Source organism: Symphalangus syndactylus, chromosome 1 (assembly GCF_028878055.3).
Source record: "Symphalangus syndactylus isolate Jambi chromosome 1, NHGRI_mSymSyn1-v2.1_pri, whole genome shotgun sequence".
NCBI classification, from domain to species: Eukaryota; Metazoa; Chordata; class Mammalia; order Primates; family Hylobatidae; genus Symphalangus; species Symphalangus syndactylus.
In genome coordinates this window covers 138,568,852-138,640,940 of record NC_072423.2, presented here as the reverse complement: position 1 = coordinate 138,640,940, position 72,089 = coordinate 138,568,852, and positions in this window count along the sequence as shown.

The window sequence follows — 72,089 nt, the reverse complement described above, 5'->3', positions numbered from 1 at the left end:
GATCTTGATCATATCAGATAAGGAATTTCCTACTATACCTACTGCTTCATTGTATTTTTAAAAGTAGACAGCACAAGGTTCCACACACAGTATGTAGTCAATAGGTGTCAATAGCAGTGATGATTATAGATATTTGGTACAACAGGGACCCAATCAGTGTTTATTGATATACTATACGTAGGGGTTAAGAGAAGATGACAAACTGAGAGTGTTGTATATGACTATTAAGTGTCTTGCCCGTATCTGGGAAATCATATCTATTGTCAAGCAAATGTCTGGCCTATTTCAAATATTAAGTACTTTCACCTTTAGAGGATCACTTCTATTAATAATTCTGAAAGCTAATGATGGCAGAAAAAAAATGCTGGCTATTTACGAAACCATCTACTTTCTCTCCTAGGAACATGGAAAAACTATTTTGACCAGCTGCCTAGCATCTAGAAAAGTCTTTATAGTTAGTTGCGGCCACAAAAATGTTGACTGAAAACATTGGCCCCCAAAGTCCCCTGGGATCTTTATGCAAACACCTGCTCATTCCCTTTCTGTCACCTTGTCATTTGTAGATTTAAAGCAGAGGAACACACCTCTGTTAAAATGGCTTATACCCAAAAGATAGGCAATAACAAATGCGCAAGAGGATGTGGAGAAAAGGAACCCTCGTACACTGCTGGCAGGAATGTAAATTAGTACAGCCACTGTGGAGATCAGCTTCAAGGTTCTTCAAAAAAACTAAAAATTGAGCTACCATATGATCCAGCACTCCCACTGCTGGATATATACCCAAAAGAAAGGAAATCAGTATATTAAAGAGATATCCGCACTCCTACGTTTGTTGCAGTACTGTTTACAATAGTTAAGATTTGGAAACAATCTAAGTGTCCATCAACAGCTGAATGAATAAAGAAAATGTGGTACAATAGAATATTATTAAGCCATAAAAGGCGATTCCAGTCATTTGCAACAACATGACGGAACTGGAGATCATTATGTGAAGTTTAACAAGCCAGGCACATAAAGACAAACATCGCACGTTCTCACTGATTTGTGGGATCTAAAAATCAAAACAATTGAACTCATGAACACAGAGAGTAGAAGGATGGTTACTGGAGGCTGGGAAGGGTAGTGGGGGGATGGGAGGGAGGTGGGGATGGTTGATGGGTACAAAAAATAGTTAGAATGAGTAAGAACTATAATTTGATAGCACAATAGATGACTGTAGTCAACAATAATTGTACATTTTTAAATAGTGTAATTGGATTGTTTATAACTCAAAGGATAAATGCTTGAGGGGATCAATACCCCATTCTCCATGATATGCTTATTTTACATTGCATGTCTATATCAAACCTATACCCCATAAATATATGTACCCACAAAAATAAGAATAAAGTGGGGAACAACTGAGGACTTCAAGGACCTAGGGTCTAACAGAGCCACCACATGCCAAACATTTTGTTGAAATGTGCTCTCTTATTGTTAAGCTCTTGAGACTGTGTGGTTATTACAGCAGTTAGCAACTTACACATGCATAGAATAATAAAACAGGCACAGCTGTAGCCATAATTGTAAAGTAAGGGATACCGGTTTTTGGCACGTCTCGCCTCTTGACTTTTCCTGAAAATTTGCCCTTCTTCCAACTTTTAATGTCTTTCTTTTTATACTTTACTCCAACACCTAAAAACATTTATGTTGCTCTGCTGAGAAAGGAATGCTTCTGATATTTGCAACCATGCTAAACTGTACAGAACTTCATTTGCTTGTAGTCTTCCATGTTCATTTGCATTTTAAAAGTTCTACAGAAAGACTACAATGCTTACACCTAAAGAATCTCTCACTAATGGTTGAATTTCACTCATCAGAAAAATAAAAAAAAATTACTATGCAAATTACACTATATAGGTAACAGCCTATTTCACTTCGAATCCCAGTCCTGAACAGAAATTAAGTTTACATTTTGATTTTTCATGTAAAATAACATACAAAAAAATGCAATTGTTCTATTTAAATCTCTTTCTCTGCATGGCTTTCAATTTACACTTATTTATAGTATACTAACTAAAATTCTTTAAAACTAGAAAGGCTTTATTGTATTTATTGTTATAGCTCATGAATTTTAAAATGTCTAAAATTGAGAAAGATAATTAAGGAAAAGTGCATATAATTTAATTGTGCAAATGAACAATATTCACTAACTGTGTAATGAACTCAGAATTGCTTTACTTACACTCAGAAACATTTATATCAACATTTGTTTTCTCTATTTTAGACTGCAAGTAATTCCAGGGCAAGAAACGTAACTTGTACTTTATTCTGTATGTGGTATATAGTATCATCTATCTATTCCTATTATTGGAATTAATTCTTACCCTTTGAAATAGATGACAAATGTTATATATGTGGTGTGGTAGAAACGTATACCTAGCAATTAAAATATATAAAACAAAGAAACAAAAAGGAGCTCATCTACTTCTCTAAAATCCAGTAGCTTCCTCCTGAGCCCCTATATTTGCTAATGGAAGGTAGAGGAAGGGAGAGTGAAGAGAGGAGGATGGAAGTCTTAAATTTAAAATCAAAGTAACTTAGTTACTTCTAGTTGCAAATAATCTCTTTTGAGTACATAAGCAGTTAACTCAAATTTCAGATTTCCTTTAATGTTGTTTTAACTCTCAAAATATCTCCCTGGTCCATATTCCTTCCAAAATGGTACCCAACTCAAGGGAACAGTTTTGATATTTTCATGGCCCTGTGGAAGAAGAGTAGTTAGTAGGTGCTGACACCCTCTGTCCTGGAGCTGATAAATAGTCTTCCCCTTCCTCTGGAGAAATGTAGTTCCATACAGGGCACATGGCTACAATTGCAGTTTCCACTTGTTATCTAAGCTGGCCAACTTGGTGCAGTGGTACACAGCAGTTCTGAACATCTCTCACCGGTTGAATGTTGCATTTAAAAAGAGCTTCTTTGAGATAATTTTAAAAAAGCCAGTTGTCTTTCACTCTAGCTGAGAGGCGATTTATGACCACAAAGCATTAAAAAAAAATAAAGCTAATTGTATTTCTATATTGTCCTGAAAAGGGAAGAGACAGAAGTGGCAAAAGATAATTACAAATATTTGGCTAATGTACTTGTGCTTGAATTAGGTGTTAAAATTCCTAGAGCTGATTTTGTTATTTGTTATTTTTGGCATACTTTACATTAATTATTTAACTAATTAGACCTCAATTTTTCTTCCCTCTCCTCTACTCTCCTCTCCTCTCCTTTCCTCTCCTCTCCCCTCCCTTCCCCTCCCCTCCCCTTTCTCTCTCTCTCTCTCTCTCTCCCTCTCTCTCTCTTTCAGATGAAGTCTCTCCCTGTCACCCAGGCTGGAGTGCAGTGACGCAATCTCAGCTCACTGCAGCCTCCACCTTCCCGGTTTAAGCGATTCTCCTGCCTCAGACTCCCAAGTAGCCAGGACTACAGGCATATGGCACCACACCTGGCTAACTTTTTTTGTATTTTTAGTAGAGAGGGGGTTTCACCCTGCTGGTCAGGCTGGTCTCGAACTCCTGACCTCAAATGATCTGCCGGCCTCGGCCTCCCAAAGTGGTAGGAGTCACCACATCTGGCCTGGACATCAATCTTTCTATTAAATGAGTGTGACAATATTCCTCCTGTCTACTTCACATTATCTTGAGTATTAAATATGCTAATATACTTGAAAGCTTTTTGGAAATCATAATTTTTGATACAGATGGAAATTGAGTCTTTGTGTATCAACTTCTATGTAAACTCCCTGGAAGCTGTGTCAATATCTCACCTTTCCTTGAATCCTCACAATGTCCTGAACATAATAAAATTTCATTAAATATCCCATGGACTGCTAATTGATTTGCTAAAGTGCAACTCAGATAACTATGCTAGCTGGTATAAAAGCATAGATGGTCTGATAAAGGAGCTCTCTAGTGTGAAGAAGAGTTTTAAAAATCCCTTTTGAATATTGATAAAACACTTCAAGAGAGCTATTCAAAATCATATAAAGTGAATTTTGTTTATATTAATTAAGGAAGGTCATAAACTGTAAATAAACAACAATCAGATTAGCAATGGTTTAAACCAGTAGTTCTCAAAGTACCCTCCAATCACTACCACCACCACCACCACTACATCAGTATCAGCATCACCTGGGAATTTGCTAGAAATACAAATTCCCAATCCCCTTTCCACGTCTACAGAATTAGGAACTAGAGTAGCAACGCAGCAATCTGAGTTTTAAAGATCCCCACACATAATTCTGATGCATGCTAAAGTTGGAGAATCACTGGTTTCAAATGATATAAACAGTTACTATCTAATCTACAAAAAAGATGAAGAACATTGGTTATAAATACTAGTTGAGCTGCTGAAAATGGTTAATAAGCGCTAGGCTCTCTATGATTCCAACCCTGGGGCCTTAGCTTGCTAGTTTTGCCCTCAAATTCATCATCTTAAGTGCTCTTACTGCAGCCCCAATGATCGTGTTCTCACTTGAAGCTGGAAACCATCATTCTCAGCAAACTATCGCAACGACAAAAAACCAAACACCGCATGTTCTCACTCGTAGATGGGAATTGAACAATGAGGACACATGGACACAGGAAGGAGAACATCACACACTGGGGCCTGTTGTTGGGTGGGGGGAGGGGGAAGGGATAGTATTAGGAGTAATACCTAATGCTAAATGACGAGTTAACGGGTGCAGCACACCAACCTAGCACATGTATACATATGTAACAACCTGCACGTTGTGCACATGTACCCTTAACTTAAAGTATAATAAAAAAAAAAAAAAAAAGAAAGCCAAAAAAAAAAGAAGAAGAAAGGAGAAGGGACAAAGCCATTTGGAACTGTCACTTTTACTGGGAAGTTAGATGCTTTCCCAGAAAGTCTCCAGTCTTTGGGAGGACAAGCCGGGAGGATCACTTAAGCCCAGCAGTTTGAGACCGGCCTGGGCAACCTAGTGAGACACCATCTCTATTTAAAAAGAGAGAAAAGTCTCCAGTCTGAGTTCTCTATACACATCACTGGCTAGAATTGAGTCTTGTGGCCACCATTAGCTGCCATGTGAACGAATAAACTTTTGAAATTGTATTTTGGAGGCAGGTAAGGGAGAATGGAGTCGAGAATGCATATTTGGTTAGCCAGTTAACAGCGTCTTCAAATAAAGAAGATTACAACATAAACCCAACAATTTAGAATATTTATCCTGGACATGAGAAAGCAAATGGAAAATGAGATATCTGTCTTTATACAATGCATTTGAAAGGCTGCCATGTGGAAGAAAGCTTAGATGTTATATGAAGTTCTATGAAGCAGAGACAATAGGTGTAACATAGAGGTCACAGATGTTGGCTCAACAATGATTAAGCCTATTCAGAAGGACAAAGGATACTTAAGGAGTAGAGTGCACCTTATTTCTGTAACCATGTCTAAAAAATATAGTGGAGAGAATTCCTGCAATGGATCCCTTCCAAGTCTAAGATTGTGTAATTTAATACAATGAAGTACTGCATGTTATGGATGATAATTACTAATACTTGGCACATGTTTACTCTACCCCTGACATTGTATCAAGTATTATACATGTATTATTATCTCATTTTCTATTACAACACAACTATTAACTAAGGACTACCATTATTCCCTTTTGAAGAAATGGAGACATAGAGAAGTAATACTTTGCTCAAAGTCATGGAGCTGACTTGTCAGCCCAGGTAATATGCTTGAGGAGTCATACTCTTTATACTTGCAACCATCTCCTGGATTTAATACAATCCCACAATTCTAAACACGTAAATTCAATGCCAATTCTTCATTTAGATATGAGTGGAATGCAGTTGTATACCTTACTCTCCGTTAGATATTTTGGGACAATGCTAGTATTCCTACGTCGTTGTTTTCACAGCTTTCACCTAGATCATTACTGCTTCCAAATTCAATTCAAACAATTAGAGTATTATGTTCTGGTGAGCTAACCTGACCTCTCAATAATTTTCTTTTGGGAAAATTGCCCATGAAGGTGATTCTCTTACCATTTCTGTGTACTTACTTTGGAGTAAAAATGCTCCAAACTGACTGCTGACTGCTATGAACACTTTCAGAAAAGAACGCATCTTTATTTCCAATTCCTGGACTAAATCTTAGAATCTGGGTAAAATTAAGACAATGGATAATGAAATTGTTACATTTAATAAAAAGAATGGGGAAGAATAGACGATTGGCAGTACCAAAATGTAAAAGATGTAAACCAAATCCCTCACAAGATGCAATGGTATATGGAAATTCATGAAGCAAGAACAATGGGTTGAACTTAGAGATCACGGATGCTGGCTCAATAATATTCCAACTACAATCTCCTTGTTGTTGTTGCTTATTGTGGTAAACTATACACAATAGAGTAGTTATCATTGTAATTATCTGTAAGTGTACAGTTCAGTGACATTATATCCATTTACACTGCTATGTGGCCATCACCACTATGTGTACCCAAATCTTTTAAATAAATTCAACAGTGTTTGCTGCTAACGATGTCTCTCTTTTAACAATGATGCCACCAACATCCTCATTACGACCATGTATTTCACTATCAAATTAGAATGTTTCTGAAAATAAATACGTTGAAAGAAAAAACATATTTCTGCAAGAGGAAGTTTATCCTAATGATGTCCAGCAAGAATTATAGATGTTTAGATTCATGTCCCTAAAATAAGCACTGTAAAGATTATAGATAGTGTTATTTAGAAATGAATATCAATGTGAATTCATAAAAATATAGTGGTTGGATCATTGTGCTTTTTGGCATCAAACAGACAGAAGGTGGACTGAATTTGTAGTTATTTCTGTGAAATTTCAATAAAATGTATTTTAAAAATAAATTTGCCAGTTTATAATGCAGTTTAATAGTCAATGCTTACATGCCACCACGATCAAGTGCCCTAGACACTTGAGCAAGAACCATGTGTTCTCTATTTTCTGTGTACAATAAGGGAAAAGTAGACAAAGCACTTCAAGGACACACAAAGTCCTAATTCGACATTCAGTTTGACAGCTGAGAAATTATGGCAGACCCATCAGTTTGATGTACAGCAATCAGAAATAAACTGTTTCTTGTACAATAAAAACTCTCTGCTATCAGTTATACAAAATAGACTGTAACTAGGCACTTCAAATAAACAACTATTTATGTGCACAAAAGTGGAAAGGTCTGCAGATGATAAATCTGTCTCTACAGTGACATCATCGACCTTAGAATTCTAAAGCCGGAAGGGAACTTCTGGTTCAACCTCTTTAGCAATTAAGGAAACTGGTTATCCATAGAAGCCAAGTGAATTATTTAAAGTCATACGCCTGATTAATGACAAAGCTAAGACGACAGCCAGTCTAATTCATCTATGTTCTTCCTATATACTACTTTTCCCCCAATCACAAAATGAGAAAAGCGGGGGAGAGAAGCTAATTTCCCTTCAGCACCACTGTCATTCTCATCCACACATACGCACTTTCACTTCGCTAGCACAAGACGACATAAAAAGGTAAAAGGCACAGTGCTGCTCCTCGAAGGCTGACTTCTTTAAGAACACACGAGGGCTGCTGTTCTTCACCACACGGTGAGGAGTGGAAGTTTTGGCTAACAGTTTGGCACACCGATGCTGAGCCAGGTTTGCCTTGGTTCAAACCTCAGCTCTACTGCTAAAGAGTTGTACAGCCTTAGGCAAGTTTCTGAACCTTCCTGGACTTCAGTTTCACACTCCATAAAATCCTGAAAATAAAAGCAGCTGCCTCATGGGATACTTGTCAGCATTTAATGAGCATTTACAGCATTCAATATATGGCTAGCTGGTATTATAACTTCACCTTGTCTCGTATTTTTAGTTTAAATGCTTCTGAGCTTTTTTATGTGTGTATCTATGAGCATACATATAGACACAGCCTTGGGGATAGAGACCACAGCCTTTCGTTGTTCTTGTCTTGCTTATCAGCAACTTAGTACTTCGCCTTGCATCTAATAAGTGTTCTATAAATCTCTCTAAAAAGGTACAAATCTGTCCCAACTGGGAGGGCAGGACCAGTAGGTTGGATGTCAGGAAGTATCCTCCTGTCACCTCAGTCTCCACTTGTTATACCCTTTCAGAGAGTTTACCTTTCTATTCTTACACCTTCAGCCTCTTAGCTCCCAAATAAATTTAACTAGCGAAAAATCAAATAATACACCTCATTTACCACTCTGGGGGATTAGACAAGCAAGAGATTTGCTACATCTGCAAAATCTTCACTCTCCACAAGATGCTCAGGAGCACCATGTACAAAACATGCACTGGTCTCAGAAACTAAGGGAAGAATTTTTTTCTCTCTTAAAAGTTATCAGGAAGATGTGAGAAACTCAGCAGGAGCTCACCTCCCCAGTACAAAGGAGAGAGCCAAGCTGAGCCTTTCAAGACAAGCAAATTATGCATTTGGCAGTGACTGTATAAAGAAGGTCACCTAAAGAGCAGGGCAATGCAAGAGCAGTCCAAATGACCAGACTCTAGAATCCTCTATTCAGGCCAGGTCTGATAAAGAGTAAAGTTCTCTCAGCACATGACCCTAGGTTGCATAATATTTTACAAGTTTCTGTTGGAATAAAGAGAGCTAAGACTGGAAATTCTTAGATATATAAAATTAGAAATGATTGCTCCTATTAATCAAGAACCTATATCCTTAAAACAGGTAGTATATAATTCCTAAAGGCTTTGAAGCAACAATTACATCTAAGAGAGGTTGCCAAGATACAGGAGGTGTTTTAGGCTTAACAACATGGAGAAAAAATTAACCAAGTTAGAGTTAACATACGCAGGCTTTGCTAGTTCTATAAAAGAGTCTCATCAATGCTAATTTATAAGAGCCATCTCAGCCCTTTAGTTACCAAGTGGAGCCTTGGGGTATCTTCTTTCTTCTAACATTCTGTATGTCAGGTACAGCAAGTGCCAAGACCAATCATTAAGTTGTCTTGCTATTAATGAGAAAAACCAGAGTAATATGCTACTACAAATCTTACCAAATATTAAGAGATTAAATATGAAAAACCCTGCATTTCTTCCTTTAAAGCTTTTGCATAGTATCTACGTTATAAAATTTATGCTGATAAAATTCACCGCAATTAAAAAGGAAAAAATGAAACCTCCATGCCAGCATCAGGACTTACACCAATATTACTGACTAGCAAGTTTCCTAGCATCAGTAAACTTCTATGGAAAATTAATTTCATGCTTGTCTGCTCTGGTAAAACCCCTTACTGAGTTGTTATAAAAAGAGAAAATTGAGATCGGTTGTGGGAATACCAAAAAGAGTTGATGCAGCTAAAAAGAATTGTCATGTTTACATGTTTTATTGCTGTAGAGTTCTCATCCACCTAGAACCTTCAGTAAGTTTGCCTTGCCTGCTGACATCAGATCTCAAAAGTTCTGTTCTCACAAAAAATTCCAGAAAGATACATGTATACTCAGAGTTAGTAAGCAATAATAATATTAAGCAAGGCATGCTTAAGTCATTTAATGAACAGGTAGACAAAATTTCAGCGTGGAAAAACTGGCCAATCAGTGGCAAATTCGCATAATGCTTCCCGAACAGAGTTTATACCTCTATCTTCCAATAATTGTCTTTGCTATACTTTGTTTCACAAGACTAATTCTAGAGTACATTCATTTAGGTTAGGGAGCTGCATATCTTTTCATTCTGCAGAAAAAAACTTAAGCAGAAACTAAATATTTATTTTGTTTATCTGAGGAAGAAGTTTGCTTGAAGGTGAAATTTCAAAAAATTCACCTTCCAAATGATTTTACATTTTTTGTTATCATGCATTTGAAAACAGCTTGGGCATGACATACCACACCTTCTGCTCTTCTAAATAAGACTGAGGAACAGATGGCTACTGACCTTTATCTCCAATCAGGTTCTGCCTGCCTGCATATTATCTTATTTGTAAAAATTAATCTTCTTATCTTCAAATATTTTTCAAATTGGAACAGTTGATTCAACAGCCAATCAATAATCAACATAATTATTAAAACCTTGACACACATACATATTCCCCCATAAATTTCTGTTTGGGAAGTGAACTTTTTAGCATTTTTAACAAACAAAATCCCAGGTGGAGATATAAGAAAATAAGTACATTTGCAAAACAGTGTGTCTATCCTAAAATGCTCTGGTACATTTATCACATAAATGAGCAAATCATTCAAATATCAACATATAAAAACCAATTTATAATGATTCCGATTAATTTAAAAATTTACCATTGAGAAGCAAATATACTATTTTAAATCACGTTTTACTAACCAGAAAAGAAAGCATTTCATACATGAACACCTTTTGTGTTGCATATTATTCCTTTAGCAAATTAAGCATATATTTTATATAGATAAAATTGATGTGCTCTATAGGAAATATTTCTAGGATGTGTAGGTGTTTATTTCCATGCTAGGAGTACACAGATCTAGGGCAGAGTTAAGGGAGTGATTAACTATATGTCTACTTAACAAGTTATGCATTTTTTCACGTATAGTTTCTTATTTTACTTTTACATATTAGGTGGTAGATTTTATATTCTGGTAGGTGATAATATAGGTAACAAATAAATATTTAAACATTTGCAGCAATAGTCTATTCAGTTCAGAAGACATTTTCTTAGAACTGAAATATCCAAAATTATCTAAAATTGTACTTTGGTATGAAGACCCAAGTATCATATGACATATTCATAGAGAATACAAAATATAATCTTTGAAGAAAATTGTTCCAGAATGTTTTGTGATCAGAAAATAATCTTTCCTAAACTAACAGTGACCAATGTTATACGGATGGCTCCTGGCAATGGACTTCGGATTTTGTTCTCTCTATGCTGGGACATTTTTTAAAATAAAACAAATAATTTAGGCAAACAAGACTTTCTGAAACCAAAAGTCCTGGTGTTATCTATGGGCAGTTTTCTTTTAATGCTAGCATCAGTAGCCTGATATTTTCTACTTAAGAAAACAGCAAATTTTCAGGATGCACTTTGCTTGAAAGTATAATCTCTTACCAATGAGCCTACAGATTAAATTCAGTATGAAAATTTATAAATAACATAAAGTAAAATGTTACTGTCTATCTGGAGACTGTCAGAACTTCACTTTTGATCCCAAAGTAACTAAAATAATGTAGACTGATGAGGTCAGAGTCCAGAATTCTACCTGAATGAGATTTCCTGAGAATTGATTACAAACATTCAAATACTCTTTGAAAAAGGAAATTATAATTGTTCACCTATTCTGGCTTATTAATAGCTTAAAGCAAAACTCAACAATTCAAGCTGCAATTATAAGAAATAATCACACTACTTCCCTAAAGTATTACTGAAAAATAAATACTAGTTCATCATTAAAAAGTACAATGATATGGTAAAGATAATTAATATTTTAATGGGTAAACTCTGTTTAATTGGATTTTTAAAACTCTTACAAAAAGGGATCAGTCTTAAAAATGATGTAAACATCTATTTAATATCATGTTTGCTTTCCTGAAGTATGACATTCATATAAACAATTTTTACTTAAAAATCATTATTATGGGCCTCTTTAGACAGGGTAGGCCTCTCCAGCTTACTAGAGTACACACTATTTCTGAATCTATACCAATGCCAGTGTGATCCTCTAAAATATATGTTCCTTGTCACCCTTCTCTAAAATCATACTCTAGCAAACTATTGGAACTCTTCTGTGCCTTGGCATTCCCTACTTCTTCAGTATAACTTCTTTCTACTTTTCCATATGCATCTCTACCCAAAAAAATTACTTACAGATCCGTGAAAGCATAGTACTCTTCCTGGGTGCACATTTTGCACAGGATAATCCTACCATCTTGAGTACCTTTGTGCCACCATTTTTGCCTAGCTTACTCGTTCAGATACTTCAGGCTCAAGAAACATCTCCCCCGGAATCTTTCTATAACCCTAACTGGTCTGTGTCATAGCATTCATCTCGTCTATAATTATCATCTGTTTGATCATGATGTTCAAGTCTTTATCTCTATCCTACATTGCTCATTCGTGTACCATTTAAGTCCTGTACCCATATTTCTGATTTTCATGTTCATACTTTTATTTATTTTTATTATACTTTAAGTTTTAGGGTACATGTGCACAACGTGCAGGTTTGTTACATATGTATACATGTGCCATGTTGGTGTGCTGCACCCAGTAACTCGTCATTTAACATTATGTGTATCTCCTAATGCTATCCCTCCCCCTTTCCCCCACCCCACAACAGTCCCCAGTGTGTGATGTTCCCCTTCCTGTGTCCATGTGTTCTCATTGTTGAATTCCCACCTCTGAGTGAGAACATGAGGTGTTTGGTGTTTTGTCCTTGCCATAGTTTGCTGAGAATGATGGTTTCCAGCTTCATCCATGTCGCTACAAAGGACATGAACTCATCATTTTTTATGGCTGCATAGTATTCCATGGTTTATATGTGCCACATTTTCTTAATCCAGTCTATCGTTGTTGGACATTTGGGTTGGTTCCAACTCTTTGCTATTGTGAATAGTGCTACAATAAACATACTGTTGTGTGCATGTGTCTTTATATCAGCATGATTTATAATCCTTTGGGTATATATCCAGTAATGGGATGGCTGGGTCAAATGGTATTTCTAGTTCTAGATCCCTGAGGAATCGCCACACTGACTTCCACAATGGTTGAACTAGTTTACAGTCCCACCAACAGTGTAAAAGTGTTCCTATTTCTCCACATCCTCTCCAGCACCTGTTGTTTCCTGACTTTTTAATGATGGCCATTCTAACTGGTGTGAGATGGTATCTCATTGTGGTTTTGATTTGCATTTCTCTGATGGCCAGTGATGATGAGCATTTTTTCATGTGTCTTTTGGCTGCATAAATGTCTTCTTTTTGAGAAGTGTCTGTTCATACCCTTCACCCACTTTTTGATGGGGTTGTTTTTTTCTTGTAAATTTCTTTGAGTTCTTTGTAGATTCTGGATATTAGCCCTTTGTCAGATGAGTAGATTGCAAAAATTTTCTCCCATTCTGTAGGTTGCCTGTTCACTCTGATGGTAGTTTCTTTTGCTGTGCAGAAGCTCTTTAGTTTAATTAGATCCCATTTGTCAATTTTGGCTTTTGTGGCCATTGCTTTTGGTGTTTTAGACATGAAGTCCTCGCCCATGCCTATGTCCTGAATAGTATTGCCTAGGTTTTCCTCTAGGGTTTTCATGGTTTCAGGTCTAACATTTAAGTCTTTAATCCATCTTGAATTAATTTTTGCATAAAGTGTAAGGAAGGGATTCAGTTTCAGCTTTCTACATATGGCTAGCCAATTTTCCCAGCACCATTTATTAAATAGGGAATCCTTTTCTATTTCTTGTTTTTGTCAGGTTTGTCAAAGATCAGATAGTTGTAGATATGTGGCATTATTTCTGAGGGCTCTGTTCTGTTCCATTGGTCTATATCTCTGTTTTGGTATCGGTACCATGCTGTTTTGGTTACTGTAGCCTTGTAGTATAGTTTGAATTCAGGTAGCATGATGCCTCCAGCTTTGTTCTTTTGGTTTAGGATTGACTTGGTGATGTGGGCTCTTTTATGGTTCCATATGAACTTTAAAGTAGTTTTTTCCAATTCTGTGAAGAAAGTCATTGGTAGCTTGATGGGGATGGCATTGAATGTATAAATTACCTTGGGCAGTATGGCCATTTTCACGATATTGATTCTTCCTACCCATGAGCATGGAATGTTCTTCCATTTGTTTGTATCCTCTTATATCATTGAGCAGTGGTTTGTAGTTCTCCTTGAAGAGGTCCTTCACATCCCTTGTAAGTTGGATTCCTAGGTATTTTATTCTCTTTGAAGCAATTGTGAAAGGGAGTTCACTCATGATTTGGCTCTCTGTCTGTTATTGGCATATAAGAATGCTTGTGATTTTTGTACATTGATTTTGTATCCTGAGACTTTGCTGAATTTGCCTATCAGCTTAAGGAGATTTTGGGCTGAGACGATGGGGTTTTCTAGATACACAATCACATCATCTGCAAACAGGGACAATTTGACTTCCTCTTTTCCTAATTGAATACCCTTTGTTTCCTTCTCCTGCCTGATTGCCCTGGCCAGAACTTCCAACACTACGTTGAATGGGAGTGGTGAGAGAGGGCATACTTTTAAATGGTCTATATGGATGTCTGTTACCCATATCCAAACCTCAATTTATGTCCCCAGGTATCCACAAGCTCCTCCCACGCTATTCCCTATTTTAATGAATGAATGTCCCAATGCTCTGGTGAGAAACTTAAGAATCATACTTGATACTGTCCATGGTGCATGAGCATGCATTCACAGATTATCAAATACAAGGCCATAGGTAATGCACCAGGAAATCCATCCCACATTTGTACTGGGGTCACGACTCCCAAGGGCCATTGATGAAGTTCATAAGAAATCCTGTGGTAGATTCATTCATTCCTAGAGATAGAGGACTCCTCAGATGGACAGCTTTAGTTTGAAAACTCCATAATAAACAACTTTGCAGAAAATTTATTCGACTCTACACCATCTAGAAAACTTCCACCTAACCTTCTCTTTCCCTTCTTCACTTGAGATCAGACTTGCATAATGATCTGCCAGCTCTCCCAACCTTTCCAGCTTTTTCCTTACTTTTTTTCACATAGGTACTCTGCTTAATAGAATTCTCACATGTGTAACCCTATGCATGCTTCTGCCTCTCAGAGCATCTGTACTAACATTCTAACACCTGTTATCTATGTCTAGTTGATTATTTTTCCTAAATATGCCCTGATTTTATTCCTATTACCATTAATATTGTAGAGCAGGCCACCAACAACTTTTATTTAGGTCTGTTTAAATATAACACCTTTGAGATATAATTAGAATACAATATTATTCACCCATGTAAAATGTACAAATCAGTGATTTATAGTATTATCACAGAATTGAGCAGCTATCACCACAGTCAATCTTAAAATAATTTTCTTCTCCCTAGAATGAAACCTCATACTCAGCAGTCATTCCCTATTTCCTATCACTATTCTCACTCCTGGCAACCACCAATCCTCTCTATAGATTTGACTATTCTGGACATTTCATATAAATGGAATCATACAACATGTGATCTTTCATGACTGGCTTCTTTCATTTAGCATGTTTTCAAGGTTCACACACCTTATAGCATGTTTTAGTATTTCATTCTTCTTTACTGCTGAATACTTTTCTATTGTATGGATATGACACATTTTATTCATCCATTCATAAATTGATGGACATTTGGGTTGTTTTTCCTTTTTTGGCTATTATGAGTAATTTTGCTAAGCATATTCACGTACAAGTTTTATGTAGACATATATTTTCATTTCTCTTGGATATGTAACTAGGAGTGGAATTGCTATGTCACATGGTAACTATATGTTTAACCTTTTTTTGTTTTGTTTGTTTTTGTTTTTTGAGACGGAGTCTTGCTCTGTCAACAGGGTGGGGTGCAGTGGCACGATCTTGGCTCACTGCAGCCTCTGCCTCCCAGGTTCAAGAAATCCTCTTGCCTCAGCCTCCTGAGTAGCTGGGGGATTACATGTGTGTGCCACTATGCCCAGCTAATTTTTGTTTTTGTATTTTTAGTAGAGATGGGGTTTCACCATGTTGGTTGGGATGGTCTAGATCTCTTGACCTCATGATCCGCTGGCCTGGGTTTCCCAAAGTGCTGGGATTACGGATGTGAGCCACCGCACCCGGCCTATGTTTAACCTTTCAAGAAATGTTTTCTATAATGGCTACACAATTTTACTTTCACATCAGCAGTGTATGAACATTCAAATTTCTCCACATTCTCACCAACAGTTGTTATTACCGGTCTTTTTAAATTATATATTTACTAATGGATATCTAGTGGTATCTCATTGTGACTTTGATTTGCATTTTTCTGATGGTTAATTATGTTGAACATCTTGTCATGTGCTTGGTGGCCATGTGTAAATCTTCTTTACACAAATGTCTATTCAGAACCTTTTCCCATTTTTTAACTGGGTTTTTGTCTTTATGTTATTGAATTCTCAGTACTCTTTATACATTCTAGATACAACTCACTTATCAAGTATACGATTTGCAATATTTTTTCTCATTCTGTGCATTGTCTTCTCACTTTCTTGGTAGTATCCTTTTAAAAACAAAAATTTTAAATTTTGATAAAGTCCAGTTTGTCTATTTGTTGTTGTTGCCTGTGCTTTTGGTGTAATACTAAGAAACCACTGCTAATGAAATGCCACAAAGATTTATACCTATATTTTCTTCTAAGGGTTTTACCCTTTAGCTCTTACATTTTGTTATAATTTATTTTGAGTTAATTTTTGTATCTAATGTGAGGAAGGCACCCATCTTTATTCTTTTATGTGTGGATAGCCAGCAATCCTAGCACCATTTATTGAAATGTCTAGTCTTTCTCCCACTGAATTGTCTTAGGATCCTTGTTAAAAATTAATAGATCATAAATGTGATGGTTTGTTTCTGGATTCTCATCGCTATTCTATTAATCCATATATCTGCCCTTATGCCAGTACCATATGGTTTTGATTACTGCAGCATTACATGACGTTTTGAAATCAGTGAGTGTGAGTCATCCAAATTTGTACTTTTTTTAAGGTAGTTAGGCCATTCCAGGTCCCTGGAATTTCCATACAAATTTTAGTATAGCTTGTAATTTTCTGAAAGAAGCCAGCTCATATTTTAATAGGGACTGTGTGGAATCTGTAAACTAATTTGAGTGGTACAGCCATCTTAACAATATTAAATCTTCTAATCCATGAACATGAGATAACTTTTCATTTAGTCAGAACTTCTTTCCCTTCTTTCAACGATAATTCATAGTTTTCATAATTTTTATATTTATTTTATTGAATTTATTCTTAGTATTTTATTTTGATAATGTTATAAATAAAAGTATTTTCTTAATTTTATTTTCTAATTGTTAATTGCTCATGCATAGAAATACATTTGGTTTATATATAATTGTCTTATATCCTGTAACTTTGCTGAACTTATTAGTTCTAATAGTTTTTAAATAGATTTGGCCTAGATTAGCACAATAACCTTCCAATTTGCCTATAGTTTTCCTTCTGTCCAATACATTGTTCAGAGTACATCAAATAATCTTTTAAAACTAAACTTACAGTGTTCCCATTTAGAAGTACACAGTCACTCCCCACTGATCTTAGCATAAAGTCTACATTTCTCAATATGATTTACAAGACTTCACTTCTTAACATGTATCTTAACACAGCTTTCATACACCAGCTTCTCTCCACCTCCCACATTTATCTCGTTACTCCCTACCTTGAACTGAAAACACACTATGCTTTTTTTAAATATTTTTTTCCAGGACTGAAAACACACTATGCTTACATTTTGCTCCCAGCAACATGCTGTTCCCTATTTCCAGAGCACAATTATTTTTTTCCCTCTTAATCTATAAAATTTTATTTTTCAAAGATCCACTTAAATAAGTTTTCCAGTATCTACCCAGTAGCCTTGAATAAGAAATCTTATTTATATTCCATCAAAAGTATCTTACTAATGTCCCTGATCTTTGTCATTTTTCTTTGTGTAATTGCACATGTTCCATGAAAGATTTTTAGCTCCATTGCTATTATTCTACTTTATCACTAAATTACTCAACAAATATTACAAATATGTGACTGAATAAGATATTTATGGTTTCTGGAGTCATGCATTCTACACTGTAATAGGTTAACAATTAAACAATCAAAACAAACAATTGCAAACTTTAGTTAAAGCTACATAGAAAACAGTTCACTAGAATTGAAAACAAACATTTTTATCTTTGTCTAGGCCTACATTTCTAGCACTGAGGAAAGTCCTGTCATATAGTAGGAGTACTATATCTATATGTGCACATATGTGTACATATATATGTGTACATATATGTGTATATATATGTGTGTGTATATATATATATAGGTACATATATATATATATATATATATTTTTTTTTTTTTTTTTTTTCTTTTGAGACAGAGTTTTGCTCTTGTTGCCCAGGCTGAAGTACAATGGCATGATCTCGGCTCACTGCAACCTCCACCTCCAGGGTTCAAGCGATTCTCCTGCCTCAGCCTCCTGAGTAGCTGGAATTACAGGCATGTGCCACCACACTCAGCTAATTTTGTATTTTTAGTAAAGACAGGGTTTCTCTATGTTGGTCAGGCTGGTCTCGAACTCCCGACCTCAGGGGATCTGCCCTCCTCGGCCTCCCAAAGTGCTGGGATTATAGGCATGAGCCACCGTGCCCAGCCACAATAAATATTTATTAGTTAAGTAATAGGGAACACAAAAAGGAACAATGAGCTGAGATGTAAACTAACAGGTTCTTATGAGGAACAACAGGAAGCCTATTAATGAACACGGCATTTAGTCTGACAACCCAATGACAATGGAGACTGTCATTAAAAAAATGAAAGAGCACTCTAAGGAATGAAAATAACATGTGCAAAATTCCTGATAGACACTGGATGGACAAATGGATGGGTACAGACAGAGATAAATAATAAAGAGACATTATCTGCCTTTTTAAGGAATAACTCACAAATGATTGGTATTAAGTTTGGAGAAGCCCAAATTAGACTTTTAAAGGATTATTTTAGGCTCCTACCCAACCCCAATACTTAGGTCTAAAATAAGGTATTTTAACCGAATTTGTTCTGTTCTTCTCTGATCTGGAGTCCAATAGTGATCCCCACTGCCTTGTCTAGCCCACACCTGCCCACACCACAGGGGAGTCAGATTCCTGGTTCTGGACCACTTGCTACCCCTCTTTTGCCCATTTGACATCCATATCTAGAGTCCTCTTCTACAGGGACACATTTTCCAGATAATCTCTGATTATGTCTGTTCTATGGTCACACCCAAGTTCTAATTTACCACATGCTTTGCAAACTATATTTGAATCAACTTGGAACTTGTTAAAAAGTATAGATTCCTAGACCTACTGAATCAGTGTCTACATTTTAGAGGACATTCTCTCAGATGATGTATATGCACATTAAAGTTTGAGGAGCTCTGCTCTAATTAGTCTACTCTTCAATTTTCACTTCTACCTATTTCCAGCATCCTGATTCTTCTGATTGGCAGATTTATGCAAGTATTAGAGTGACTCATACTGAACCTTTCTGAGTCTTCCCATCCCCATTGATAATTTCTCTTTTCATTTAAATTAAAAAATATTCTGTCATCATGGTTGGTGGGGTAATGGAAGGAGTTAGTTTTAGGGTCTTGTCACAGAAAAAAAAAAAAGATAAAAGCTTGAATTGTTCTTGTTAACCTGGTTAATAATGATTCTCATCTACTGGAAATTAAGAGAGATCCTATTAAAATGAGATAGGAGCAGTGTAAAGCCTTCTCAAGCTCTGAAATAGAATGACTTTAAATTACTACTTCAAAGCCCTTGGCCCATTCTAATGTTACATGATTTGCTATGTAGACTTAGAAAAACATCCTTTATTTTATCAGACGCTTTAAGTATCTGTACATCATACCACCATCCTAATGCCTTTAGAACACTTCCCTCATTTGGAAACAAAATAGTTGATAGACTCCTGGAGTTCTAGATAATTTCTCCATCAACAGCATCTGCTGAATTGGAGTTTTATTAGGTTGGCGGAAAAAATGGCAAAAATCACAATTACTTTTGTGCCAACCCAATAAATTTCACAAGGAAAACCCATAGTCTGCTGTGAGCATAGGTGATTATAGTAAAGAGATAATCCACCAAGAACTGGTATCAGGACTCACTATTGAAGCCCTCCGTATTCACCAATCAAATCTGGGGCCTTTCAGGATTCAGAAGAAATTTAGAGCAAGCATAAGTCAGGTGACTCACAGAAACTTAACATTTCTCAACTATACATTATCTATCAAGACTTGAAGTTAAACATAGCCCCAGTCCAAGAAAGAAGGCACCAAAGATTACACAACCTCCACTTTTCCAAAATATTCTTCAGACACTTTCTCCTAATTTCTTCTATCTGACCTTATTACCACATACATAATAAAGTGGGGAAAAAGTGAAGTTTCTGATGTTTACCTGATTCAGGGGCATTATCCTGTCCTTGATTTCCATAATTTCTATCACCAAGGAAGTCATAGGCAGATTCCTTATCACCTTAGGGGCTAAATCCAAAGTACTAAATTACATACATAGTATGATACATATCAGCTGGAGTAGGCATCCATATTTCACCTTCCCTACATGGCATCCTTGCTCATAGCCAAAGCTGGTTCTAGGTACATCTGAATGAAAAATAATTGCTATAATCACTATGTTTAACATCTATTAAAGTTGTAAATATGATCTTCTTCTTATGTCCCTTAAGTTCAACCTACAAATCTTGGTATTTTATTTACAAATTTAGTGATTTCAGGGTTAAAATTTTAAATAATATTTTTTTCTTGATTAGTTTATAAATATGACAATTGGAAGTTCCCTAAATAAGTATTATCAAGTTTAGTTACGTTCCAGTAAACAATTTAAATGTTAATCATAGTTTTCTTAAGAAATTAAAACTTACAATTAGTTATGTTTTTTCTGGGGATTCCAAACACCTTAAGAAGTAGAAAAAATCTCCACAGATTATAAAAATATTTTTTATTAATTTAATTGAACCAGATGAGTCTGGCTTATTTATTTATCATCTCTATCCTTACTTGCATACTTTCACTGGCATTGTAGAGTCACATAATGCCCACAGAGAACAGAATTAACAATCTTAACTAAGTCTGATCAGTAGAAAATTTAAGACTAGGATACAATTATGAATTTGGGCAACCAATCAGAGGGCTGTAACTGGGACACAGACACCTAGATATAATAATAATTTGAGTAAAACTGGCATATTACGGCTAGTGTTATCATAACAATTGGTTTTTTTCCTAAGCCCATGTTTTTTCTCCAAATCATGTCTGATATATACTGTGGATATTCATAGTTTTTATCTTACTTATTACTGTGACTTTTATGATAATCTTCACAACTTTATGTTTTAACCTCTACCACAATATGCTGTTACTTAATTTGACTTGCCAAGATTTTTGTACTCCACACCTGGGTCACAACCTGTCTCAGCTTGGAGTGACCACAGTTCCTTACCTATAAGCCATCCTTCCTCCTAATATCACCCTTCCTTCTTCCTGATAGAATCTGATTTTTTTCAGAAATTCAGCCCCCAGATGGTTCAGGTAATCAGAGGAATCTGCCCCATCCATAGAATCCAGGGTGTTTCCTAATGAATCTGTCAATGAGAGCAAAGGCAGACACCTAGAAGCTCTTTCTCCAGAGTAAAGCACAGGGCTAAAGTTGTCACACACAGGTTGAACGAAAGCAATGGCTGGGAGGTGCTTCTCTTTCCAGTGACGGCTAAAAGTAACTTATGATCATGAAACAGCCAGCCTGGTAGGAAAGTCAGTACTGACTGTGCATGACCAAATGACATGGAAAGGACACAGGTGTTTGGTAAATTGGATATTAGAGCTTACCTTACCTTTTGGATGATATTTTATGTGAGATAGTACACTTTTTAAAATGATGAGGTGCCATGGAAAGCTACAAAATTTTGCAAAGAGAGTCTAACTTCAGATTTTTAGCAAAATTTAAATATAGTATACATCCCATTCAAATTGTTTAATACAAACACTTTTTATGATAACTTATTGGAAAGTCCTCCACCTCCCGGTTTCAAGATATTCTCCTGCCTGAGCCTCCCAAGTAGTTGGGATTACAGGCATGCAGCCATCACACTTGGCTAATTTTTGTATTTTTAGTAGAGACAGGGTTTCACCATGTTGGCCAGTCTGGTCTCGAAATCCTGAGCTCAAGTGATCCACCTGCCTTAGCCTCCCAAACTGCTGGAATTACAGGTGTGAGCCACCACTCCCTGCCACACTTTAAAATACCTATTATTTTTATATTTTGAGTATGATTAGGGACTTATAGCTTTGATGAATTATTGTTTTCTATATAAGACTCAAAATATAACAGCTTTACCTGTGGGAGACACTTTAAACTGGCTCGTTTGTGATTTCAACCATGTATCCTCCCCACTTTTTTAAAAATATTGTTTCTCTCTGGAAACAATAAGAAGATCATGGCTCATCCTAAATCCCACAACAAAACCTGATTTCTTTTGGACAAAGAACAGTATTAGACACAAAAATCTGACCAGAAATATCATTGTTCCACATAATTATTGATGGTGTTTTTTTTTAAGTGACACTTGCAGGCCTACTTAGTTACATAGCTAAAAAATATTTTTAAAGTTAATAAATTCACATTGATATTTCTGATTTAACTTTTACAAGACTAAATGTTTTAAAACCTTTATTCCAAAGTAAAAATGTTATTAACCACTCTACTTAGGTTTTTTAAACTCCTCACTCAAATTGTAGAATCCTTTTTTGCTTTCAGAGTCCTTATCATCCCACTGAACACCAATGTGTAGTGTAGTCACTTTAATAACAGATATTCTAACATGACTACAGGCAAAATAAGACAGGAAAACTCATTTGTAAGACAGGCCCTTTTAGCATTAGAAAATATCAAACAAGGGAGATAGTAATTCCAGTTTTCCCGTTATGTTTGAATATAAACATCTCCTTATTAATATTGGGGCTCTGTACCCTAAATTCTCACCTTAATTTACTAGTTCTTATCTATACCATCTGTTTAAACCTTTAAATTTTGGAGATTCATAAATGATGAACTGCAGGCTCATCTTGCATGTGGAATTTACAATGTAGCTCTCCAGTGATGCATCTTGACTGAAATAAATACATTTACAATGTCCCATAAAAGCCACCAGGCAGAAAGGCTGTATCTTTACATGCCAGATAAATTTTAAAAGTAGCTTATACTACACTCATGCAATAAACAAGCTTGCCAACAGTTAATCTAAAATGTGTCTCATACTTGGAAGAAGGAAAGTGACTATCAGAATATTGGAAATGTATCTCAATGTGGTAGTATTATTTACTAGATCCACCAGCCCCTTGTCTTTCTTACAGTTTCTAAAAGGCAAAATATATATTCTTTACAAAGAAGGAGTAACCTCGGATAATACACTTTAAATTTCATTAAAAATCCTAGCAAAGTACCAGTTTTATGTTACATTGTATGATATTATTGTTTACATTGCAAACACAATAATCTTATAAATTCTGAAAGTACAAGATTCTCAAATACATAAGACTTAATGTGTAACATGGAGATTGGGGCATGTTGTGTTTAAAGCAACTTCTATAAGCTCAAAAAAAGGGCTTCATTAAACTGATTGGACACACTGTGTATTCTCCAGCATATCCATGACCAAGATGGTACTATAACTGGGTGTTGTCATGTGAATATAAGGTAGAACTTCTTCACACTGATGATTTAGCTCAACACAGCAATGAGAAGAACAAATATCTCTTTGAAAGAAAAAAGTTAGTTCACGCCAGCAAAAAAAAAAAAAAAAAAAAAAAAAAAATCAGAGTACAAAGCAATTTACCATTAAAAGAGCCTTACTGAAGAAAACTGTCAATAGATTTCCTAAATTACTCTCAGAAGAACTGAGGACTTACATTAGACAAAGAATCTTGCGTAATTCCATCTGGATCCACCCCTTGCACTAATTTACTTGAAATCTAACAGCATATGTGATGCTAAAGGAAGAAAACTGAGGACTACTTTGAGCCTTTAATAAAGAAAGGCACCCTTGAATCAGTTACACATAGAAATTCACTAGTATATGTTCCACGATTTCTCTGCATCCTGAATGCTATACTTCAGATGCTTTGCTAAGGTGAGCTTTATGAAGGCTACAAAACATAACGCCTACAAAACTATTAAAAAATAGTTGAATGAACTCCAGAACCAGTCATTTTGGGGGTTCAGATCATGACTCTACTGACAGTTAACTGTGTGAGTCTGATATGACACTTAAAAGTCTATGGACATCTTTTTCTGTCTAAGTAAGCATGATAATAGTGATTGGTAGCATGGCTGGAGGAAAAAAATATAATATGCAGATGCAAATAAATGGCACAGCACTTAAAGAATTAAGGCTATTTATAAAACCAATATAAATTTTCTGTCAAAAATGATAGAAAAATTGAGATTTTCTTCAAGTGAGTATTTATCATGATGCCTTAGCCATACTCTGTAGAACATATCCAGAAATTAAATAAAATTGTTCTCCTCAAATTTTATTTGATTTGGGTATTGAAAAGAGAATCAAAAGTATACCACACATGTATATATTTGGCATGATTTATAAAAGTCACCTAAAATAATAGTCAGGCATTCATACTAAATTTTATCACTATTAAAAACGAAGAAGTATTCCAATATGCTTCTTAATATCTGTATTAGTTATTTATTGCTGCATAACAACTGATCCCAAAACTTACCAGCTTAAAACAACATTTATTATCTCACTTTCTGTGGGTTAGAAAGCTAGGCATGGTTATTCTAGATCTCTAAAACACAATTCAGAACACACAGAATATGGCAAAACTCAATACGTTTTGTCAATCTCAATATTAATGTCATTATATGTCCTTTTACCAAGTGGAGAAACATACAGGAGATTAAGGCTTTGTACTTGGTCTCAACCAACATTGTACACTAGATACTTTCCCTGGTGAAGCCAAAAATGGCTGCTTCCTCATTAACAGACTCAGTTACGGTATCATGGTACACTATTCACACAGACTATGCCCCTTGCTTTGTCCAGGTAAACAGTTACTTCTTAGTAATTCATGTTTCTTATTACAGCTTCAACACCGCTTATTTCAATATACAATTTCAAGCCCAACAGTTTTATCCCACTTCCATTTGGATCATTCCTAGCCTTTTTCTCTCCGGCATCCCCCACTTCCCACCTTGCATTTCTTCTTTGATGTGTTACATAGCTTTTCTTCTTGGGGTATATACCAACCTCATACACAAAAGTAAATCTTAAGCTCAGAAAAAAAGTGATAAACTATACAACCTCAAAAAGTAGTGGCCATTAACCAGGGCAGATTGAGACTCCAGGGAGAAGACTTTGAGGTGGGATTTGCTGTGCAAGAGGTTTATTAAGGAGTATGCTTGGGATCAACATTTGTGAATGGGATCAAAAGGACCCACTGTCCCTGCTGCCTCTGGTAGTTCCTACAAAACTTTTCCGTTTAGACAAAAGCTGCCTTGGCAGTATGCATATTTAGGCTTACAAAAGCATGCTAAAGTGAAAAGTGGATATTTTTAGGAAGTAACTTTATCCAGGAAATATTGTATTTTTCTTCCTCATTCCTCATGATATATATTAAAAATTACATACATTCTCTTTTAAAGGAAGAAGGGAAAAATTAGAGTCAATAAATTTTACCAATGAATTAATAGTTACTATAGTTTGGACTTGGAGTTTCTCATAATTTTGTACTTATAAAATGAGATAATAGATGTCAAAAATGAAACAAATTATAGGAAGGTCTCATATAAAAGTAAGCTTTCTTTGTGGTAATAATAAAAATCAAAGAATCCATTATATTTTAAAAGGTAACCCTCAGAAGCTTTCTTTGACAAGCTTCAGCTCACCTTGATTTTTATTTTCCTATATCTTCAAGATTAAATCAGTTGATTTTTCTTTTATTATTTGTTCCTTTTTAAGAATTTAATTGACAGATAAAGATTGAATACATTAAAGGTACACAACATGATGATTTGATATAAGTATACATTGTAATGATTATCAAAGTCAAATCAATGAACACATCCATCACCACCCATGCTGTACATTAGATCCCTAAGCCTTGTTCATATATTTTTTTAAATTTTAAGTTATAGAATACACCTGCAGAATCTAATTGTTCAACTCCCATTTGTAAGTGAGAAAATGTGGTATTTCATTTTCTGTTCCTGTGTTAGTTTGCTGAGAATGATGGTTCCAGCTTCATCCATATCCCTGCAAAGGACATGAACTCATTCTTTTTTATGGCTGCATAGTATTCCATGGTGTATATGCACCACATTCTTTATCCAGTCTATCATTGATGGGCATTGGGGTTGGTTCTAAGTCTTTGCTCTTGTAAATAGTGCTGCAATAAACATACGTGTGCATGTGTCTTTATAGCAGAATGATTTATAATCCTTTGGGTATATACCCAGTAATGGGATTGCTGGGTCAAATGGTATTTCTGGTTCTAGATCCTTGAGGAATCACCAGTCTTCCACAATGGTTGAACTAATTTACGCTCCCACCAACAGTGAGTGTAAAAGTGTTCCTATTTCTCCACATCCTCTCCAGCATTTGTTGTTTCCTGACTTTTTAATGATCACCATTCTAACTGGGGTGAGATGGTATCTTATTGTGGTTTTGCTTTGCATTCCTCTGGTGGCCAGTGATGATGAGCTTTTTTCATGTTTTTGGCCACATAAACATCTTTTTAGAACTGTCTGTTCATATCCTTCGCCCACTTTTTGATGGGGTTGTTTTTTTCTTGTAAATTTGTTTAAGTTCCTTGTAGATTCTGGATATTAACCCTTTGTCAGACGGATAGATTGCAAAAAAATGTCTCCCATTCTCTAGGTTACCTACTGACTCTGATGATAGTTTTTTTTGCTGAGCAGAAGCTCTTTGGTTTAATTAGATCCCATTTGTCAATTTTGGCTTTTGTTACAATTGCTTTTGGTGTTTTAGTCATGAAGTCTTTGTCCATGCCTAAGTCCTGAATGGTTTTGCGTAGATTTTCTACTAGGGTTTTGATGGTTTTAGGTCTTAGGTTTAAGTCTTTAATCCATCTCAAGTTAATTTTTGTGTAAGGTGCAAAGAAGGGGTCCATCAGTTTTCTGCATATGGCTAGCCAGTTTTCCCATCACCATACATTAAATAGGGAATCCTATCCCCTTTGCATGTTTTTGTCAGGTTTGTCAAAGGTCAGACGTTATTTCTGAGGCCTCTGTTCTGTTCCATTGGTCTATATATCTGTTTTGGTACCAGTACCATACTCTTTTGGTTACTGTAGCTTTGTAGTATACTTTGAAGTCAGGTAGTCTGATGCCTCCAGCTTTGTTCTTTTTGCTTAGAATTGTCTTAGCTATATGGGCTCTTTTTTGGTTGCATATGAAATTTAACATAGTTTTTTCTAAATCTGTGAAGAAAGTCAATGGTAGCTTGATGTGAATAGCACTGAATCTATAAAATACTTAGGGCAGTTTGGCCGTTTTCGTGATATTGATACTTCCTATCCATGAGCATAGAAAGTTCTTCCATTTGTTTGTGTCCCCTTTTATTTCCTTGAGCAGTGGTTTGTAGTTTTCCTTAAAGACGCCCTTCATGCCCCTTGTAAGTTGTATTCCTAGGTATTTTATTCTCTTTGTAGCAATTGTGAATGGGAGTTCACTCATGATTTGGCTCTCTGTCTATTATTGGTGTATAGGAATGCTTGTGATTTTTCCACATTGATTTTATATCCTGAGACTTTGCTGAAGTTGCTTATCAGCTTAAGGAGATTTTGGGCTGAGACAACGGGGTTTTCTAGATATACAATCATGTCATCTACAAACAGAGATGATTTAGTTTCCTCTCTTCCTATTTGAATACCCTTTATTTCTTTCACTTGCCTGATTGTCCTGGCCAGCACTTCCAGTACTATGTTGAATAGGAGTGGTGAGAGAGTGCATCCTTGTCTTGTGCTGGTTTTCAAAGGGAATGCTTCCAGCTTTTGCCCATTCAATATGATATTGGTTAAGGGTTTATCATAAATAGCTCTTATTATTTTGGGATATGCTCCAACAATACCTAGTTTATCAAGTGTTTTTAGCATGAAGGGGTGTTGAATTTTATTGAAGGCCTTTTCTGCATCTATTGAGATAATCATGTGGTTTTTGTCATTGGTTCTGTTTATGTGATGGATTATGTTTATTGTTTTGCGTATGTTGAACCAGCCTTGCATCCCGAGGGTGAAGCTGACTTGATTGTGGTGAATAAGCTTTATGATGTGCTGCTGGATTTGGTTTGCCAGTATTTTATTGAGGATTTTTGCATTGATTTCATCAGCAATATTGGCCTGACATTTTCTTTTTGTTGTTGTGTCTCTGCCAGGTTTTGGTATCAGGATGATGCTGCCCTTATAAAATGAGTCAGGGAGGGGTCCCTCTTTTTCTATTGTTTGGAGTAGTTTCAGAAGGAATGATACCAGCTCCCGTTTATACCTCTGGTAGAATTTGGTTGTGAATCCATCTGGTCCTGGACTTTTGTTGGTTGGTAGGCTATCAACTACTGCCTCAGTTTAAAAACTTGTTATTTGTCTACTCAGGGATTCGACTTCTTTCTGTTTTAGTCTCGGGATGGTGTATGTGTCCAGGAATTTATCCATTTCGTCTAGATTTTCTACTTTATTTGCATAGAGGTATTCATAGTATTCTCTGATGGTAGTTTGTATTTCTGTGGGATCAGTGGTGACATCCCATTTATCATTTTTTATTCTGTCTATTTGATTCCTCTTTCTTTTCTTATTAGTCCAGGTAGTGGTCTATTTTGTTAATCTTTTCAAAAAACCAGCTCCTGGATTCATTGATTTTTTGAAGGGATTTTTGTGTCTCTATGTCCTTTAGTTCTGCTCTGATCTTAGTTATTTCTTGTCTTCTGCTAGCTTCTGAATTTGTTCTTGCTTCTCTAGTTCTTTTTATTTTGATGTTAGGGTGTCGATTTTAGATCTTTCCCACTTTCTGATGTGGGCGTTTAGTGCTATAAATTTCCTTCTAAACACTGCTTTACCTGTGTCCCAGAGACTCTGGTACATTGTGTCTTTGTTCTCATTGGTTTCAAAAAACTTATTTAATTCTGCCTTAATTTCATTACTCAGTAGTCTTTCAGAAGCAGGTTGTTCAGTTTCCACGTAGATATGTTGTTTTGAGTGAGTTTCTTAATACTGAGTTCTAATTTGATTGCACTGTCATCTGAGAGATTCTTTGCTATGATTTCCATTCTTTTGCATTTGCTGAGGAGTGTTTTACTTCCAATTACGTGGTCTATTTTAGAATAAGTGCTATGTGGTTCTGAGAAGAATGTATATTCCTGTTGATTTGAAGTGGAGAGTTCTGTTGATGTCTATTAGGTCTTCTTGGTCCAGAGCTGAGTTCACATCCTAAATATGCTTGTTAATTTTCTGTCTCACTGATATGTCTAATATTGACAACGGGGTGCTAAAGTCTCCCACCATTATCATGTGGGAGTCTAAGTCTCTTCGTAGGTCTCTAAGAACTTGCTTTATGAATCTGGGTGCTCCTGTATTGGGTGCGTATATATTTAGGATAGTTAGCTCTTCTTGTTGCATTGATCCCGTTACCATTGTGTAATGCCCTTCTTTGTCTTTTTTGATCTTTGTTTGTTCAAAGTCTGTTTTATCAGAGACTAGGATTACAACCCCTCCTTTTTTTTTCTTTCCATTTGCTTGGTAACTATTACTCCATCCCTTTATTTTGAGCCTATATATGTCTTTGCACATGAGATGGACCTCCTGAATACAGCACACCAATGGGTCTTGACTCTTTATCCAATTTGTCAGTTTGTGTCTTTTAATTGTGGGCATTTAACCCATTTACTCTTAAGGTTAATATTGTTATCTGTGAATTTGATCCCGTCATCATGATTGTAGCTGGTTATTTTGCACATTTGTTGATTCAGTTTCTTCAGAGTGTCGTTGATCTTTATATTTTGGTATGTTTTTTCAGTAGCTGGTACTGGTTTTTCCTTTCCATATTTAGTGTTTCCTTCAGGAGCTCTTCTAAAGCTGGCCTGGTGGTGACAAAATCCCTCAGCATTTGCTTGTCTGTAAAGAATTTTATTTCTCCTTCACTTATGAATCTTAGTTTGGCTGGATAACAATGCTGGGTTGAAAATTCTTTTCTTTAAGAATGTTGAATATTGGCCCCCACTCTCTTCTTGCTTGTGGGGTTTCTGCAGAGAGGTCCGTTGTTAGTCTGATGGGCTTCCCTTTGTGGGTAACCTGACCTTTCTCTCTGGCTGCCTTTAACCCTTTTTCCTTCGTTTCAGCCTTGGTGAATCTGACCATTATGTGTGTTGGGGTTGCTCTTCGAAAGGAGTATCTTAATGGTGTTCTGTGTATTTCCTGAATTTTAATGTTGGCCTGTCTTGCTAGGTTGGGGAATTTATCCTGGATAATATCCTGAAGCGTGTTTTCCAACTTGGTTCCATTCTCCCCATCACTTTCAGGTACACCAATCAATCATAGGTTTGGTCTTTTCACATAGTCCCATATTTCTTGGAGGCTTTGTTCATTTCTTTTTTTCTCTAATCTTGTCTTCACGCTTTATGTTATTAAGTTGATCTTCAATCTCTGATATCCGTTCTTCCACTTGATCGATTTGGCTATTGATACTTGTGTATGCTTCAAGAAGTTCTTGTGCTGTGTTTTTCAGCTCCATCAGGTCATTTCTGTTCTTCTCTAAACTGGTTATTCTAGTTAGCAATTCCTCTAACCTTTTTTCAAGGTTCTTAGCTTCGTTCCATTGGTTTAGAACATGCTCCTTTAGCTCAGAGGAGTTTGTTACTACCCATCTTCTGAAGCCTACTTCGGTCAATTCATCAAAATTCTCTGCCCAATTTTGTGCCCTTGCTGGCGAGGAGTCGCAATCACTTGGATGAGAAGAGGCGTTCTGGTTTTTGAAAATTTTCAGCATTTTTGCACTGGTTTTTCCCCATCTTCATAGATGTATCTACCTTTGGTCTTTGATGCTGATGACCTTTGGATAGGGTTTTTGAGTGGGCATCCTTTTTGTTGATGTTGATGCTATTCCTTTCTGTTTGTTAGTTTTCCTTCTAATAGTCAGGCACCTCTTCTGCAGGTCTGCTGGAGTTTGCTGGAGGTCCACTGCAGACCCTGTTTGCCTGGGTATCACTAGCAGAGGCTGCAGAACAGCGAAGACTGTTGCCTCTTCCTTCCTCTGGAAGCTTCGTCCCAGATCGGCACCCAAAAGATGCCAGCTGGAGCTCTCCTATATGAGGTATCTGTCAACCCCTGCTGGGAGGTGTCTCCCAGTCAGGAGGCACGGGGGTCAGGGACCCACTTGAGGAGGCAGTATGTCTCTTAACAGAGCTCCAGTGTAGTGCTGGGAGATCCACTACTGTTTTCAGAGCCAGCAGGGAGGAACATTTAAGTATACTAGAGCTGTGCCCACAGCTGCCCCTTCCCCCAGGTGCTCTGTTCCCAGGGAGATGGGAGTTTTATCTGTAAGTCCCTGACTGGAGCTACTGCCTTTCTTTCAGAGATGCACTACCCAGTGAGGAGGAATCTAGAGAGACAGTCTGGCCACAGCCATTTTGCTGCACAGTCTGAACTTCTCAGCAGCTTCCTTTACACTGTGAGGGGAAAACTGCCTACTCAAGCCTCAGTAATGGTGGACGCCCTTCCCCCACCAAGCTCTAGCATCCCAGGTCGACTTCAAACTGTTGTGCTGGCAGTGAGAATTTCAAGTCAGTGGTTCTTAGCTTCCTGAGCTCCATGTGAGTGGGACCCACTAAGCAAGACCACTTGGCTTCATGGTCAGCCCCCTTTCAAGGGGAGTGAATGCTTCTGTCTTGCTGGGGTTCCAGTCACCACTGGGGTATGGAAAAAAAAAAAAAAAAACAACTCCTGCAGCTAGCTCGTTGTCTGCCTCAACAGCCGCCCAGTTTTGTGCTGGAAACCCTTGGCCCTGGTGGTGTAGGCACACAATAGAATCTCCTGGTCTATGGGTTGCAAACACCATGGGAAAGGTATAGTGTCTGGGCCAGATAGCACAGTCCCTCATGGCTTCCCTTGGCTGGGGGGAGGGAGGTCCCTGGCCCATTGCACTTCCCGGGTGAGGCAACACCCCACCCTGCTTCTGTTTGCCCTCCTTGGGCTACACCCACTGTCTAACCAGTCCCAGTGAGAAGAATTGGGTACCTCAGCTGGAAATACAGAAATCACCAGCCTTCTGCATTGGTCTCACTGGGAGCTGCAGACTGGAGCTCTTCCTATTTGGCCATCTTGCCAGAGATTTTTCTACAACTATTTCTTCTTAAATGACTGAAGCCATTTCCTTGAGGAAATGTACTTTTCAACAGGTGCAAATTCTATTTTTTGTGTCATGTTACTGCCCAATACAATTCTCAGCACTTGAAAGTCCAGCATTCATTTTGCTGACTAATTGACTATAAGAGTTTGAATTATAGTACCAGATTTTCTCATTCATAAAATATGACTTCATTGTAAGTTGACCAATTCATAAGCTGCATGAAGTTGAGTAGAACACCAGAACCTCATCCAGAAAATTACTGTTCAAATTTATGTAGCTTCCAAAATGCCCAATTAATTCTCAGATACAATTTATTTCTTGGAAGAATGTATCTTATTAAATTTATGTTCCTTCAAACTAAAAGACTACTTTAAAATAAGGGACGTTGCACACTCAATATCTCTTTGTTCTCCATATGAGATACCCCAGATGTGACTGTAATTACCTTAGCAATACTTTTCCACAGTATTTTATAGTTTTTAAAGTAGTTCCACACTTGGTCTATATATAATTCTTGTGAGCTGTCAGACCCAGTATTATTGACTTTATCTGACAGTGTAAAAAATGGTGACAGAGAAATAAAGTGATTTTTCTAAGGTCATACGTTTACAAGACGCTTTTACATCTCTTGGCTGGCATGTGTTCCAATTCAGTATCCATTATACCATCCTGTCTTCCTCCCATCGATATTTTTGTAATTTTATATACTCCACATGAGCCTACACACCCACACATAGTTTAGTCGTAGGCTAGTGGAATGCCATTATTTTAAAACTCTCTTTTTTTAATGTCAAGAGACACCATCTGCCTTTACTACACATATTTCTTCTACTACAGCAGCAATGACCTGGAGGTAAATATGCACTAAACGATGCCCCATTGACCAGGGTGGTAGAGGCAATGGAGGGGAAAGAGGAACTCTTCTGCCAGTTTTCAGGACACTCTTCATTACCTCTTTTCTTCACTCCATTACATATACCTCAGGGCTTGAGAAAACAAATCAGCATAGCTCACAATCAGCCAGCATGTTTGTAAATGAGCAAATGGGGAAGGACTCATTGTCCTCCAGAATTTGTAAGGGTGAAAAGTGCAGACGAGAATGGAAAAGCAGAGCTCTGCCTGTGTCAAAGGCTCACATTCTATTTATATTAACGACTATAAAAGGAAAAGATCAAAGAAAAATCCAACAGAACTTAATTTGAGTTTGCCTCTTGCTGTTCTGACAAACCAATGTCTCTCAATAAAATAAAACATAAGTAGCAGAACAAGCGTGAAAATTCCATTCTAAGGACATAGTGATAAGGACTGTTAAGGCAGCTGTTTTTGACTAAAATTTCGAGTTACGGCATCTGGGTTCTCTTTATGTGTTACCTTTACTTTAAACTCTTAATTAAAAAAAAAAGGAAAAAAGACTTCATTGTAAATAGATTTCCATCTAAATTATCAGAACTTGTCTGAAGGAATCTTCATACTGAATGAAGGAACTCACTAATTAAACAAGAAATATGGCAAATCCCATTACTGGGTATATATCCAAAGGATTATAAATCATGCTGCTATAAAGACACATGCACACGTATGTTTACTGAGGCACTATTCACGATAGCAAAGACTTGGAACCCACCCAAATGTCCAACAATGGTAGACCGGATTAAGAAAATGTGGCACATATACACCATGGAATACCATGCAGCCATAAAAAATCATGAGTTCATGTCCTTTGTAGGGACATGGATGAAGCTGGAAACCATCATTCTCAGCAAACTGTTGCAAGGACAAAAATCCAAACACCCCATGTTCTCACTCAGAGGTGGGAATTGAACAATGAGAACACATGGACACAGGAAGGGGAACATCACACACTGGGGACTTTTGTGGGGTGGGGGGAGGGGGAGGGATAGCATTAGGAGATATACCTAATGTAAATGATGAGTTAATGGGTGCAGCACACCAACATGGCACATGGATACATACGTAACAAACCTGCACGTTGTGCACATGTATCCTAAAACTTTAAGTATTATAATAATAATAATAATAAAAGAAACCCAATATGAGGATTTATGTTCAAAAAAAAAAACAAGAAACAGGGGCCCAAAATATAATGTTATACTCTTTATTTTGTTTTATTTATTTTGAGTATTTTAGAGAATTATTTCATTACAAAAACTTATTTTTAATGTAGTTGAATGGGATAAGTTGCTTAAGCTCACTGAATCTCAGTCTCCCCGTTCCTATGCACCTCAATGGGTTTTCATCAGAACTAAGCCAAGGTATTTGAAAGTGAGAGGTGACACCATGCTGGCAGCCCTCGCTCGCTCTTGGCACCTCCTGGGCCTCAGTGCCCACTCTGGCTGTGCTTGAGGAGCTCTTCAGCCTGCTGCTGCACTGTGGGAGCCCCTCTCTGGGCTGGCCAAGGCCGGAGCCAGCTCCCTCTGCTTGCAGGGAGGTGTGGAGGGAGAGGCGCGTGTGGGAACTGGGGCTGTGCGCAGTGCTTGCAGGCCGGCACCAGTATTGGGTGGGTGTGGGCTCAGTGGGTCCCGCACTCAGAGTGGCTGGCCAGCCGGTGCTGCCAGCCCCAGGCAGTGAGGGGCTTAGCACCTGGGCCAGCAACTGTGGAGGTTGTGCCGGGTCCCGTAGCAGTGCAGCAGGGCCAGCCCACTGGCACTGCGCTCAAATTCTCGCTGGGCCTCAGCTGCCTCCCCGCCGGGCAGGGCTCAGGACCTGCAGCCCACCAGGCCCAAGCACCCCCCCTGCCATGGGATCCTGTGCAGCCTGAGCCTCCCTGACGAGAGCCACCCCCTGCTCCGTGGCGCCTGGTCCCATCGACCACCCAAAGGCTGAGGAGTGCCGGTGTGCAGCACGGGGCTCCGCCGGTGGCCCTGGTGCAGGATCCACTAGGCGAAGCCAGCTGGGCTCCTGAGTTGGGTGGGGACTTGGAGAACTTTTATCTCTAGATAGAGGATTGTAAATACACCAGTCAGAACTCTGTGTCTAGCTCAAGGTTTGTAAATGCACCAATCAGCACTCTGTGTCTAGCTAATCTGGTGGGGACTTGGAGAACCTTTGTGTCTAGCTAAGGGATTGTAAATACACCAATCAGCACTCTGTGTCTAGCTCAAGGTTTGTAAATGCGCCAATCGGTGCTCTGTGTCTAGCTAATCTAGTGGGGACTTGGAGAACTTTTGTGTCTAGCTCAGGGATTGTAAATGCACCAGTCATCACCCTGTCAAAACGGACCAATCAGCTCTCTGTAAAACAGACAAATCAGCTCTCTGTAAAATGGACCAATCAGCAGGATGTGGGCGGGGCCAGATAAGGGAATAAAAGCAGGCTGCCCCAGCCAGCAGTGGCAACCTGGTTGGGTCCCCTTCCACACTGTGGGTGCTTTGTTCTTTTGCTCTTTGCAACAAATCTTGCTGCTGCTCACTCTGTGGATCCGCACTATCTTTATGAGCTGTAACACTCACCGCGAAGGTCTGCAGCTTCACTCCTGAGGCCAGCAAGACCACAAACCCGCCAGGAGGAATGAACAACTCCAGATGGGAGGAATGAACAACTCCAGACGCACCACTTTAAGAGCTATAACACTCACGGCGAAGGTCTGCAGCTTCACTCCTGAAGCCAGCGAGACCACAAATCCACCAGAAGAAAGAAACTCCGAACAATTCCGAACATGAGAAGGAAAAAACTCCGGACACACCATCTTTAAGAACTGTAACACTCACTGCGAGGGTCTGCGGCTTCATTCTGGAAGTCAGTGAGACCAAGAACCCACCAATTCCGGACACAAAAGCACCTTGTAAATGAGTTTGCTTTAGCTTTTACTCCATTGCGTCTCCAAGAGAAGAGTGTAAATATGTTGGGTGCACAGTCATACAAACTAAATCAACCATATTCTTTCTTAATATTTATGATGTGTGTTCTGACAGTGACATATATGATTATTCTGGTTTACTTTACTGTTTTGGGGCAATGAAAAGAGTGTAAATTGCATTTTTTTATTTTAATATTTTGCAGGATAGAGTACTTTCCCTCGGTCAAATTCAAGACTCAGAGGAGCCTGTCATCCTGCCATGTAGAATTAAGCAAAATCACAATCAAAGGTCTATTGATCCATTAGGCAGACAGGGCTCTGTAACCAATTCAGGGATTTTTAAACCTCTATCAATACACAATGACTTATATGGGGCCCACAAAACTTGTGGGTAAGATTTTAAACTTGTCCACAATTTAGATTCAGACAAATACAAATAAATTGATTGGTGCTTCTGGAGATACAATTACCAAGGCAGCCGCTGAGAGGAACAAAGAAGGCCTGAAGGGGAAAATCTCTGCAAGCGAGGAAGAAATCTGACAGAGTAGACTAGAGTCCATTGAGTTTCTGAGGGAAGTGCTTCCAAGCTCAATGTGAGGGTGTACGTGACCAGTCCTCATATGTGTGTTCCCTACCACAATGCCTGTGCACTCTTGGAAAGGAGAGCCATGCGGGAGCAGAAAGAGCTGTGTCCTCAGGAGCACAAGCAGTGGTGCTGTGAGACCACCTGCTCATGGAATGGGACACAAGAAAAGATTATTTGATTGCTGTATTTTGTTTTTGTTTAGTTTTGGCTAGGAAAAAAAAAGAGTAAGCATATAAGCATCATAGACAGATTTTCTCCTGAAAAACTCTGATAGGCAGCTCAGTTCAGGCCCACAAGACCATAAAAATCTAGTGAGTTCTCTGTCACAAAACTCACATAATAAAGCCTTATTCTTACAAACACCTATGACCCTCCTGGCAAGATGTCAAAAAAGGAAGTAAAGGAGTCTTTTGATAAGAATTTTATGTCAAGACAAGCCTCCTGTCTGGACTCAATTCTAGCTTAGATGAAGGTACCTAGATCCTTATGTAGCAAATCAATGTAAATAAGGGGACATGGTCCAGCACCCAGGAACCAGTGTGGAGGGCAGCAGGCTTAAGGCAACACCTGTAAATTTTTTCAATACATTTGTAATAAAACCAAGCATGCAACTCATCCAACTTATCCAACTTGTCTCCTGAATGGTTTTATGGACATGGTAGTTGAGATATACATGCCTATGGAAGTTATGAGCTAGGAAATATGGACACAAACCTATATGTATATATGTAGTGGTGTGTGTGTGTGTGTGTGTATATATATATATATATATATATACACATACCACTACCAACATGTCCACGTTTTGTAGCTCATAACTCCCATAGCGCTTTTTACAGTATTTTGTTATAATGTTGGGGCACTTTAGGCCTCAACAGCAGGCTTCAGAAAACAGAATCTCTCTGTTTCACTTTCTCCTGTCCTCCTTTCAACTGCCCAAAACAGAACTCCAATCAAATTATATGTCAAAAGACCCTCATTCCAGAGTGGTCTTCCCCATACTCTGGAGGAAGGAAAGCTGCACACACAGGCCAAAAAACATCAAAACAGAGAAGTATTGCTGGGCTTAGATCATATCCATTTTGTCCAGTCATATTTCACATGGTTGTCAATTATCCCAATGCAATGAAATCTCCATAAAAGACCCAAAGGATAGGGTTAGGAGAGCTTCTAAATAGCTGAAACTGTGGAGGTTCCTGGAGGGTGGCATGTCCAGGAGGGTATGGAAGCTCCATGCCCCTGCCCCCATACTTTGCCTTCCATGTCTCTTTATCTGTATCCTTTGCAATATCCTTTATAATAAACCTGTAAATGTGTTTCCCTGAGTTCTGCGAGCTGCTCTAGCAAATTAATTGAACCCAAAAGAAGGGGTTGTGGTAATCTCAACTTGGAGCTTGTCAGTGAGAACTTCCAGACGCCTGGACTTGTGACTGGTGTCTGAAGGGGAGCCAGCTTTGGGGACCGAGCCCTCAACCTGTGAAATGTGACACTACCTTTAGGTAGATAGTGTTGAAAGACACCCAGCTGGTATCCACGGCAGAACTGATTGCTCAATTAGTGATGGGGAAAACTCCCACCTCCCGCATTTGGTCATGGAAGCCTTCTGTATGAATGACTGTGTGGTGTGAGAACAGGGAAAATGTTTGAGAGTTTTTCCAAAATAGTAGTGGAGTAGCATTATATAGTAGCTACCTTTAAAAATTTCCATAAAATCTGCCTCAGCAGTAGGGGACTGACTTATCCAGATGGTCCAGAGGTGACACAGCTTTGGAAAGACCAGAGGCAGCAGCAAATACTAAGTCATGATGGGTAGGAGCTTGGATTCCAGATTTTCCAAGGGCGCTAGGGGTCCAGGGGCATGAGCAACAGTGTATGTGTGCAGTCCTGGAGATTCAGGAGTTGACAATGCAGTGGCCAGCAGTGGGCAAGTAGTGGTCTGCAGTCACTACAATGATTAAGAGTTTGAAAGGAGGCAGACAATGGCCCAAACCCAGCAGAAGTCAATAACTGATTGAGAGAGAACACACTCACTCTTCTCCAAATTTCTTGTAGTATTTATTAACCTTGTAGAAAAAATAATATCCTGAACCAGTATCATAACCATGAGGGATAACATGGCTATTTATATTTAGATTATTTAAAATTAAATAAATTAAAAGTTAAATTGCTCAGTCACACTAGCCACATATCAAGCACTCAATAGCCACATACGCCCAATGGCTACCACATTGGGCAGTACAGAAAGAGAACATATCCCTTATCATAGAAAGTTCTTTTGGACAGCATTCGTCTAGAAGTGACCTTACATAGGACCAGTAAACTACTGCCTAGGGGACACTTGAGTTAAACACGTAAGAATTCTAAGTGATACCTAAATTGAGTGTGTGGTACATAAATAATTGTTGAATCAATAGAAGAGAAAACATAAAAAACACTAGAATTCCTGTTATTCACACAGATGGGAGCAAGAAGTGTGAGGCACTGAAGTGCTACTGATAAGGTAACCCTTAAAGTACAAGCCCAGGGTTCTCCAAATGCATTTGTAATGACATCCAGATGCTCTGGTAATAATAATTAATATGATAGAGTGAAATCACATTTGCTCACACACAGTCTTATTTCCATACTAGAATACAATGCCACTACACTTCGGATGTCTTTAAAAATCACTTTGATGTGTAACTTCCCTATTGTATGATGTCATACTGCAATCAGCAGTATGAGAGGAATTTTGGTATGGAAGAAAAACAAAGCAATTCCAACATTAGGGTTCAGGAGCATCTTGACAGTAGCTTATTGGTCCTCCAGCCCTCCTTCCAAAATACGGGCATTGAAAAAGAAACATGTACATTAATAATCCTTGTAAGACAAATGATGTTGGTGCTATCTTTACAAATAAGGGTTGTTTCTAACAATATACAAATATTTTCAGTATTCTAAGTTAGGAAGCTTATGTTTTATTTTAAAAAATATTTTATACAAAGAAATATTAAACCCTAAAATTATTTTCTGGAAATACAGTCATATGCTTCATCACACATCAAATGGCATTTTTAGGAATAATTCCTTTAAGTAACAGAAATCGATACAATTAAATAATATGCAGTTTTAGGTATGATACTAAATACATGATCCTAATACGGATATCCAGTCCAATTAAAACACAGACGTGTAAGCTAAAAGAGACATGTTAGTACTACAAATTATATGATCCATTTCTGTTTCATTTGGAACTACTGCATCCAACTTTTCTACACAAAAGCAGCAAACAAGGCTTTGTGATGTTAAGAAATTTCCAGGGCTCATCTAGACTGGAGGGACATCTCACTCAGATGTGCTAAAATGGAGTTCACACCCTGGCTGAAGGGCAGACAAATAATTTAAAACAGTGGCAAGGTGTGGAAATATACGTTTTATCAATTATTCCACATCCACGCCAGTGAATTCAATAAATTTACTAACACAGTTTAAATACTGCATATGCATGATCTAAGCTAAGAGGCACAAAAAAGCATTCATTGTTTACGAACCTACTGGTTAAAACGGTACTAATGAAGCAAAATAAAGGGAATTCTCTCTTTATATAGAAATTATATTTACCAAAGGAAATATCTGTCCCATAACCATAAAGTAAATGTTTTTTCCTGGCTAACTACTAACCATTAGTTTCAAGGGGCACTGAGATAAAAAATAATAATACATTTACTTCATACCAAACATGAGTTAAGTACCTATTAGTAGCTATGGCAATTTAAAAAAAAAAATGCAGGAGACAGAATTTAAAGTGTGGTGCAGGAGGGGTAGGCAATTTTAAATAACATGCCAAAGGTAGACTTCTTTTTACTAGACACATGAACAAAGATTCAAATGTATAAGGTGAGGGTGATAGCCATGTGAATACTTAGGGATAGAGTATCCCAGGAAGAAGGAAAAGCTAGTACTAAGGCCTTAAAATGAGAGCATGCCCGTTTCATTAAAGATCAAGGAGACCAGAGTGGTTAGTGCTAAATGAATGTGAGAAAGAGGTTTTAGAAGGAGCAAGAGAGGTAATAGGGAGCTAGATCATGTAAAGACTCGTAGGTCATCTTCAGTAAACTTTGCTTTGACTAGGGATGAAATGGGGAGTTAGTGCAGGTTTGACTAGAGAGAGACATTATTGGATATACTTTTAAAAAGATCACTCTGATTCCTTCAATGACAGCAGTCTATAAAGAGACAGGGGAGGAGGCAGGAAGCCCAGCTAGAACGCTATTAGGGTAGTCCAAGGGAGAGATGATGGCATCTGGGACTGGAATGGTAATAGATGTGATTAGAAAGTGGTCAGATTATCAACCTATTTTGAAAATAGAGTTAGCAGAATTTTCTGTTGTCAAGTGTTAACAATGTCTCATTGTAAGCTAATACATTATTTGAAAATATATATACATGCACATAGATATATATTCATTACAGATATACCAGTATCACATCCTGATTATAATATTTACAAACACTGTTTGTTTTTTCTCCAGCAGTCATGTAGGAGGGAGGCCAGGTGCCTTAAATAAATCACGAAAATTCTTTGAAAAGATGAAGTTCATTTATAACCAAAGCCACATTTAGAAAATTCATATGGTCATAAGGAAATGAACATTTTAACCTTATATGCTAGCTGCAATTGGCCCTTGGGTATTACAGTAGTAAATGAAAATGTATCACAGCTTTTGTTGTCTTCATTTGGTAATATTAATTGCTGTGGTCTCAATTTTTTAATTGAAATGCTCCTTGTCCCAAGGATACAATAGATTCCTAACTGATCCATGTTTTTAGGTTATGCACTTGTGTTCTCTTTGATATTATCTTTCAGTAACTAAAACTGTTTAACATCTCCCTCTTGAGAATATCTGAATCTTGCCTCTCATTAAAAAGTCTTTAATAATCTTCCTGTGGTCTTGGTCTTGTGGAAAATGATAAAAATCTCTAAAGGAGAGACAATTTTGATGAACTAAGGAACAGATGTTTGTAGATATCTACTATAGATATAAGATGTGATATATGTATGTGTATACATATGGGTGTGTGTGTATAACCTCAAAGATAAACCAACTTTTAAATTTAATAAAATTAATAGAAAAAAAAGTCCAGAAACTTTCCTTAATTACAATTCTTTCAGAATAAAATTGATAGGTAAGTAGGACACCCATTAAAAAGCAGTAAAAATATGAAATACATTTTTAAGAGTACATATAGTGTGGCATATTTTATGAGCACATATGCTCACATACAGTATGTTAAATGTAGTATAAACTTTTGGAGTTGGTTATATAGACATATAGAAGAGAAAATGGAATTTAAACCTGTGCAAATAACTTTTTTGCACAGATAGTAAAACCCAAATAGCTTATACGCTAAGGAATAAAATCTTCTGCATTAAAAATTACTAATAGGAAATAATGAAACTTAAAATATTCATGAAAATTAGGCTGAAACAATTAGGTTATAACATATAATCGGAAGGCTTTTATATTTCGCAAGCAGAAAGTTCCCGACAATAGGTTTAATTAAATAATAGAAAATCAGGTGATAGAGGATATAGGCAATGGTCCTACTTACTAAGAATGTTACATGCACATATATTTAGTGTGAGTGGACAGGCAAATATATTATGTTGTTGAAATGAGAATAATCAATAAAATTCCAAGGCTGGAAATTTGCGACAAAGAAAATTAATAGAAAGGAACAAAAAGTTCACAGTTCTGCTTGATATTTTCTATTGTTGTTTTTACTTGAAAAGTGCAAAACCTGGAAGAGAATAGATCAGGGCATTGTCCTTATAGTGAAGATTGAATACATTCCTATTTACCATTTCATTAAAGACTGAAGGCTAGATGCTTAGAATTAGAACTTTGCACACCAACTCAGGTATCCAAAGAGGAAATATTAATACTACTTGCATCCCTAGAGGCCAAGGGTTTACAGAAAAAGCAAAACTATGCAAAAGGTGAAATGAATATAACTGAGAGAAGAAGCCAGCAACCCTTACATGTATTTGTTTCATGGAAAATTCCTCATTGTGTATTCTAAATTACTGTTAGAAGGTAACGTATCTGATGATTTAGCCAAAAGGAACGAAGGAGGCTGAAGTACATTCTCAAGATCACAGACTAAGCAAAAACCCATCCCCTTCTAATCACTTCAGTAATCTCAGCAAACCACACCAAGAGCAATCTCACATACATTCGAGTTTTACCTCATCCAATAATGATTTCAGAGAGAGAGAATACATTTCAAGGTTAATAGGTGAACCCACCATAATCTTAGCTCACATTAACATAAGACACCCTGATGTTAACTAATCAATCCCGTCAGGTCTATTTTGTAGGTTTTCTCCATCCCTAAGAAATACCTGAGATATAAAACCCAAACACGGCCTCTGCTTCCAACAAATATATGGATTAACAAGAACTAGACTTATGCTTTCATGTAAAACAACCGAGATAAAATATATAAAGCAATGATTTTCAAGACACTGGAACTCAGGTAACAAAGGACAGTGATCCCTGAGAAATTGAAAACAAGATGGGTCCTATAATTGTCCTGGTTTGAGAGACTTCCAAAGCTATAGCACATTAAGGGGTCACCCAGGAAGAACTTGGTAACCTCAATGAGTTAAGATAGAAGATAGAATCTGGGGAAACCAAGGCTACACTGAAGGAGAATTCCAGAAAAGTACATAGGGCCTTGACTTATTTTGCAAAGTACTAATCAACACATATGTATGAATAACTTAAACCCTAGAAAAAGAATTAAAAGAATCGAAAGGATTAAAGAGAACAGCGCCTGACACTCACACAGGGCTAGGAACAGAGCCTGTTCCCATAAACTATGTTAGAAACACTCATCATTCATTGTAGTGCACTCAGGAAAGTCTTACCACAGCAGGGGGAAATAAACTGCTATAAACTGAGCATTGCTACAAAAATATTCAACATTAACAAGGTACAAATTGCAATGTTTGGCATGTAATGAGAGACTACCTGGCATGCAAAGAAGCAGAAAAATGTGTCTCATTATAGGGAAAATAAGAAAACAAAAATAACTCAGTATTGTCACAAATATGAGAATTAACAAAGATATTTAAACATCATAATTGTATTACGTACATTCAGAGTATTAAGTAGAAACATGGAATCCATTTTTAAAAAAAACAAACTGAACCTCTAGAGGCACAAATGACATTATATAATATAAAAATACACCAGATGTAATTAACAACAAATTAAATATTGCAAAAGAAAACAATAGTGAAATTGAAACAGATAGGGAAAAGACAATTTATAGAAAATGGAAACAACTTTAGTGAGCTGTGGGATATTTCAAGCAGTTTAATATGCAAGTATCTGGGATTCCTCAAAGGAGAAAAGAGGAAGGACACAAATTTTCAGAAAATGATGGCTGAAATTTTTCAAAATTGATAAAAATTATCAACCTGATGATCTGAGGACCCTGACAAGTCTCAATCACAAGAAATATGAAAAAAGCATATCTTAATCAAAGTACACAAGATCAGTGAGAAAGAGAAAAACTTAAATGCAGCGAAAGTAAAACAATATATATACAGAGAAAGAGAGACAAGGATGGAAATATTTCTCACCAGAAACAATGTAAGCAAGAAGACAGTGGTGAAATGACTCCATAGTACTAAAATCAAAACAAAACTGTAACATTATGCTAACACTAGTCAAAAGAAAGTTGGAGTGGCTATGTTAATATCAAAGTAGATTTTGGAGCAAAAGGTAATTACTAGGAATAACTGAAGGTCAGTTCTTCAAAAGGTCATAGCAATCCTGAGTATTTATTTACCTAATAATCAAGCTTCAAAATTCATGAAGCAAAATTGGTTGAACTACAAGGATAAATAGATAAATCCACAATTACGTCATAGATCTCAACGCCCTTGCTCCATAAGTGATAAAACAAATAGAAAAAAATAAGCAAACATATAGTAGACTGGAACAATATTATCAACTAACTTGACTTAATTGACTACAAATAAATTATCTACCCAATGACAGCAGAATACATATTGTTTTCAAGTGTGCATGGAACATTTACCAACATATTCTGGAATATAAAGCAAATAACAATAAATTTTAATGATTCAAGTTATACAAGGCAAGTCCTTTGACCAAAGTAAAACAAATTAGATACTAATAACAGAAAGATATCCAAAAATCCCCACATATTTGGGAACTAAACAATGTACTTCTAAAATAATGGTGAAAAAGGCACTCAAATGATAAATTAGAAAAGGTTTTGAACTGAATAAAAATAAAATACCATAAATCAGAATTTGTGAGATGGATTAAAGCTGGACTTTGAGGAAACTTTATAGCAATAAACCTCTATATTAATAAAGATGAAAGATCTCAGATTAATGATCTCATTTTATATCTTAAGAAACTTAAAAAAAGAAAAATAAGAAAAGCAAATGATAGTCAAAGTGAGCAGAAAAAAGACAATAATAAAGATAAAAATGAAAATCAATGAAATAGAAAATAAAAATAGTACAAAATTGATTGAATTAAAAGCCGGTGCTTTAAGGTTGTCACTAACATTGATAAAGTAAAATTACCATTGAAAGGAATGAGAAAGGTGGTATCACTCAGATTCAGAAGACATCAAAAGGATAGTATGTGAGTAGTATTATTAACTATTTCATGCCTGTTAATTTGATGACTTAGATGAAATGGTCACATTTTTTGAAAGACGCAAGTTATCAATGTTCTTTCAAAGGGAAATAAATTATCGGAATAGCTCTATATCTAGTACAGAAATTCAATTTGTAGTTTAAAAACTTTCCCAAAAAGAGAAAGCCAGGCTAATATATCTTGTTGTGTGTTCTGCCAAATATTTAATGAGAAAATATTACCAAGTCTATACAAATTCTTCCAGAAAACTAAAGAGGATAAAATAATTCCTAATACACCCTATAAGGCCAGGATTGCCCTGACGCTAAACTCAAAGACTAGACAAACAAAACTATAGATCAATATCTCACCTGAACATAGATGTAAAAGTTCTAAACAAAATTTTAGCAACTTGAATGTAATGATGTATAAAAAGAATAATTTATCATGACCAAGTGATATTTATCTCAAGAATGCACATTAAATTTAACATTTGAAAATCAATAAATGTAATTTATTCATATAAACATATGATCATCTCTACAGGCATAGAGAAAACATTTGATGAAAATCAAAATCTATTCCTGATTAAAAACAAAAGACCAAACAAACTCTAAGCAAAGTTCTATTAGAAATAGAAGTAAACTTTCTCAATTAAAAACAAAAAGGAGCTGGGCGGCGGGGGAGTTCTACAAAGTTTTATGATTTTCTACCTACCATCAGGGGGAAGAAAAGCATTTCTGCTCTCACCGTTTCTATTCAACATTGTGCTGGAGTTTCTAGCCAGTACATTCTGATAAAAGATTAAAAAAAAAAAAAAAAAGAAGAAAAACAAAAGCCATCCAGATTTGACAAGAAGTCTTTCTTCACATACAACATGATGATCTATAAAGAAAATCTGATAGATTCAATAAAATAACAAGATCGATATACAAAGGACAAAGTATTGTTATATACCATATATACCATATGCTTTACATATGAAATGTAAATAAAAACAATTTTATGATAACAAAAATATGAAGTACTTAATGATAAATCTGATAAAACATATGGAAAACTGAAGTACTGAAACTGTAAAACATCACCGAGAGAATATAAATAAGTCCCAAATAAGAGTTTTGGTTTGTTTATGTGGTAGAAGAGTCAACATTGTTAAGACATCAGTTCGTCTTCATCTACAGATTCAATGCAAGTATAATCAAAATTGCAGCATATTTTACAATCTAAAACATGAGGGTATGTAAGTGGAGTCAGGAACCTTCAAGGTATAAACACCAGTTCCATATAGTACATATTTTTCAGATGCTGAGTAGAAAGGGGAAAGGGCCATGTCCCTGCTTCCTTTTGATCTCCAAAAAGATCAAAATTTAAGGATGTAAAAGATGAGATTTTCTTGCATAGTGTATGGGTGTTCTTATTCAGGGATAAGAAACTCAAGGTGTAATACATATGGGTGTTGCACAGAATTCTATTCATGCACACACGCAGCAAGTATAGATAGAATATGCTCCCAAAATAGACTTACTGGTGAAAAAAAAATGTTTCCGAAAATCAAATCACCTCTAAGATAAGTTGTATGGATAACAAACTTGTTTTTGAGTGAGGCAATATTTACACAAGTAACTCAGGTACTCAGCCGTCTTCAATTTTATTCTGGTTTTATTTATCACCAGCCTTGATGCAGTTCTTCATAAATTCTCCATAAAATCCACTCAGAAAATTACTTACTGGGTAATGAATAACGTACCAAAAATTTCGTAAGGAGACATAACAGAGTGCTTACCAAAACCGAGCAAATTCCATACCAAACCTAGTCCAAAAGCCATCATCAGAAAAGTCAAGTATCCCAGGTGTTTTTCTCATGTGCCCTGCAACACGAACTACTTGCTCTCTGCCATTCTAGTGTTCTGGGTCTCAACTTGCTCCTAAACTTCCATACCACATTCATCTCAGTGTCTACCAAAACAAATACCCTCTGATTAATGGGGCACCTCTTCCTCCTTGAAGATAGCTTATTGCTCAGTGAGCATGCTCTGTGGGAGTTTCACCTACTGCCTCAAATCACTAACCAAGGTATTCCTTCCAACCACAAGCGGGTTTTTCCTTGAGAGAGGTCTGCGAGATAACATCTTTCTTATCTCATTATATGCAATGTAAATAAATAAATGAACAACTGTGTGTTATTTATGTGACTGTCCATTGACACTGACATATAAGCTTCAATGCTCACAGATATTCACAGCTAAACAGTTGACCTCCTATACATTTTTGGGGGGTGATTCTATGAGGTTCACTCTAAAAGGCTAAAAATAAAAATATACCTGTGCAAGGTTGAGATTACTTTGTGAATGGTAAAATATCGACCGTCTAGTTCATAGAAATATGCTAATTTCACCTTTAGCCCCTTCCATCAAATCCTGGGCACATTACCCATTAGAAGATTACCCATGCATTTGGCCACACCATGCACACTACCCATGAAAGAGCTAAGCTCCAGGCTCTGTATCTGGCCTTTTGGACCTTGATTAGAGTAACTCACAATATGAATGGAAACCTCCTTCGCAGTTCAAATCACAAAAGAAGAGAGAAAAGTTTGGGATATGTAGTTTTAAAAACACATACATTTCTATTTTTAAAAACATTTCCTCACTCTTCAGTATGCTTTTCTAAAACTGAAACAAAATGATAGGCATATTGACTTTATTAAAATATCAGTTAAGTGATTAATATACATGATTATTCAATGTCCTTTTCCAGATATGACAAAGAGATATCCTCAAGCAAAAGAAAAAACTCTTGTTGAAAATTTGAATGCATTTGGCGTGCACAATAGCATTGGGCTGAAAAATCATCTTTCAGTCTGAGGCAAGTTGATCCCTATTTGTTTTTAACACATGTCATGTAAGTTAGGCTTTTTCTATATATATATAGAATAGAAAATCGAAGACGAGTTCTAGAAAGAGGATACCTCAAAATTTATCTCTAATTTTTAAAGTAAGTAAAATGAAAATTAAGTGCCTCTGAAAGACATTTATTCTCCTCATATTCATGTAATGTTTCTAGGCTTCAAAAAGGTAAATTGCGTCATTGCTTGTTTCTAAAATAATTCATTGAAGGGAATTTTAGCAAATCAAGATACAGTAAAGCTAGAAGTTTCTTCAGGTAAAAAATTTTGTAACAGCTGTTATGGAAAGAAGACTACTGCTTTTTAAAAGAGTCATTTGGATAATGATATTTTATCATTTGATTTCATCTTTTATTTTGATATTTTATCTTTGATAGGTAGTGTTTATTCCAGGTGCAATATATATTGGAAATGTAGCTAATATGGCCAAACTGCACTCTCCAGTTCAGTAGTCCTATGTCAGAATCTGCTTTTTATTTATCCAAGTTAGGCATTCAGTTATTTATTGACAATATCCACACAAGCATTAACTTAGCAAATTGGTATTGTTAATCTCAGTCACGAGGGGAAAAACAATAACATTACTGTCAAATTACTGACAGCATGGTGTCTGGTCAAATTAAGTAAGTTTGCTGTTTCATAATAAACCAAGTTAATGGTTTGCTTTGCAAACGTAAGTGTTAAAATTAATCTTTTCAATGGTATAGAATCATCACTTGAAATGACATAGTTTAATGATCAAAAAAGTATTCATTGGTTTTACCTAAAACCTTGATGTGCACTAGTCAAAACATTATGAATTATGTTACTTACATTTAAAAATAATACACCTAGGTTTTTGAAGTTGACATTTTTTGAATGTCAATAATATGTGTATGTAGGTATGTGCATAATTAAAAGACAGAAGAAAAAAGAACTTAAACCCATATTCACATCTTGATGTGTATCAATCAACTTACTTTATGTCTATCATATATTCAGCACTCTGATAGATACTGGATGTGAGCATGACATCTCTTTGGAGAGTGCAGTAATTGGGAGAAGGGCTAGAAACAGGAAATTTGTAATGCAGTTTGATAAGCATGGTGAGTGACAGAATATATGAGCATGTAACAGAAGGTGACAGGCACATTTTCTTGAAGAAAGGAATAATGATGCTGAGTCTTTAGGATGAATAGGTGTTGGGCTGGATAAGAGTGAGTTTCTGAGTAGGGCTGGATAAGTGATGGGCTTGGGGTGAACTTGTCCCAGGTGAGTGAAGAGCTTTTGTAAAGGTTCTGTGGTAGGAACCATTACAATCAATTTCAAGAATTTTAGTATGCAAAGAAATCTGAGCATGATGAGAAAGAGGAAGGAAATAGAGCTAAACCTGGGACCAGTTGCAACACTTACAATTTTTTCCTCTACCAGAATTCCCAAATTGATACTAATTTTCAACCTACGGTTGAATTCATTTGGCTTCAGTGCGCATCATACTTCCTTTAGCTAAAATTTCTTCACTCATTTTTTGGTTGGGTAAAGTTTATCATCTGGTAGTTTATTTGAGAATATTTTGTACGACCAAAACTATCTGTTGCCTTTCTACTTAAACGTCTATTTGTTAATTATAAACTCAAGGGTATGTTTTATTTCTCTAACGATTTGAAGGCATCTTACCATTGTCTTCTTGTGTGGAGAATCCAATGGCCAGACAGGTTTGTTTTGCCTGATATAGTAACTTTATGAAACTTTGTAACAAACATCAGAGGAAATTCTTGCCATGCTATCATGCTCAAATGTTATAAATAATATTTTTAACAGGACGGTGAGTAAAAGGTTACTCTTTCCAAGCAAGAATCATCACTCAGAAGAAATGTTTAGCAAAGTGCTCTCTACTATAACAGGACCATAATTCCAGGAGACATCTCTCTATGCCTGTTTCAGGGTTGAAAATTCATACACATTATATTCACAGTGAAGATAAAATATACATCTTTGTATTTCCTTAACTAATTTTATTTTATTGTAAACTCTTTATCAAGTAGTGGGGAAACAAAAGGTTACCAGTTAATGATGTTTCTATCTCATTCCATTTAAATAGTCCTGTGGTAGCTTAAAATATTTCTTTTGAGAAAGTAATGTCAGGATTTTTTTCAGAGGTTCCCCCCACTCCAATTTCCACTCTTTAATGGTCCCTATAAGTATGGGGGTGGGATTGGGGTAGGAAGAGCTTATTACACATTTCTGGAGCAGGGGTAGAATCAGAGCTGCAGAGTTTTCCTCTGTAGTGTCTCCACAGGTGAAGTTCGCCTTTCACTCTTGGCCTCTATTGACTTCTCTTTCCCTTCCCCAGCTCCAACCACCTTTAATGTGGAGGACTGTATACTGACATGCAGAGAATATATCTAGGCAAAGAAACTAGTCAGAAGTATACTGTCATAGTCCAGGAAAGAAATAAAGATACTCTGTACCAAGGAAGTAGCAGTACGAATCCAGATACAAAATACACAAATATTATTTTATTTCTCTCTATAAATCTGAGTGGTATGTAGTATCATACCTACAATGCAGATAATAGGTTCAGAGAAACAACAAATTGTGGAAGACTTTGCAATTGATAAGTTGATCCTTCTAACCCATTAATGGATGGATTCATGAATAAGTTTATCAATGGGTCAATCAATAGATTAATGAACCAATGAAAGACATGTGTCTGGAGCTGAGTAGAGAGGACCATCACCAGGAGTGTGGAGCCTGATTCTTGAAGCCCTAGTGAGTGATATTACCTGACAGTGATATTCAGAGAAAGCTAAGAAGGGAACTTTTAAAAAGGCTAATGTGAAAAGACTTACAAGTATTACTAGAATGGACATATTCAAGCTATTTATATTACCATTTCTAAACTCTGAAGAAATTCTGCAGGTGGAGCTTTGATTCAGATTTTTACCCATCACTGATCCACAGGTCAAGATGAGCCTGAATCCCTGGCCCTTCCTGAGAGGATCCACTCAGATCCTACCAACATTTTAATCCACAGGTGGAATGCCTCGTTTAACTCTTCAGATCCAGTTAATTCTCATTTGAAGGCAGGGTTCAAATTTTCCTGTCACTCAGTATTCTATTTGTTGAGTATTAAAATTCTAAAGTTTTATTGGATGCTTCAATTTGCTGTTCACTGAGTTTAATGATTTGACTATTTTCTCCTACTTGTCTGTTCAAATCTAATCTAAATTCCGGTTACACATTCTGATTAAAAGTTAATGACATTAGGACTATGAGAAATTTAAAATGAATCAGGTGTTAACATCACGTAAGCTATTTTGACTTTGATACTAAATGTGAATAACTCTCAAAAAATCTTTAAAAATCCTTCTTATCTCAGACTGAGCTTCTATTAACAGTGTTTTGTATTTTAGTCCTTCTAACACCAATTGCTGGCAAGGATGTGGAACAACAGGAACTGATTCCTTGCTGGAGGGGATGCAAAATGGTGCAGCTACTTTGGAAGACAGTTTGACAGTTTCTTACAAAAATAAACAAACTTTTACCTTATGATCCATCAACTGTAGTCCGTAGGATTTATCCATGTTATTTGAAAAATTACTCACATGCAAAACCCCCCACATAAATGTTTATTGCATCTTTACTCATAATTGCCAAAACTTGAGAAGTAACAAAGGTGTTCTTCAATAGGTGAATGAATAAACAAATTGTGGCATACCCATACAATAGAATATTATGCTGTGATAAAAAGAATGAAATCTCAAGCCACAGAAAGACATAGAGAAACCTTAAAGGCATATTGCTAAGTGAAAGAAATCAACTTCGAAAGGCTACATAATGTATGATTCCCACTATATGACATTCTGAAAAAGGCAAAATTATGGAGACAGTAAGCCCATGGTTTCTAGTAGCTGGGGCAGGAGGTAGGTAGAGATGAATCATAGGTGGAGTACAGATAACTTTTAGGGCAGTGAGACTATTTTTTGTAATACCATAATGGTGGATACCTGTCATGATGATACATTTAGTAAAGCCCATAGAATGTATAACACACAGTGTAAACTCAAATGTAAACTATGAATGTTAGCTAATAATAATATATTTGTTCATCAATTCTAACAGATACACCACACTAAATAAAGCAATATGTTGGTAGGGTAAAATGTGAGGAGTAAACTGGGGTATACAGGGACTCGGTACTTTCTGCTTATTCTTCTGCAGTTAAAACTGCCCAAAAAGGTAAAGTCTATTAATTTTAAAAATTCAAGAGGAAAGACTATCCTTCCTATATATGTCCATTATTTTCTTTCAGTAAAACAAGTTTGAAATAATGATTTGCATTTTGCTCATTTCTTGACTATAGGTAGTTTACATTTGTTAAAAATATTATTTAAATAATCACCTGCTAGAGAAATGAATAACTTCTGTACAGGCAAAGCCTGTACATAAATTGTTCCAGTCACTGGGACAAACCCTTCTTATAAGATATAGAAAAAAGGCTAAGTGTTCCATGGAAATACACTTATTCACATGCCAAGAATGGAAAGTATAATATAGAAGGAGTATCATATGGAACAAAATAATTTGTCTGACACCATAAAAGCATTCCTGATCAAAATTCTAATCTCAGGTGTATAGTGCTGTTCCCAAAAAATTAAATACGGCACTCAAATCGATGATTTTTAGGTACAAAAATTCACACCCTGAATATAAAATGAGTAGCAGACACTTTTGTTTAAGCTGAGAGGAAGAAAACAAACAACAGAAAGCTATTTACTTTGTGTGTTATGTAAATAAATTTTACATAACAGTGATGATAATAAAGACTAATTTAATCACAGTTTGGCCTCTCATTTGACATTAAGTCCCAAGAATATTTGCCATATTTAGCAATAATATGAAATGTCCGTCACACTGCGTGTTTACCCACTACTTGCTGATGTTTACAGACATTTTAAATGAAGGGCTTTTATGCATTGATAAAATAGATGTTGAATCATAGAACAAAGTACTGTTACTGTTGGCAAAATTGAAAGCAGCATATTCAAAAATATCACACGACTTTTTCTCAGACACTCCTTATCCAAAGAAATCTCAGCAATTTCAAAATTGGTTCAATGTTTACACAAAAGCATATGAAAGAAATGTGTTTTTCTTTCTTATTCAAAGTATTCCTACATCCAACTCAAAAAGGGGAAACTTTCCAAATGTATTTCCTAGAATTAATATAAATCATTTATTACAAATAATATCTTTAAAAATGTATACATAGTACATGTACTATCTGCATACACTGAAGTGTGATTTCTTTTGTCATAGTAATTCTCTAAGAAAATAAATTAAATCTTTCCAGGCATGGTGGCTCATGCCTGTAATCCTAGTACTTTGAGAGGCCAAGGTGGGCAGATCACTTGAGGTCAGGAGCTCGAGACCAACCTGGCCAACATGGTGAAACCCTGTCAGCCTTTGAGTGCTTTGGTGGGTCACTGCATGCAGGCCACAGCATTCGATAATGAGAAAATAAACCTCAATTTGTGTTCAACGCAAAAACAAAAACAAAACAACAACAACAAAAAATACCTACAAAAATTAGTCAGGCATGGTGGCCTGTAATCCCAGCTACTCGGGAGGGTGAGGCAGGAGAATCGCCTAAACCCGGGAGGCAGAAATTGCAGTGAACCCAGACTGTGCCAACAGTCCAGGGCAACAGAGTGAGACTCTGTCTCAAAAAAAAAAAAAGAAAAAGGAAAAAAAAGAAATGAAAGCTGATAGTAAATATAATTACTGTGTATTTTCTCTATTTTAAGAACTTCATATATATTAATTTGTTTAATCCTCATAAAAGCTTTATGAGATAGATATGATTACTTACTTTATTTTATAGATGAGGAAACTTAGTAATGTAAGATTAAGTGAAATGGTTAAGGTTATGTTAAGTAACTGAAGAGCCAGGATTCAAACCCAAGCAATTGGACCCCAGAATGGGACTTATAATCCATACGTTATATGTAAGTAGTGCTTGGAACAAACAGCTTGAAAGCATTTAGAAAACTCACCACTGAAAGAAGACTCTGAAGAGATTCAAATAAAAATGTCCACAGCAATAGAAAAACTCCTATATCCCCGCCAAATGAAACATGATTTTGTGTCTATCCAATTTTAAGTTTAGAAGTTTCCAGAATCACTGATTCAAGCATTCTCACTAGTGTAGAAGACATGCTTTTAACCCCCCACCAAGTGTTAGCATTCCTATATATGGTACACTTCTACTGATGTAACAGAAAAATACCCCAAATCTTCAGAAATCTCAAGGAGAATATCTCTAAGGCCTTTCTAAATAAAGCCCAGATTTCTATTCATATTTTTTAAAAAGCAATTCATTATGTTTTACAATGGATCTCTTGAATTTATGCTGCCTGTCTGACATTTTGTATCTTTTGACCAAAGTATCTCCAATTCCTCCTTACATACAGTCCTGGTAACCATCATTTTACTCTTTGCCTCTATGAGTTCAACTTTCTTAGATTCCACAAATACATGAGAAAATTTGTCTTTTTAGAACTAGCTTATTTCACTTATCATAATGTTTTCCAGGTTCATCCAAATTGTCAAAGACGATGGGATATCTTTCTTTAAGGCTCAGTAGTATTCCACTGAGTATATCTATAACACATTTTCTTTATTCATTTGTTGATGGATACTTAGGTAAATTCCATATCTTGGCTACAGTGAATAATGCTGCAATTCACATGCAAGTGAAACTATCTCTTGGATATACTGATTTCATTTCATTTGGATATAAACTCAGTATTGGGATTGTCGGATCATAGGATAATTTTATCTTAGTTTCTTGAGAAACCTCCATAGTCTTTTGCACAATGACTGTATGAATTTACATTCCCACCAACAGTGTGCAAGGGTTCCTTTTTCTTCACATTCTCACGAACACTTGTTACCTTTCATCTTTTTTATAATGACTATGCTAACAGGTGTGAGGTAATAGCTCACTGTGGTTTTAATTTGTGTTTTCCTGATTATTAGCAATACTGACCATATTTCATAAACATGTGAGCCATCTGTGTGTCTTCTTTTGAGAAATATCTATTTAGGCCTTTTTCTCATTTTATAATCAGGTTATTTGATTTGCTATTGAGTTGTTTGAGCTCCTTATGTACTTTAGTTATTAACCCGTTATCAGATGTATGCTTTGCAAACATTTTCTCTCATCTTCATAGATTTTCTTTTTTTTTAAGAAGCCAATTTAGAAGCTTTCTAAAAAGGAGAGCATGAGAAAAAGAATATTTTTTACATAATTACATCAAATGTTGGTCTTCTCACTATTGTTGTCTTAAATATACATTAATTGAACATTTATCATAAAGAGAAATATAGGAATAAATAAGAATATATAGATAGAGATAGATACATAAATATAGTTACAGGTAGCTAGATATAGATGCATACATGATTGATAGGTGATAGATTTAATAAACAGTTGGACGTTCAAACAACCCTATGAGGCAAGGTTTATTATCTCCACTTTACAGATAAGGAAGCACAGAAAAGTGAAGTAACTTGTTCAAGGTTATATAGACAGTAATTATTGTCAGGATCCCAACCTAGGGCTCAAAAGTCCATGTGCTTTCTGTGCTTGCCTTCTTTGAGATTTTTTTATTTCTAGCAGATAAATAGGAAAGAGTAACAGGCAACAGGCACAGTAAAAGACTTAGCCCTTTGCATCTCTCGCTCCAAAGTGCTATGAAATAATAAAAGTGTATAATGGTTGTTCTTAGATGCTAATGGTAAATCTTCAGGTATATAATGAGGTACGACCACTGGGAAAATAAGTGAGGTGAGAGGCAGCTTGACAATTTACCTATGAGTGAAATTAAGCTGAGAAAAGGAAACTAGCACTGGGCTAGGGGTAAGGGAACAGAGGGTAGTAAAGAAATAGCAGATGTTAGGATTTTCCATTTCTTTTTGCTCAACACTTTGAATGGATTCTGAAATAGGCTAGAAGTTGAGAGGGAGGTTAAGAAGTTCACTTCAGTGTCTGAAATTATTGAGAAAAGAAAACTGAAGACCATCACAGAAAAGTAGGATTAAAAGAGGCTTTTATTGGCCACACAGTGGAAGGAGAAGGTGCCTGTCCATGGCGTAAGTGGCCCAGGATTCTTGAGTATCTCTTTGCAAATTGATATACATGGTGAAGGATGACTTTAAGGTGTTGGTTCCTAACTGAGATAATTTTGCTCATCCCCTTCCCAGTAGACACGACAACATCCAAAGATATTTTTAGTTGTCAAGACCTGGGGAGTGCTGCTACTTGCATACAGTGGTTAGGGGCCAGGGATGCTGTTCAATATTCTGCAACGCACAGGACAACCCTAAAAAGCAAAACATTATACAGCCCAAAATGTCAATGGTGTCACTGTTGAGATACCTTGCGTTAGGGAATCTGTTATTTGTCTCTGTGTTTGTGTAGACACAGGACCCTCAGAGGAAAGTTGGGAACAGATGGAAGAAATAAAATGGCGTCTGTTCTCTCCTCAGTCTCTTGGATAAGTTACCAGCTCCTGCAGAGAAAGGATTTAGGGCTAGAAGCTGAAAGAGCTGTTTTTAGGAGAAACATGAGCATGCGAGCAATGACACTGCTGCTTGGAATTCAGGGAACAAAGTACAACCAAAGATTGAGGAAGGGGCTGTTTTCTCCACTCCCACTTGGGTCCCATAGAAATCTAGCACTTTGAGGATGTCTTTGGTCAAAGCATAATCATGGTAATCATCAACATGTAAAGTTCTCGCAAATGAATTTGTAAAGAGAGGACAGCTTCAAGAGGCAGCTGGGACACAAAGAGAATTAATGGGGTGAGTGGGCAACATGCAGCGCCTGCCACTGGTAGACTTGTGATTTAGCTACAAATCTCAAAGCCCATGACTACAAAACATACTTGAAGGTGGAGATTTTGCTGGATGGGTAGAGGGCTTGTGTAAGCAGAAAGGAGCAAAAGCAGGACATTTGAGCTTCCAAAGTTTTTGTGGCCACATTATAGGTACATGCTACTGAAGCTTTGAAAGTGTTTTCATTATACCAGCTATAAAAACACAGGACATTCATACATGGAGAAGTTGCCATGTAAGATCTCCTTCAAACCTCAAGGCTGATTCAAGACCTTTCCATTCAACTTCTCATTATTTCATTAGGTCTCATTATCAGGCCATTACAAACAGGCTTCTGGGACCTTTATGATCCAGTTTTATCATTATTCAAGGTAACTTTATAAGATGTGTTAGCTCTAGTACTTAAACTTTGGTTTCAAATTTCATTCTGTACTAAAGAGATCCAGAGGAGATCCTCATTCCAAGAATGAAAAGTAAAAGATGATCCTCAAGCAGGTTATTTGCCAGAGAGAAAGAAAAGGCTCAGAGAAGGATCAGAAAGACCCAGGAGCCAAAATTTGAGAATCAGATAAGTAATGATAGTAAAAGACCACAACTCACAGAACAAAATAATAATCCAGGAGGAGCCCAGGTGGATGTAAATAAATTTAAGGGGAATAAAATGTTCATTCACATTGTTAGAATGTCAACTAGCAAATGTAGAAGATGCAATTAGAAAGTATTTTGCAAATACCATGGTTAAAATTATTCAGCTAAGAGTTATCAATGAATTATTAAACTAGTAGGTAAAAGCTTTAAAAAATAGGATAGTTAGTCTCGACTTATGCCCCCAAAGTAGTTAATAATTACAAAGGAAAAAAACAACCACTTTATAGTAGAGAAACTTGACAGATACCATCTTAACTAGGTGAATAAAATCAACCCCCTGCCTCCCATTTTCACCCCTTGCCCAGTAATAACTCAACATTACATGTAATAACACGTATTAATAAGGATATACCATTAATAAGGATATACCATTTATTCTGTGGTATTTCTGCCAAAAATGCATACATCAAATGGATTATAAGAAAACAGCATACAAAACAAAATACAAGGACGTTCTACAAAATAACTGGCCTGTCTGTACTCTTCAAAAATATCAAGGCTATAAAAGACAAAGATTGAGAAGAAAAACCTGTTCCAGATTATAGAAAGCCAAATGTACCATGTGATTTGGGGTCACTACATGGATCAGATTACATTATTGGTAAACTGGTAAAATTCGAATAAGGTGTGTGGATTAGATAACTTAACTATACCAATATTAACTTCCCGATTTTGATAATTATAATAGGTTATGTAAGAGATTGTCTTTAGTTTTAGACTGTTTTAGTATTTAGGGGTAAAGGGGCATTATGTCTACAATTTATTCTCAAGTAGTTCAAAATTAATTTGGATATATAACCTAAATATAGTAAGTATGGTTAAATAATATATTAATAATTGGGAAATCTAGGTTAAGAGAAACAGAACTTCTTTGAGTTATTCTTGAAACTAACCTGTAAATTTGAAATCATTTTAAAATAAAAAGTTACCAAATGATATAGTTTGGCTCTGTGTCCCCACCCCACCCAAATAGCACCTAGAATTTTAATAATCCCTCCATGTTGTGGGAGGGACCCATTGGGAGGTAATTGAATCATGAGGGTGGGATTTTCCCATGCTGTTCTCATGATAGTGAAAAAGTCTCACGAGATCTGATAGTTCTATAAATGGCAGCTCCCCTGCATACGCTCTCTTGCCTGCTGCCATATAAGGCTTGCCTTTGCTCCTCCTTCACCTTCCGCCATCATTGTGAGGCCTCCTCAGCCATGTAGAACTGTGAGTCCATTAAACCTCTTTTTCTTTATAAATTACCCACCCTCAGGTATGTCTTTATTAGCAGTGTGAGCACAGATTAACACACTAAACTAAACAACAACAACAAATGTAATTAGAAGACTTCTAATGACAGAGTGTTAGGGTCCCAGAAATCTCACTGCTGACATAACACTTTATGGAAAATAGTATGCTTTTCACCGCATGATTGATTCCAGGAATGTCTAAATATATTTATAAGGATTTTCCAGAACGCTAAAGTAAAAAAAAAAATAGTATAAAGCTTGAACATGTGCGCTCCAACTTCAGGAAAAAATGACTGATTGGAAAGATACTTCTCTCTAGGCCTTGCTTTTTCCACCTTTACAATGGGATTAACAGCACCACTGACCTCCTAACATTTCTGAGAGTATAATAACATGAGGCAAAAGAAGTAAAATGCCTGGCACATGAATATTAGATGTTATTTTGTTATCCCACATATCTCCTAATCTTTCCTTAGCTTTCTAAGAGCATAAGCAATTTAGAGAGAGAAAGAAAATGCTTTTCAAAGAAAATAGATAAAATAGAGAAAACATTTTTCCCATGAAGAAATAATAACTAACTTATTTTTAAAAATACATTAAGGTAATTGGTTTTACTCTAGAACACAACTGAGCATGCCTTAGAACCAACACTAGGATGAGACACATGAGTTTCCACGGTTTAGTCAGCTGCCAAGTCTCCAGGAGCCAGCCTTAGCTTGGCGTGCTGACATTATTTTTGAAAGGCCATAAATAGATTCCTAGAGAAATGACCTAATAACACCACCACCATTTCCCATTTACTGGGTGCATTACACTGAGCTAGGTGCTTTGCTTACCTCTTTGTATTAATTAACTTTTTATGGGCTCATAAAGGGTCACTGAAGTGGGTATTATTACCCTATTATGCAGTAGGCATAGTTGAATTTTGAATCCTGGCAGTATTATTTCATACTCTTTGCTCTTAACTACTACACTATATTACCATTTGGACCTGTTGCCAGTGAATAATCAGAGCAGTGGAATGGGAATCCCATGTAGGGAAGAAACTGGTAACGGAATATCTAACTTGGAGATTTCAAAGAATTCATCCAGTAGGAAGCTCGACTCCACTCTCTGTGGTTTGGGGCAAAGGAGTTTAGCCCCTGAATAAGATGTAGGTAGAGGTAACCTTATAGCAGGGGTGATTTTAAAATCTAGGTCTAGAGAGCATGAGATTCACAGCAAATTGCCAAAAAAGGACTCAATCCTAAGATTCAAGGCAGAATTTCAGTTCCAAGGAGAATGATAGACTGTCTACACATTTGACTTTATGACCACATTTCAGAACATTATTCAGGGTATGAGCTTTAAAGCGAGACCAATTTTGGTTGGAATCTCAGCACTACCACTAATAGGTTATTGAAACTTCATACTCATTATATACTTTTCTCAGTCTTAGCTTCCTCACTTGCAAATAGCATGTAATAACATCTATTTTACAGTATTATTGTGAGTATTAGAGACAATTTATGTTAAAAGACGAATTTATTGTCTGGCTTTAGCAGAGAATAAATGGTACTTATTAGGAGAGATAACAGGAGCAGTGACGAGAGTCCTGGTAGGAGTGGTTCTGATCTGGGCATGAAGCTGAATCTTCAAACGGGGGCGAAGTTTGCCTGATAGTGTGTTTAGGGTAGAAGAAGTAATGCAAGGATTTAGACATCAAGCAGAGATAAAACTGAATCACAAAGAGATTTTCCTTCCAAAATTCACTATTTGTTGTTGCCACTCATCTTCCATTTACCTTCCTTCTGAGTGCTAAACCCTGACTTCTAGAAATCAGCCTTTCCCTTCCCTTATATATGTGGTTGTGAGTGAAACTTCTCATTCTTCCTCCCTGGGAAACAGACCTGAGACCTTGTCCTCACCCAGTCACAACATTACATACCCTCAGCTACAATAAGTGACTTGGTGATTGGCATGTTACTCTTCCAGAGCCTATTAACTGCCTAGCAGCCTTGCTAAGAGTTTGGATTGTAATATAATTCATCTTTCTTTTTTTCTTTTTCACTGAACAATTAACTTGAGGGAGTATATGGTCTGGAGTTGATACTATAGGGAGTACAGCCAACTCAAAAGAAATGGAGCCTAGAGACTTAAAAAAAAAAAAAAAAAGATAACAGGTTTCTGGTGACATGATTTGAACACTAGCATTATGCAGTGCCTGCAGCTAGCACTACTCTTTGACTTTCTACCTATGTGTCTCATTGAATTGCTTATTATTATTATTATATTATTATTGCTCAAACCAATTTGGGCCAGATTTCTGTGACTTAAAATTCTAAACTAAAACATTCCTCACATGATATAAAAGGAAAGCAAAAAATGTAAGCCTTTTTCACTGACCAGCTTCTTTTTCTTTATCCTACTGATATTTTAACTAGGAGATTCAGAACCTTGAATATATTTTCACCCTGAAGAATATGGAGTATAAGTAATAATATATTCTCATACCAAAATACCATTAAACATATCCTTGTGGTGTTTCCTACAGGGAGACATTAATTATTCTATTCTCATATACATTATGTACATGTACATGCACATGAAGTGGAGGAATCCATGTAAATAATGTTTACAATTATTGGATAACAAGTTATTTTTACCAACTTTTGAGTAAGCTATTTGTTTTGACAGGTTCTAGATAATATATACAAAAATGATGAAAATAATATATTGGGTGTATACTCAGAATTAATCTATAATAAACACACATCATACTTTCAAAAGAAGCTTCTTTTAATGAGGAAGGAAGGAGGGAAGGAAGGAAGGAGGGAAGGAAGGAAGGAAGGAAGGAGACAAGGAAGGAGGGAGGGAGGGAAGCAAGGAAGGAACGAAGGAGGCAAAGAATGAAGGAGCGAAGGAAGGAGGGAAGGAAGGAAGGAAGGAGGCAAAGAATGAAGGAATAAAGGAGAAAGGGAAAAAGAAAGCAAAACAAAAAAACCAAAACTGACACCAATTCAAGAAGAAAAATCAGCAGTTACATCTGCTTATTTTCAGCCCAATGTAGTAATGCAGGATTAAACTAAATTTGAACCTGGTAGTCTGAATGGGCCTCCCCAAAATGTCAAATTTAGAACCAGGCAATGACTCAATAAAATAAAGGAAAATAGAATACATAACTTAGATTCAAAATTATTCTTTTATGTTTAAAGCCTTCAGTTTGTAGTAGATGAAGAAAGCATATTCAGATATTTTTAAAATGAGAAATATTATAGTAAGAAAGTAAATGAAGTTGTAAGTCTAATACTTTTGTGAAATTTAACATTTGATAAAGTTTTGTCATCATTTGCTGACTTAGAATTTGTCAATGCACAAATAGTCATAATAGGAGGATTTAGTTCTCCAGCTATGCTGCAGGTTTAAGTAAATGTTTTAGAGGCTTTGATCTGGGGAGGCCTGGCCACAGGCTATTGGGAGTACAGTAAAAGATGACTGAGAAATCAAAATCAAAAGTGAAACCCTAGTTCTTTTAATTGTGATGTTAGGGTATCAATTTTAGATCTTTCCTGCTTTCTCTTGTGGGAATTTAGTGCTATAAATTTCCCTCTACACACTGCTTTGAATGTGTCTCAGAGATTCTGATATGTTGTGTCTTTGTTCTCGTTGGTTTCAAAGAACATCTTTATTTCTGCCTTCATTTTGTTATGTACCAAGTAGTCATTCAGGAGCAAGTTGTTCAGTGTCCATGTAGTTGAGTGGTTTTGAGTGAGTTCTTAATACTGAGTTCTAGTTTGATTGCACTGTGGTCTGAGACGCAGTTGGTTATAAATGCTGTTCTTTTACATTTGCTGAGGAGAGCTTTACTTCCAACTATGTGGTCAATTTTGGAATAGGTGTGGTGTGGTGCTGAAAAGAATGTATATTCTGTTGATTTGGGGTGGAGAGTTCTGTAGATGTCTATTAGGTCCACTTTATGTAGAGCTGAGTTCAATTCCTGGATATCCTTGTTAACTTTCTGTCTCGTTGATCTGTCTAATGTTGACAGTGGGGTGTTAAAGTCTCCCATTATTATTGTGTGGGAGTCTAAGTCACTTTGTAGGTCACTCAGGACTTGCTTTATGAATCTGGGAGCTCCTGTGTTGGGTGCATATATATTTAGGATAGTTAGCTCTTCTTGTTGAATTGATCCCTTTACCATTATGTAATGGCCTTCTTTGTCTCTTTTGATCTTTGTTGGTTTAAAGTCTGTTTTATCAGAGACTAAGATTGCAACCCCTGCCTTTTTTTGTTTTCCATTTGCTTGGTAGATCTTCCTCCATCCTTTTATTTTGAGTCTATGTGTGTCTCTGCACGTGAGATGGGTTTCCTGAATACAGCACACTGATGGGTCTTGACTCTTTATCCAATTTGCCAGACTGTGTCTTTCAATTGAACTAGAGAAGCAAGAGCAAACACATTCAAAAGCTAGCAGAAGGCAAGAAATAACTAAGATCAGAGCAGAGCTGAAGGAAACAGAGACGCAAAAAACCCTTCAAAAAATTAATGAATCCAGGAGCTGGTTTTTTGAAAAGATCAACAAAATTAATAGACTGCTAGCAAGACTAATGAAGAAGAGAGAAGAATCAAATAGATGCAATAAAAAATGACAAAGAGATATCACTACCGATCCCACAGAAATACAAACTACCATCAGAGAATACTATAAACACCTCTATGCAAATAAACTAGAAAATCTAGAAGAAATGGATAAATTCCTCAACACATACACTCTCCCAAGACAAAACTAGGAAGAGGTTGAATCTCTGAATAGACCAATAACAGGCTCTGAAATTGAGGCAATAATTAATAGCTTACCAACCAAAAAAAGCCCAGGACCAGATGGATTCACAGCTGAATTCTACCAGAGGTACAAGGAGGAGCTGGGACCATTCTGTCTGAAACTATTCCAATCAATAGAAACGGAGGGAATCCTCCCTAACTCATTTTATGAGGCCAGCATCATCCTGATACCAAAGCCTGGAAGAGACACAACAAACCAAGAAAATTTTAGACCAATATCCTTGATGAACATTGAAGCAAAAATCCTCTATAAAATACTGTCAAACCAAATCCAGCAACACATCAAAAAGCTTATCCACCATGATCAAGTGGGCTTCAACCCTGGGATGCAAGGCTGGTTCAACACATGCAAATCAATAAACATAATCCAGCATATAAACAGAACCAAACACAAAAACCACATGATTATCTCAATAGATGCAGAAAAGGCCTTTGACAAAATTCAACAGCCCTTCATGCTAAAAACTCTCAATAAATTAGGTATTGATGGGACGTATCTCAAAATAATAAGAGCTATCTATGACAAACCCACAGGCAATATCATACTGAATGGACAAAAACTGGAAGCATTCCCTTTGAAAAGTGGCACAAGACAAGGATGTCCTCTCTCACCACTCCTATTCAACATAGTGTTGGAAGTTGTGGCCAGGCCAATCAGGCAGGAGAAGGAAATAAAGGGCATTCAATTAGGAAAAGAGGAAGTCAAATTGTCCCTGTTTGCAGATGACACGATTGTACATCCAGAAAACCCCATGGTCTCAGCCCAAAATCTCCTTAAGCTGATAAGCAACTTCAGCAAATTCTCAGGATACAAAATCAATGTGCAAAAATCACAAGCATTCTTTTTTTTTTTTTTTCAAGACGGAGTCTCTCTCTCCCAGTCTCCCAGGCTGGAGTGCAGTGGCACGATCTCCGCTCACTGCAAGTTCCGCCTCGCAGATTCATGCCATTCTCCTGCCTCAGGCTCCCAAGCAGCTGGAACTACAGGTGCCTGCCACTGCACCCAAGTGATTTTTTTTTTGTATTTTTTAGTAGAGACAGGGTTTCACCGTGGTCTCAATCTCCTGACCTCGTGATCCACCCGCCTCAGCCTCCCAAAGTGCTGGGATTACAGACGTGAGCCAGTGCATCCGGCCCACAGGCATTCTTATACACCAATAACAGACAAACAGAGAGCCAAATCACGAGTGAACTCCCAGTCACAATTGCTTCAAAGAGAATAAAATACCTAGGAATCCAACTTACAAGGGATGTGAAGGACCTCTTCAAGGAGAACTACAAAACACTGCTCAATGAAATACAAGAGGATACAAACAAATGGAAGAACATTCCATGCTTATGGGTAGGAAGAATCAATGTGAAAATGGCCATACTGCTCAAGGTAATTTATAGATTCAATGCCATTCCCATCAAGCTACCAATGACTTTCTTCACAGAATTGGAAAAAACTACTTTAAAGTTCACATGGAACCAAAAATGAGCCCGCATCGCCAAGTCAATCCTAAGCCAAAAGAACAAAGCTGGAGGCATCACGCTACCTGAATTCAAACTATGCTACAAGGCTACAGTAACCAAAACAGCATGGTACTGGTACCAAAACAGAGATATAGACCAATGGAACAGAACAGAGCCCTCAGAAATAATGCCGCATATCTACAACTATCTGATCTTTGACAAACCTGACAAAAACAAGAAATAGGGAAAGGATTCCCTATTTAATAAATGGTGCTGGGAAAACTGGCTAGCCATATGGAGAAAGCTGAAATTGGATCCCTTCCTTACACCTTGTACAAAAATTAATTCAAGATGGATTAAAGACTTACATGTTAGACCTAAAACCATAAAAACCCTAGAAGAAAACCTAGGCAATACCATTCAGGACATTGGCATGGGCAAGGACTTCATGTCTAAAACACCAAAAGAATGTCAACAAAAGCCAAAATTGACAAATGGGATCTAATTAAACTAAAGAGCTTCTGCACAGCAAAAGAAACCACCACCATAGTGAACAGGCAAGTTACAGAATGAGAGAAAATTTTTGCAACCTACTCATCGGATAAAGGGCTAATATCCAGAATCTACAATGAACTCCAACAAATTTACAAGAAAAAAACAAACAACTCCATCAAAAGTGGGCGAAGGACATGAACAGACACTTCTCAAAAGAAGACATTTATGCAGCCAAAAGACACATGAAAAAAATGCTCATCATCACTGGCCATCAGAGAAATGCAACTCAAAACCACAATGAGATACCATCTCACACCCGTTAGAATGGCCATCATTAAAAAGTCAGGAAACAACAGGTGCTGGAGAGGATGTGGAGACATAGGAACACTTTTACACTGTTGGTGGGACTGTCAACTAGTTCAACCATTGTGGAAGTCGGTGTGGCGATTCCTCAGGGATCTAGAACTAGAAATACCATTTGACCCAGCAATCCCATTACTGGGTATATACCCAAAGGATTATAAATCATGCTGCTATAAAGACAGATGCACACGTGTGTTTATTGCAGCACTATTCACAATAGCAAAGACTTGGAACCAACCCAAATGTCCAACAACGATAGACTGGATTAAGAAAATGTGGCACATATACACCATGGAATACTATGCAGCCATAAAAAAGGATGAGTTCATGTCCTTTGTAGGGACATGGATGAAGCTGGAAACCATCAGTCTCAGGAAACTATCCCAAGGACAAAAAAACCAAACGCCGCATGTTCTCACTCAGAGGTGGGAATTGAACAATGAGAACACATGGACACAGGAAGGGGAACATCACACACCGGGGCCTGTTGTGGGGTGGGGGGAGGGGGGAGGGATAGCATTAGGAGATATACCTAATGCTAAATGGCGAGTTAATGGGTGCAGCACACCAACATGGCACATGTATACATATGTAACAAACATGCACATTGTGCATATGTACCCTAAAACTTAAAGTATAATAATAAAAAAAAAGTGAAACCCAGGCTGACCTTGTTTTTGAGGTGTCAGCCTAAAGAGAAGAAATAGAGATGCAAAATCTTCTAGATAAAATTCAACAGATATAAATATGGCCCAGACCAAAGAAGACTGTTAGGAATGTAGAGTGGAAATTAGAGCTAGGGAGAGTCCATGAGCAGAAAGTTGCCAGTTTGGAAATAACTCATAGGAGTACACAACCCAAATTCCTACCAGGGTTAGACAGGTAAAGTGAATGAGTAAAGATACACAGATACACAAAAATCTCACTCTATCTTATATAACCCACATTTGGTAGAGGATTCCTAACATGAAAATCAACAGTATAAACGTGATGATAAATGGAAACTGACAATTTCCCCCAATATGAAAGAGGCAATATGGAACGATGGACACTGTGAAGAACTGGAGTTCATTCATTCATTCATAGGTATTGAGCATGCAGTGATTGACAGTAAAGAAGAGGAAAATACGAAAATATTCCCCTAAGCTATATTTGGAAGAAATCTAACAGTTCAATCACAAAGAACAGGAAAAGGCAATTATGTACGTTCACACACACACACACACACACACACACATTTTATTAAGTGGCATCTAAACTCTAAGTACTAAGAATTTAAACCCTGACAATAGTAAACAAAAGTTTGCTTATAGTAAGTGTGACAATGAACATTTTGGTGAGTGTAAAAAGTCAAGAATTTGGCCTAGCACAGTGCCTCATGCCTGTAATTCCAGCACTTTGGGAGGCTGAGGTGGGAGGATTGCTTGAGACCAGGAGTTTGAGACCAGCCTGGGCAACACAGTGAGACCCCTACCTCTACAAAAAAATGTTTAAATATCAGCCAGGTGTGATGGTACACCCCTGTAGTCCTAGCTACTCAGGACGATCGCTTGAACACAGGAGTTCAAGGCTTCAGTGAGCTATGATCATGCCACTGCACTCCAAACCTGGGTGACAGAGTGAGACCCTGTCTCACAAACAAAACAAAACAAACAAAAAAAAATAGTGGTCCCTGATTGCCAACAACAAAAACAAGCTCTGATTGACTTAAGCAGGAAAGAATTTGACTAGTTGGGAAATGGTTGGCTCACAGAGTCAGGGAAGACCTGATAATCAGGCTTAGAAAACAGCAAATCTTGCAGATGAAGCTTATAGATCGAACATATCTACATGTATACATCCATTTAACTCTAATTCCACATGAAACATTTCTAAAATAACAGAAAAGTAAACACACACACAGCAAAACCCACAAGGTCAAAGAAAACGATGAGAAGAAGTGATAGCAACCACATTTGGGGAGCCAGAATGCAGATGGATAAGTGGTAACAGATGTGGCCGACTTGATAACGCTGAATACAAGCCAGCAGAAGGGGAAGCCGGGAAACAACACAATTCACAGTACAGAATCTCTAAATGGTTAAGGAACTAACAAAACCTTTACCTTCAGAAATGAGATAGAGATGACATTGGGGTTACTAAAGAGTATGTGCCTAAGATTCCTTCTCTATACGTCTAGGCAATTTCTCCCATAGCAGCAGAAGCTCAAAGGTTAATTTTCCATAGAAGATAATAGGAGGCTTCTGCATTATAAAATGTCAGATACACACAAGACTGAAAAAGATTGACTAAAATCTTACAGACTGAATGTTTAGACCTCCACCAGGATCCAAGAATAGCAGCCAGACTGAGAAGTTTTAGGTAGGGAAATGGAAGATGTTTCCTTTGGGAATTTCACTGGCTTAAAAGAAGAGGTCTAAATTACTGACATCAAATGTTTCCCAATGAAACCCCTGCCAGTCTGTGAAGCCCAGAGTTGGCAAACTCCATGCACTCACAGTTTTTACCAGCCTCAGTTAGCCACTCTTAAATATGAGGAGACAGGCAAGCTCACTACAAATTTGAGAAAAATATCTAATATGAAAAGTGGACACCAAAAAAAAGAAATAAAAATAAGCCAACTTGGGCAAAATAAAGACTACAGAAAGAAAAAGGGCTTTAAACAAAAATATGAAATGATATCTTGAAAATTTTAAATTCAGCAAAAATTAAAAATTCAAGAGTTTGAAGACATATTTGAGGAAATCTTCTAGAACATTAGACAAAAAGTCAGAGATAAAAAATAATAGAGAAAAAAGGAAACTAGAAAAGTATATCAGGAGGCCCAGCATTAAAGGTAATAGCAGTTCAAAGAAGAGAGATAAAAGAAAATATAAGAGATGAAAAGCATCAAAGAAATACTTCAGGAAAGCTTCCTGATTTGAAGAACATGGGATTCCTTATTAAAAGTATCCATTTAGGATAATGGTATCCAGCTTGCCCAATAAAATAGTAGCTTCTAGAGAAGAAAATAGTTGATCACGTGTGAAAAATGGGAATTAGAATTGAATAAACAAAAACAGTAAAACCTGAAAAATAACTGATAAGTAACATAAATTCATGAAAATTATTTCCAATTGAACCAATCTATTATAAATGTGCAAGTAGTCTAAACACATTTTCAGATAATAAAACATTCTAAGGAAATTTCTCTTCCATCTCAGGAAATAATTGGAGGTTTTCCAGCAAAATCAAAGATAATTTTAAAAAGAGAAATACATATCAAGGAAATAGGAAATCTAATACAAGAGAAATAAATCTCAAGGAAGATGATGAAGGAAAACCCCAAGATGATACTATGTTACACTATAGAGAGAAACCATTCCAGACTGGAGATAGAACATTCCAAAAAGACAACTCTAAGATGATAAAATTATAAGAACATCTGAAGTACTTGAGAGTATTGAGATGAATTTTAAACAAAGGCAAGTCTGAAACCAAGTACTTAGAAAACTAAACAAAGCAGAAAATTAGGTAACTATTACATAAGAGGGAAAATATTGGGCAAAAACAGAAAAGAAAGTAGCCAGTGCATACAACATGGCTCAGCTGAATAACATTTACAGTCATCAAATACAAAGACACATTATCGATCTAAGCAAAATTATGACATAATTATATTTAGAAGATTTGGAAATAGGAATTGGACCCATTTGTGGTGTGGGGGTGCAAAGTGAAGGAGAGTTAAACCTTCATTTCCCACAATGGCAAGCCAATGTGCCTAAAACTATATTATATGATGAATTAACAAAATAAGTATTTTATTGGAGAGATGGAGAGACAAATACGAAATAGAAAAGCCAAGACACTTGGAGTGGTTATCTTGGTAAACTAGAAAATGTAGTGGAGGAGGAGCGGGCCACAGCTTTCCTTAATTTTTGTAGACTCTTTGACTTTTTAAATAATTTGTGTGTATGACTGCTGAGAATAGAAGATTACATTAAAAAATGAAATGAATAAGAACCAAGAGATTTATGCTGGCAAAACTATAGGCAAAGTCATGCCACAGGAAGAGATAAGGAATCTCTGCTAGACAATGGGCTCATGAGAACTGGGCAGTATCCACCAACAGAAGGATTTTAGGACAGTGCTATTCAAAGCATGGTCTTCCAGACCGCTAGCATCAGCACCACCTTAGACATTGTTAGACAAGTAATTCTTGAACCTCACCCCAGACTACTGAATCAAAATCTCTAGTGTTGGGCAGGAATTTGTAGTTTAACAAGTCCTCCAGCTGATTCTGATGCAAGGTTAAAGTTTGAGTAAGGTTTGAGAACTCTGCTCAAGACCACTAGTTCCCAAATTTGAACCTGCATTAAGATCACCTGCAAATCTTGCTCATCCACACACTGCTGGGCCCCTCTTCAGAGTTTATTATTCAGTACACCTGGCCTGGAGCCCTAGCCTTTGCACTTCTGGTAAGTTCCCAATGATGCTGACATTAACAAACCTGGGGACTCCACTCTAGAACAGTGACACTCAAAATTTTGTCATGAGACTTTGTACATTCTTAAAATTTGCTGAATATCTAAATAATTTTTCTATGAGTTATATTTATCAATATTTAATACATTAGAAATTGAAAACAAAGTTTTTAAAAATGTGTATGTATTTTAATTTAAAATGCAATAAACCACATGCCAACATAAAATTTTTTTGAAAAAAACTATATTTTCTAAAACAAATTTAGTGAGAAGAATGATATCGTTTTATATTTTTGCAAAATCTTTTCAATGGCTGGCTTTGAGGACAGCTGGATTCTTTTAGTTGTTGCAGCATTCAATCTGTTGCAATAACAAATGTCATGCAGCTTCTAGAAAACTCCACTGTATACTCATGATAAAATAAGTGTTAAAGAACCAAATAATGTACTAGTGCTATTATGAAATTCATTGTGACATTGTAAGCCCCCAAATAGAGTTATAGGGACCCACTGTGTTTCCTGAACAACATTCTGAAAACTGCTGCTTAGAGCACCCTACGTTTTATGTTACTCATTCTTGAATTAAATTCCAGACAGGATCACCTGTTTGGCTGAGATTTAGATACAATATATCAGAAAGAGCAGGCATCCGGCCTGTTTTGTTTTCTGGTAGTAGCGGGTATAGATCTGCTTCCCACTATAATTCATCCAATTACAGTTTCTTCAAGCATAAGATAAAGATTCAGATACTTGTCAGCCAAAAAATATATATTATTACAATGTTGAATTTTCACCAAAATTCATTCTGACAATCATCCACATGCAGCATTGCAAGGTTGCATGCAGAACAATCACTTACCTAAAAGGAAACAGAAGGAAAAAGTAAAGACAAATGGTAAGTGAGCAATATTATGATTTCTGATGTGACATAGTACTGAAGATACTCAAAACCAGCCCTTGAAAATGTCTAATATTCTCAGAATAGCTGGTGGACAAAGAAATGTGCCAAGAATCCTAATGCAAATGTAAGATATTAGACCATTCCTTGAAGGTAAAAGAGTTTTCCTACAAAATATGAAAATAGAAATTGCATTTTCTAATCAAGATAAGCAAATCCATTGTTCACAAGCTATCTATCCACTTCACTGTCGGTTTATAACTACTCTGATTTTTCTTCTTTGAGAATTATCCAGAGAAATATTTCATATGCATTTGTATCTCAGCCTATATTTTAAACTAGTTTAGAGTCTTTTTAAAAAAATAGTTCATTGGACATTTTATGTGAGCTACTTTGTTTTTCAAATAACTATTTCTTTTCTGACATGGCGGGGTTTTGTTTCTTAATGATGTTTACACACTTCACTGTTCTGTAGCTAGAAGCTGCCGTCAGTCAGAATTGACAAAGTGTGTGCAGTTTAATAATGTCTTAAACACTGGCGATGCTACTCTAATGAGGTTGTTGCTATTATTCTGAGCATCAGGCAAGTGTGGTAGAAAGTTGTTCACAAGAGCCACAAGATTAAATGATTCTCCTTCAGGTGTGTGGAGGTCAGCCTTAAGAAGAATGCAAACTAGTAGAAAGCTTAACTTACGAGCTCTGTAAATACAAAGCTACAGAAATGGACT